The 72089-nt window shown below is 37.5% G+C and overlaps 3 protein-coding genes across 3 annotated transcripts; all 3 read left to right on the top strand.

Annotated features, from left to right (window-relative positions):
* The first annotated feature begins 13089 nt into the window (after positions 1 to 13089).
* Positions 13090 to 26580, top strand: mmp2 (matrix metallopeptidase 2). The gene is made up of 13 exons (XM_031746459.2): positions 13090 to 13440; positions 13637 to 13863; positions 14653 to 14801; positions 15460 to 15588; positions 16357 to 16530; positions 17230 to 17403; positions 18197 to 18370; positions 18525 to 18680; positions 18801 to 18927; positions 22436 to 22569; positions 23092 to 23251; positions 23950 to 24059; positions 25501 to 26580. Exons 1-13 carry the CDS (start codon positions 13288 to 13290, stop codon positions 25602 to 25604), a joined length of 1971 nt encoding a protein of 656 aa, XP_031602319.1. The 5' UTR covers positions 13090 to 13287; the 3' UTR covers positions 25605 to 26580.
* A 707-nt stretch (positions 26581 to 27287) lies between these two features.
* On the top strand, positions 27288 to 36921 carry lpcat2 (lysophosphatidylcholine acyltransferase 2). The gene is made up of 14 exons (XM_031746570.2): positions 27288 to 27583; positions 27959 to 28101; positions 29721 to 29938; positions 30484 to 30596; positions 30767 to 30827; positions 31105 to 31163; positions 31608 to 31642; positions 31872 to 31926; positions 32115 to 32197; positions 32596 to 32721; positions 32851 to 33004; positions 34006 to 34104; positions 34846 to 34987; positions 35170 to 36921. Exons 1-14 carry the CDS (start codon positions 27473 to 27475, stop codon positions 35346 to 35348), a joined length of 1578 nt encoding a protein of 525 aa, XP_031602430.1. The 5' UTR covers positions 27288 to 27472; the 3' UTR covers positions 35349 to 36921.
* A 4661-nt stretch (positions 36922 to 41582) lies between these two features.
* Positions 41583 to 67670, top strand: slc6a2 (solute carrier family 6 member 2). Its single transcript, XM_031746592.2, has 15 exons — positions 41583 to 41719; positions 42145 to 42622; positions 43683 to 43814; positions 45910 to 46138; positions 52712 to 52850; positions 53024 to 53158; positions 53781 to 53884; positions 55251 to 55375; positions 55574 to 55686; positions 58880 to 59008; positions 59666 to 59765; positions 62323 to 62423; positions 64115 to 64282; positions 65471 to 65542; positions 65828 to 67670. Exons 2-15 carry the CDS (start codon positions 42325 to 42327, stop codon positions 65849 to 65851), a joined length of 1869 nt encoding a protein of 622 aa, XP_031602452.1. The 5' UTR covers positions 41583 to 41719; positions 42145 to 42324; the 3' UTR covers positions 65852 to 67670.
* The last annotated feature ends 4419 nt before the right edge of the window (positions 67671 to 72089 follow it).

Below are 72089 nucleotides of genomic sequence, written 5' to 3'. Positions count from 1 at the left end.
GGAAGCCTTTCTCTTCATTTTAACTCATTCTAGCTTCAGACAGTTTCTTGTCTTATACTGTAGGGGGAGGATGGAATCCTCAGTAGTGTCACTGAGTGTTTTGTAGAACTCTAGACAAATAATCCTCCCTTCTCCGAGGCGTGAATGTATTTTACAGGTATCCGTCATCCAAGTGTCAATCTTGCCTGCAGATTTCACACGCCACTGGCACCACCGCACCTCTGCCTGCTTGCTTCTTGATTGCATAAATACTCCCGGTGACACAGTGGGCTGCATCCAATTCCACACCTGCTCAGACATCACAGGGAGAGTTTAAAGAGAAGCATTCACTAATCAACACAAAGTGCACTATGAAGCTTTCATATGCAAGACTGGCTTCTCAACTCCTGTGTGCTTCTTAAAAATATATCATCATGTGATGATGCACATCATCAGCATAGAAATGAGAAAAGCAAATTAATCATTTGGGAAAAGGGTCATCAGAGTGCCTAATAGCTCATACTAGCTAAATATTATCTGTATGCACACCTCAAAGACAGCAACACTGTAATTAAAGTAATTGTCGTCATTAGCCTTGCATTTTTTTAAATAATAAATTCCCTCAGGCTTAGTATGATTACATTGTTGTGCTGAGGCAATTTGAAAAGCCACAAATCCACCCTGGTGCTAAGCTATGTACAACAAATGTTACAATGCCAAATTCCAGGTACAGGATGATGAACAGCAGCTGAATGGGAAAGTGGTTCAAATCCATCTGGCAGCTTCCTATTCATTTCTGTTCCTGTGGTTTTAGAAGTGTGCGGTGGCGGTGCATTGCCATGCCTTTGATCAGCTGATGGAAACAATGAACTCTCCTCAGCTCTGTGGCACGGGGGTTTACCTGCCGCTAAGTCAGGTATCACACCCAGGGACCCAGCACCTTAAAGAGGCTTTAACCCTGCTCTGGATCAGGCTGACATGATTCATGTAGGTTGGGTGTGGATTTGAGTCCCTGCTGTGGCACAGCGTCTTTCATGTCAGGCTGTTTATGAGAATATGGAGATGGGTTTTGCGTGCTCGTGGGTGTTCCTTAAAGCAGCGATACGACCTCAGGCTGGGCTTGATCCCTGACGAGTCAGAATCTACCTCTCGATGAATCTCTTGTAGCACACTTAATACCCGTAAGAACATGGTGCATGAGGCCCCTCATCTTGGTAACAGAAAGGAATTTGAGAGAAGATTAATATTATGAACAGTAATATTCCCCTGGCGGCATCTGCATGCGCCAGGGATTACAGGGCTCCAGGGTGATTACCGGCAGGGGAAGTGGGGTTACAAGTCCAAAAAAAGTTTTCATCTTTACCCAGGGCACAAGAGCACACACGCAGAAAGACATCTAAATATATAATAATATAGCCTGTGTACATGTGTGGTTAAACCTGTGCCTTGAGATGCCTTGTTATGTGCATTATAGTAAAATACGATATAACCCCCCCACCCCCCAAAAAAAACATTGTGGTATGTTTTGTCCTTTTTTTCCAAGTCTTAATGTGATCAGCATACATAATGGAAAAAAATTGTCTTACCACTAAATAAGCTGAACAGCTGAGTACATTAAGCACCTTCAGAGAATAGCAGCGACAACTGGACTGTCAACGCAACTACTGCAGTAAACAAGAAGGTCAGTCAGTAACATGCAAACCATACTAATCTACATCTGACCTATTGTGCATTCTTTCCACTAACTTTGCACTACATGGACACTTTGGTAACATTGGTTACTTATCATAACAGAGATGGTTACTGCATTGGTTATACACGACAATTAAGTGCCAAACCACTACACCATGTTATTTCTTTTACTCAAAAAGGTGACTAAGATTTAAACAGTTTTGTCCTATTTCGACCTTTCTAACTTTTATTTCAAGGTGAAAGCCAAAACTCTGCATTCCTGTAAGTGTGAATTACCCCGCCACATGTAATCTTTACAGTAGCCAGTGTCTGAGACTGTAATCTTGTTTTTTTTTCTCTCTCTCTCTCTGTGAGAACATTATTAGTTTAGTGAATTAAGAAAGGAAGCCTACAAGGCAAAGCTAATCTCCCATAGGATGGCATCAGAGATCCCTTGGGGTTACATTTCTGGCCCAATGTAGATATCGGTTTTCTGTTCGGCATGTGGACCTGCTAGCCTTTAGATCCTGCTCAATCTAAGCCCCATTATTCCCCACGCCACCGGTCTGACGCCAAGCCACGCGTACAAAGTAAGCCAAGGAAATCACCTTCAGGATCTGTCTCGTGACGGAAGACTCAGCAATTTCCTCAGCACCTCTTGCATGTGGATAACACACAGTACACTTTGACCATGTGCAACCAATAAGATGGCCTAATGAAGGCCAGGCTGCACAGGCAAAGGGGCAAAAGAGAGGGCTGAAATGGGCCTCTCATGTCTGAAATTATCCAGAGGAAAGTGGTCTGACATGCTGTTTTGCTGCTAGATGGTGGCGTGAAAGAAAAGAAACAACACTGTTTCCATTTAGTGTTAAGACTGAATCACAGTGTGCCAGAAATTGCGCACATTTGTGAGGAAAAACAGCAGGATATTTCCTTTCGTTAGATTCCAGTGTTGACTTTGTGTATTCCACAAGGTCTTAGAGATTGGATAGAGGAAGGAAGGTGAGGGGCGCTGTGCTATGCTGCCTTGCCGAGTCTAAGTTTGTCAGCATCTCTCAAGCTTGAGGTTCAAAGAGCAATTTGATAGAAAATCTGTCTTGGCAGTGGTTTCCTCTTGTGTATTTTCCAGCACACTGTTTCCGTCAGACTGTACCCAGTGGTCATCAATTAGAAAACTGAAGGGTGCCATCCACACACTATAGTACAGCCACTGTTTGAGTGTTAGTAGAGAAGATAACTGTTCTGAAAATATTCCAGGCCTCTAGTCACACAGGCCAAATAAAGAACAATATTACATAATACCTTGTGCTGCATTATTCTCTTCTGTTTTGTTTGAAACCTCTGATAAAATAAAGTCGTTCTCTTTTAAAGAGAATTAATCTAATTTCCCCACCAGTGGTAAAAAGGGTGAAATAAACCTGACTTTAAGACATTTGGTATGAATAAAAAGTGCTGTAAATGGTAAATGCTGTGCAACCTAAATTGTTCTGTTGTTTGCAAGTTTTAGTTTTGTTTACACACATCTGTCATTTTTTAAATTAGTATTTAGTTGGAAAACTTTTGGAGGAATCCCTGATAGCGATCAATTGTTACCCAACCCTACAACTGCTCAAGTGATTTAAGTTATTTGGCTGTTTCGGTTTTCTGGCAAGTTTAAATATTTTGATTTGTTGTCTTTGCATTACTTTCAGCCACAGCAGGAATCTATCTATCTAGTGATTTGTGACTTGGTGGCCAAAAAGCTATACACATGATTATAAATGAACTGCAGTGTTGCTGCATATCTGCTTGAGAGGCAAGCAAGCGTCCTTCTGCAAACAACCTTTGCATAACAGATTAATGATAGCGATATTTATGCTAATATTCATGTTTTTTTCTGTTGGTTTTAAAAAGATATAGTAAATTGCGAAATATAAACACCAAATATAAGCAATATAAGCAAAGAGCACATAAAAAACACAGCTGTTTAAGTGCACCATGTTTTATAAGAATGGCAGCTGCCAAGTCTACACTATACCTCTCTATGTCATGCAAAGCAAAGACTGAATTTCAACTATACAACAACAGCATGTGGTACATTTTAAAGGGGAAAATTATCCTTTGGTCTTTTACCTAAATATCATTCAAAGTCTAGTATGAGGAAACATCCCAATTCATAATTCTTGATATATATCATTAGTGGGATAATGTGTTGGATGAATTACTTTGCAAACACAAGGCGCCTGGAGGCTGACCTGTGAAAATTCCATACAACGCCTCTCCAGAGCTGAAGGAATTCATTTTCATTTCCCACCGGCTGTCTTAATCACCATGTCTCACTGTGACAGAGAGTTTACACAGGCTGATCACATATCAAGAATAGGACCTTAAATTGGTTTCAGTGCTGTCAAGCAGTAGTAACAGTGAAATGTAACCAAATTAAATTTTCTTGACCAAAACTGCATCATTAGCAGTATTTGACTATAATTGCATATTCTTTCTTTCTTTCTTATGATAAATTAGATATGTAAATGGATTGTGATGGGATTGGCATATAGGACACATCATAGAAAAACCATCTGCTACAGCTCTGCATCCTCTTTAATCCCCTGATCTTCAATTGACATGTTTCAAATCTGCAATGAGATATACAGATTTAAAAGAAAAAAATCTGATTACACACAAATGCTATATGTTACAGAGATTGTTAGCTCATCATTCTTCCAGAATTAAAAAGAAAAAAAATATCATCACTTGCATTTTTTGTAACATTAGGATAGCAAACTGCCTTCAATAATAACAAGAAATCAGAAACATGGAAAAGTCCATCTTTGGTGTTCCAGGTTGTTTTAATGACAGCAGTCCAGGGATTAGAGATGTGAATGGAAACTGAGTAGCAGTAAAAGGAGTGATATAAGCATGAGAATAGGGATGCTGTAGAAATCAATACAGCATTGCATTTGCATTGCTTTGATCATGTACAGCAGGACCGCAAGATTAAGTAATACAGATTCTCCCTGACAGGCCGATCATTAACACTAGTTTGCAATCTGTGTGTGTATCCGCTCGTCCTGTCTAACGCCTTGGGAAAGACAAGTGTTCTACATAAGTGAATTTAGGAGGGCACATGTAAGACAGTGGCTGTAACAAGCTGAATGGTGAGCTAGGTGTAAATCATTGCCTGACTTCAAGCCACTTAAGTAAAAAGCATATGAGATGAAAAAAGAGGGTAAGTGAAATTAGCATCTTTGCCCATAAATCTAGAAGTTGCCTTAAACTTGAAAAAAAGTGTGTTAATGAAAAAATAACCTGTTAGTCGATTTGATCAAGTAAACTCTCAGTCATTAGTTTGGAATCTTATTTAATGCGAAGTTATGTTTACTTCATACATTTTGGTCCCATTTACAATATAAGCAATATTTCACAGTATTTGTATCTCACAGTTTTTCTCAGTTGCTTTGATGCAATTCTCACATCATCGTCGTTCTCACCATTCTTAATGTAGTTCCTAAATCAGGAGCACATTTCCCCATCCACATTAGCTCTTTTCACTTACCTTAATGCTGTCCAACACTGCATAAGTGTTTTCAGTTAAACAAATTAAAACTGTTATCAAGTAGGTATGAAATAGTAAGGTCAGTCACACATGCTCTGTGGCAATAGTGAAATGGCCATTCATTTGAAAACAAATAGAAAGAAGTTTAGCTGAGAGAAATAGAAACCAACACTCTCAGCCTTGTATCACAGGTACATGTCATGGCACTGCTAATTACACATAATCATATACTGTACCATGTTGTGAGTGTGCTGTACTATACAGGAGTCTATGCTATGCTCTAAGGTTATTATTATTATTATTATTATTATTTGTTCTCCGTTTTCTGATAGTACCAGGGGTCATTTGCAATACAAGGATAGCAGGAAGAGTGAAAATAGTGAGACCTGCTGTAATTTATGGTTTGGAGACAGTGGCATTCACAAAAAGACAAAAGGCCAAGCTGGAGAAGACAGAACTAAAGCTGCTTAGATTGTCACTAAGAGTGACCAGGAGGGATAGCATCAGAAATTAGAAAAGCATTAGAAATCATATCAAAGTGACAGCTCAGGTTGAGCAGTTTGAAGACAAAGTTAGAGAGACAAGGCTGAGATGGTTTGGATATGTGCAGAGGAGGGATGTTGTACAAAGGATGTTGAAGATGGAGCTGCCAGGGGGAAAAGAGCAAGACTACAGAAAAAGTTCACAGACGTAGTGATGGAAGACAAGAAGAGCGTTGGTGTGACAGAAGAGTTAGGGATAGGGTGAGATGGAGGCTGATGCGCTGTAGCGACACCTAAAGGGAGCAGCTGAAAGAAAAAGGAGATAGCATCACAAAGTTACACATGTATCATTTTGCTTTTCTGTATGAATTGTGGTCTCAGTTTCCTGTTCTTAGCTGACAGGAGCGATCCCCAGCGGAGTGGCTTTGTCTGTTTTGTACTGCAGTTTCACATGTATCATTGGCCTTTTCTCGATTCAAGCAATTTTGTAATCTTTCAAATAATATTTCATTTTTGCATCTGTACATGTTTTACCCTACATTAGGCCTACATTTTTCAGTTCTCTTTCCAAAATGAGAAAGGTTTTGATAAACGCTTATAACCACTTGGTGTCAAAGTCTTAAAACAGTGGTTAAAAGGTTTTTATTCATTGGTTCAGAGTTCAAGTGATTGACTGACTTTGAGTGTTTTGACATACGTGAATAAAGACTTTTGCACTTAAGTCTTTTTTGGGAGCTTTTATTAGGAAATTTGCCTTAACTGTTTTGAGTATTCTGACTACTGCAAGAGTGATTAGAGTGACATTCATGATGTGAGAATTGCATCAAAGGAATCAAGGAAAACTGTAGTATAGTGATCCAAGAACAGAAAGTACTAATTCATATTGCACTGATATTGACACATCACCTTTCTGGTCACAGTCTATCCATTTTTGCGTATTCTAAATGCTCATATTGACATGAACAAATGAAATACAGAGAAGTGAAATAAGGTCTCCCTCATATGGCCCGATGTGAAAATTACTGTCTCTAAGAAATTGCAAATATCAGAAATATAATGTGTAATATATAGTGTTGTGGATTATGTTTATATATATATATATACATATATGTACGTATGTATGTATGTATGTATCAGCTCTTGCTTACTATTGTGCATTAGGGGAAAAAAAGAAAAAAGAAAAAAACCCACCTGCCCTCTATCACACTAGGATCAGCAGATTAATCTCGGTAAGATGTAACACACACAGATGGTCCGACAGAAAAAATTAGAAAAATATGCCATATGAATACATTTGTCTTGTGTAATATCAAATAAGATTCATCTATCACGGAGATAATGGCTTGATGCATTGGTATACTTAGCATAGCCAAACTCCTACCAAGATTCCCTGTAATAAAAATCTTTTATGTGGGAGTATTATATAAATTGATTGTAAGCCATCTTTCTGGTTTGCACTGATTAATTTGTGCTTACATTTCATTACTGCAAAAACAATGCACTCAGGATATACTGAGGAATTACTGGATTTCTGCTGCTAATTTGTTGTTGTTGTTAAAAAATAAATAAATAAACTGCCTGTTGAGATTTAGTTATTACACTACTGAGTTTGTTGTTTAAGAGGATGTAGACAGAAATGTGATATGCCAGTTTAGAGAACCACGGTCACAGATCCCCAATGGTCAGTGGGGCTCCACTTCCTGTCAAAGGTCTTTCTCAATATCCTACAAACATGGTGCTTTGCATGCTATCCAGTAGTTAAAACACAGGGGGGCTGTGGGTTGCAGACACAGTCCTAAAAGTGACTCAGATCACAGGTAGCAGCAATAGAAGGAGGCATGACTTCCACGGGTGGAACACTGACTCATACATCCACCCAAGTCTACAGCTACATCTCAGAACAAAGCTGTTTTCATGCAATACATGCTACACTCTGGCCTTATGGTAAAACAAGCCATCCCTGTTGATAGATATGGAATCTTAATGTCAGGATAGAAAAGCAAAGGCCTTTTGCAATACTCATAATAAATCAAAATTATGTCAAGGATAACATCAGAAACCGACTCACCTTATAACAGAAAACTCTCAGGCTTTCAACATCTTTTGCCTTTTAAAAATGAACGTATTGACCATCTACATCTACAAATATCTGTCAAAAGTGCACGCACCTAAAACCCTTTTTAAAACCAGGAATTAAAAATAGCTGTGTTTGTTAAACTGTGTTCATACAGGATACTCAGCTTTTTTTGTACTTGCCAGAGGGGGAAAGAGTACTTCAACCTTTTCTTCCTAAAAAGGTGAGAGAGGTCAAACTGGAAAAGCACAAAAAAAACACCTTTATCAAATCACGCACCCCCCGACTTCAGAGGTGACATTGGGTTTGTTATTGACACAGAAAAGGAAATTCAGTTTTGTCCGGAATTTGCGATGGTACAGCCAAACAATAATAATGTATGACCCACTGAGCTTTAAAGGAATTACGCTTATCTTCCAGGAAGCAGGTTTGGTGAGTTAACTGTTCGGATTTATTTCAGCTTTACTGATGACTGATGACTGAATTTGGAGAAACAAAAGCAAAAAAAAAAAAAAAAAGTTAAATCAAGTCCAGTTGTTGAAGCATGCTGCAAGATACACATCAAATTAAATTCACACAGTCTGTTTTTGTGTGTGCCATCTAATTAGATTAAAGCTGCTTACCAGAGCATACTGCACTTTCTTGAAATAAAGGCCTGTCAACTTTCCTGTCAAATTTCCCCAATAAAACAAAATATTAAACCGAATCTGTTCTTCTTTGGCAATTAATGATACAGTGTGACAATTCAATACACTAAAAAGATGCTCAGAAACCAGGAAAGATGTTGCCAGGCCTCATGGCATTCTTTCTTTAATGAGTTAAAGGAAGTAATTGATTTCCCAAAGGGGCGATGTTGTTTTGGAAACACTATTTTCATTTTGTTCTAATGGACAATTACTTAACATAGGATTGTTTTTTTCCATTCCTAATTATACTCCAAGGGAAAGAAAAAAATCACCATTTGCATAAAAAGTGGTGTTCATCTATGAACTCAAATTATAGGCAGAAATATTTACAGGTAAATGGTTTCTGGAGGCTGGAATCCTGTGGTAAAGTTATAATTGTCTAAAGCGTTTACTAATTTATATGTTAAGAGAGGCAGAAGCTTCCAAAGCTGACATTTGCAAACTACATAATAGCTAATGTGCCGCACAGCTCTCAGAACTGTCAAGAGCACCAGACAGATGGCAGCATTTCAACACTCCTTTCAGTTACTTGCATCATGCACTATTTCATTTTCATCCAACAATCCAGGTAGCAATGTTCCTGACTTTTCAAGGCTATCCATTTACTGTGACGGCCAAATCAGATCCTTACTGAAAAATTCATCCCCAAATGTCAGCCTGCGCACAACAAGCAATCGGCATGGCGCTCCAAAATACCACGGTGAATATTTTAGAATAACTAAAAGCAATCCAAGGTAGACATTTATATTTCATATGCATGTCCTTGTACCTCACGATATCTTTGAGAGTAATTTGTCTTTGATGTAGGCGAGGCATCAATATTTGAATTTCTTAAAAAATCACACTGGATCAAGGTCAAGACCAAGAAACTGGATTAACAACAAGCTGTTTAGTTGGTCTAAGGTTTGTTATTTGAAACTTATAACCTAAACTTTTATATATACTATAGATAGACATAATTTATATGTACTTGTTAACATATAGATACTAAGCTACAGAGCTAGAGAGATAGCTTTTCTGCTGTAAAACAGAGAACAAATTGTGAAATGTTGTGGCACGGTCAGCCATCTCTTCACTTGCTTGTTTCCATCTGCTGTTGCCAGTTTCTGCCACAGAGTGGTGCAGACGCTGCTGTCTTGGAGTGAGGCAGGGCCAGCCCCGTGTCCCATAAACACACACAAATCATTTACATGCTGTACTCATCAAAGGCAACTCTTCCTCATCTCCGCAGAGATTTGCTGCTGATCTGAGCTTCCAATATTGCATCTCGGCTAACCTTTGCAACTGCCAAGAATGTGATTAATTTTTTAAATACAGCTGTTGACCTATTATTCAGATGGAGAAGAGCCACGCGAGACACTCATCTCCTCTCCGCTGTATAATGGAATGCATTATTGCATCAGTGTTTACAAGGCGTGCTAAAAGAGAGACAGAATGAGGGAGAAAGCATTAAATAAAGCAATTCAGCTAATGTCGCTTTGGGCCTTGTGCACACACAAAATGCCAATCAAAAGTCGCAATTCTTTGATTCATTGCAGTTTGCGCTGGCAGTTGCATCTGAGAGAAGAGCGGTGACACAATGTGGAACAATAATTACCCCGCAGTGTTAAAGTCCTCCAGTGTCTTGGTGCTTTCATAAATAAAATATGTTCAAGATAATGGATTTATGCTCAATAATTCATCATCAGAATGTTTCAAACCAAGTGATATGTGTCGCAGTATTCTGTAACACAGCGCTTAGCCAAATTAAGTTATCTTGAAACAGATTTATTGACAGGGCTACTGCTGTTTTCATTTACTCAGCAACCATTTCTTAATTACCCCTGCAAAACACATAAAACAAACAATGCCAATGGACTGATTCTAAACCACTCAGTGTCATTATTAACTACACACCACGCATTCAAGTCCGGACCAAAAAGTACCGAGCATTACAACTCGCTCAAACACTTTGAGTGGCTCTGAGTTAGAGTGAGAGGAGAGCAGTGGGACTGTGATATTTGTCATTCATGACCTTGGTGCTAGCCAGCCATACAGGCAGTTTGGTTTGATGACCCATCAGAGAATCTGTCTGGGTCCTTGCAAGAGCCAGAGGACCAGGGTGACATCCAGGTCTGCGGTCTGTTCAGCTGGATGGGGGTCAATCAGTGGGGCTGAAGATCCAAAGCCAGCTGGAGAGCCATGATTTGACTGGCCTTCATGTCCAGAGTGTCCCATTCCCAGAAGCAAGAGGAGGCCTCACTGGCACGTTGGAGAAGGCTGCTCATCCTCATAATTAATTGCATGAGTTTGTATGGTGTAGGACCAGCACAAGCATATTGCGTTTTTGCATTAGATTGCTAGAAAGAGAGAAAACACACACACACATATATGACATATAATGACACACATGTATATATAAACAATGAAGTACAAATCATCTGTGTTAGTGTAAACCAAGCCCTACCAATGTGATTATGGTTAAATCAGTTGTCTCAGCCACAAACAAATACAAATGGGACAGATGCACTTGCAATCAACTGCAACAAGATACCCACTTTAAATAAAAACAACTGCATTTCATCAAAACACACATGTGCGGTGCTTAAATCTAGAAAAGGCTTAAGCATCCAGCAGAGAATGAGGGAGAGAGAAAAACAATTTACATGCAAATCAAACCTTATCATCTCCATCTCTTTATGCCACTTTTGCCGACAAAATTGCATTCATATGCACAAAGGCATTCAATTACTGTAGCTGTGGCTCAACTTTTCACATACCAGCATTTTCTATTTGGAGAGGCAGGCCCATGTACATTTAATAGGTAGCCATTCTGTTCCCCGGCTCTGCGAGAGATCACTGCCAGTGTGTCAGTTAGAGGAGATGGCAGCATGTATCAGTGCATGAAATAAAGCTCCTGCTCCAAAGTGACAGGTCCTGGATATTGTTGGCAAATGGATGTTAAATTCACTCTGCAACCACCAACAGCAGCCCCGGCTATGAAAAATTAACTGTACTCTGGCTAAAGGGAAGGGAAATTGCTTTGCTAGATATACCACAAAATCCTGTTTGTGAGCTATCCATCTGTCAGATCTCTTTGCAAAAAAAGTCCTTCAGCTCTCTCTATTAAAGAGTCTGCTCTCATATGCTGTTCAGAGTAATCCAGTATGAGAGCGGAAACAAAGAGATGTCAAAGAGAGTTAGAGTAAATCCTAAATCTGTGCTGTAGATTACAAATCAGGAAAGAACACTGGCTCCAAGGGCCACAAAACAGACCAGGTACTTGTTATATGTGAGCCACTAGAGGGCACCAATCACCACTGTAACTATTCAATAGTTAAAGTAGGTTAGTTCACTTAGTGTACATTATAGTACATTACAGTGCTTTGGGAAGCGAAGGGTTATACACCAAACTACATAAGAAAGATTCTAAACGATACATTTTCCACTGCACAAAAATATTTTGTAAACCTTTTATATACATATGATATTACAAATCTTATGACCAGGCACAGTCCAAGAATAGTATATTTACAAGGCGTTCTATTATATATATCTACATCTTTCATTTGCAGATTGCTGTAGTAAAGTAAAATGTCTGATGAGGTTTAAAGTCAACTCATGGTAAACAGCAATATATTTATTTATCATATTTTACTGTGTATTTATTTTCTATAACATGTATACTAGGATAAGTAAGCGTTAGCGAACATCGCCCCCCACGCGAACACACACACACACACACGCACACACACACACACACACACACATCCTTTGTTTTTGTTTTTTTCCTTATTAGTTTTCATGGGTAGAATACATATATGGTCTCTTTTTAGCTTCCAAATATTGAGGCCAGTTTCGCATCCTACCAGCAGATGTCAATCTACCACTTTCAATAACTTCTGGCCTTTCTGCAATCGGGTGTCGCTGTTTTTCTCTCCTGGCAAGGTAATATATTGTGTGGTGACGCTCAGCAGCTTTGTACGGAAGCGTAGAGCTGCTTTGCGTCAGTGAATTCCAAATTAATCCGGTATAATGATCCCCCCCCGCTCCCTCTACCCACCGCAACGCGAGTGGTTATTTAGAAATTCATGAATAGGGATAGAAAAGAAAATCGGTCGCTGGAAGTCAGAAAGTTAGAAGGGGGGTGTGGTGGTGCTCTCAGACAGCAGTGAGCATTGCAAAAAAGTACCAAAAAAGTCGAGCTAGAGGTGGATAAAATATATGAGTACCGCCCACTTCTACCAATTATAAAGTTATTGGCTGAATTGGTTGACAGAACGTAATTTAGTAAACAAATAGGTGATTTTAAGTTTGGAAAGAAAAATCCTAAAGATCATTCCCAAACAAACAAAAAAGTCAAACAATGTGCTGAAGCCTCTTGTCATGCAGGTTATAGTTTATCTTGGAATCTGCACATATTAATTTAAGAAATACACAAAAAGCGGAAGGTTTTCATTGGTTTAATTGGTCAGCTTGGACGAGAGCCCAAAATTGGTTAATTTCTCCACTAGATGATTATCCTACTCTTTAAAAAAAAAGATAAGGAAACAATAAAAAAAAGAACATTTTTATTTATTTGTAGACGTTTTCTGGTAAAAGCGGGTGACTAAGAACTGTAGTCGATGAATCATTCAGCATTTGATTTGCTGGTTCGTCCCCATTTCTTTCCCAACCTGGAGACTGCGCAGAAGGCGTCGGGGGAAAAGTGCATGTGCAAGCAGAACTAAGAAAGTTTGCAGACCCGAGGTGCAGGATGTCCCGTTAAGGAGAAAAAAAATCCTGCTGAGGAGCAGAAGCAACACAAGCTGACGGGCTGAAAGGACTGCAACTCAGAGCGAACGGCACTTACCGCACAAGATATACTGTTAACCCGAGAAAATGGGCTTTTCGACGATATTCAGTTGTCGTCGGAGTCTTCTCAAATTGTTTTTGCTTCAGTTCATCGCGTTCCAAACAGTAAATGCTCGTCCTTCTCCTATTATCAGGTTTCCCGGAGACGATACCCCCAGAACAGACAAAGAAGTTGCTTTGGTAAGTTTCTTTTTCTTTTTTTCCTTCCTCAGAATATGTCTAAGTAGGTCAGGCAGCAATGAACTGTTTTTACCCCTGGAGTACCAGAAATGAACAGGAGTAGTTTTCACATTATTTATTTCTTATTGTTCTAATTTTATATAAAGATACCCTAACAACGCTAACCTATTATTTTATGTTTTTATCCAAACTTTAGCATTATCTAAACAAGTTTTATGGATGCCCACAAGACAGATGTAATCTTATGGTTCTCAAGGATACCCTGAAGAAAATGCAAAAGTTTTTTTCTCTGCAAGAAACTGGAGAGATTGATTCCAAAACTGTAGAGATCATGAAAAAACCCCGCTGCGGTGTCCCAGATGTGGCCAATTATAACTTCTTCCACAGAAAACCCAAATGGCAGAACAAGGACGTCACCTACAGGTCAGAGAATTAACAATAACACACATGATTAGAGAGGCTATGGATTATGTTATAATGGGAGTGAGTGCCAATCCACTGTGACTCCAAATTAGTTCTCAAACAATTGCGGAGGTTTTAATCAGCTTGGCCTGCAAAATGGTTATGGCATTACCACTGGGTGTGATCTAATAGTTTTTGAGTTACTTGGCATGCTGCACTTTAGGAAACCATTTACTGCACAGCACTTTTTAAAAAATCTGTTGCTTTAACAATTGCCCATAAATCAAAGTTGTTGATACTGAGACATATTTGCCCCTGTCTGACCCTCTAAAACCGACCCCACCCTCTCAACAACCTCCATTCCACACTACCCCCATCCCCACAGTCTGAAGTGCTTGCATCTTTATGTCTCGCTAACACCAACATTCCTACACAGTATGTGTCAGGTCCTTTGTTTTCATTCTGTTTGAGGTTTACTATGATGTGGATGTAGTTTATTTATATCAGCGGTTTTGCGTGTTCTGATCATTCCAGCCTCTCTGCCTGTGTGTTTATAAGAAAGACTGGAAGCCAAAGACAATAACAACTATGAGATCTTAGAGTGTTTTCAGGAAAAGGACTGTGTAGACACGCATACAAATGGGTTTGCGGCTGAACATTGTTTCAGGAGGCGCTTTTACAGATTACTCATATTGGCCTCTTTATTTTCCATGATGTTCAGTAAAGAAAGGAGAATTTGCAACACTCACAGATTGTCCTGATTGGACAATCTAAATCATGCTTGTTTGTCTTGTTCTACTCAATTTGTAGAATCCTGGGTTACACTCCCGATCTGGATGAAGAAGTCATAAATGATGCTTTCTTCAGGGCCTTCAAAGTATGGAGTGATGTCACGCCACTCACTTTCACCCGCATCATGGATGGAGAAGCTGACATCATGATTAATTTTGGCCGCAATGGTATACTATGTGTATAAACATCACGCTATGTAGATATTCCATTTGTTATTTGAAAACTATTGTACATCTGTACTCAGGTGGGTTTACGAGGATCACAATTAATAAAGAAATGTATCAGTTTGTTTTATAGTAATACGTATATTGTAAGCCCTCAGAATACTCCTTTTATTGGATCTGCCACATCTTTGTAATAGAATAAAGAGATTGTGCCGCAGGATAAAATTCTAAGAATGTTCCTATAATAATTAGCACAAGTCAATATTTAAACAGAAGCTCACGAGTTCTAGACTAATGCTGAAGGAGCAAAAACATACATCTTTTTAAAGTAACATTCTTTTCAAAGTGACTCTACACCCCAGCCATCCTGTATTTTAGGAATTCTCTAAAGGCAGTGGGGATTATGGTATTAACCCAAGTCATTCCAAACATTCCAGCTAAAATAACCACTTGATATTTACCCACATTCTGTCTGGTCACAGCTGACTGTATTCAGAAAGAATCTAGTAATTACAGGGGAACGCAACCGAAAATCGGCCGCTGAAGAAGACATGGAATTGTTGCTTCAGAAACAGAAATCTTTGCATACATGAACAAATGTCACATCATGTCTTAAGTAGTCAGTATACCTGTTTTGATTGGTTAATGATGTCATCAATAGAGCATGGAGATGGTTACCCCTTTGATGGCAAGGATGGCCTCCTGGCTCATGCCTTTGCTCCAGGCCCAGGAATTGGTGGAGACTCTCATTTTGATGATGATGAGCAGTGGACACTTGGAGAGGGGCAAGGTAATGAAAGAATGCTAGTTACAAAAAGTGCATGCAGCAAAACCACCAGTGTCGATTTCTTCATTTATTTAGTTCTTCATTTTTTGCTTAGACAAGTTAATTTAAAATTTTGTCTGGTGAGAATTTGACATTGTAGAAACTAATATAACTTTCAGATACTCGTTTCCAAGCATCTTTTTCTGGCACCTGACATCATTTCAAACTACAGACATCTGGAAGCTAAATTTAAAAAAATCTCTATTGCACAAATTTGTATTCGCATCCACTGACCCAGATAGTTTTACTCCCAAGTACTTCCCCTTTTTTAACATCCTTATGTCTGGATATTTAATTTGTGTGAAAATAATCTATAAACCTACTTTCCATTTCTCTTGGTGCTAGTCTCAAACAGATGAACAGATGAGGATCTCTTGGATGAACTTTTATTTTCTCAATATGTGTTTGTTGTTCATACTGTTACATACAAATCATTTGTACCCTGCATTATACAGTTTGGTTGGACATTTTTCAAAGCCTGCTTTGAAACGGCTTTCCAAATTCTAGACAACAACATTTGCTTTAACTTCCAGGAGAATCTTGCTATGTTATTGGTTAGCTTTCTTATTACAAAAATTACCTTCTAAACATGTGTGAAATTAATGCTACAAAGTTTCATAGTAAATTGAGAAAGCATCATATGAAATCAAGCACCATAGAGTGAATATTCATATAGCTTCACCTATTTCTATACGTAAGTATGTATCTATGTATGCATTCTTTGTTTTACAGTGGTGAAGGCGAAATTTGGCAATGCTGATGGCGAGTTTTGTAAATTCCCTTTCCTGTTCATGGGCACTGAGTACAACAGCTGCACACCTCAGGGTCGTGATGACGGTTTCCTATGGTGTTCCACCACTTACAACTTTGACGAAGATGGCAAATATGGCTTCTGCCCTCATGAATGTAAGCTTACCCAGTGGGTACCTTTATTGTTAAAACATATACTGTATGTTTGACATGCAGCTGCGATGTCTGTTTGCACGTTTTGCTTTTGAAACTTTTGTTGCCCCACATGATGGAGTGATATGCCCTACTTGGATCTTATTGAACCAGACAAAACATTTAGTCTTTCAGTACTAGTAAAGTAATACTTAATATCACATCATAGCTATACTCAAAGCTGTTCTGTTGATTTTGAACATGAAGAAAGTAGGTTGGCCAGGAAAATGCAGTTGTTTTTTGTTTTGTTTTGTTTTGGGGGGGTTTTAGAGTGAATTATGGAACATTTCTTCTCCAAGTTACTGACCCACTTTACAACATGAGGCTTTGTCAAACATTTTGTTTATCTGTGTTATGTTGCTGTCCATGGTACTAACATGATCAGACGCTATTACAACTAACTGCCAAAATACACGTTCAAAGTCATTTTATGTGATAAAAACACAAGTAAGGCCTGTTTATACTGGAGTTTTCTATTTTGTTAAGCTTTAGTTTTGAAGTTTTAAAAAAAAAAAGTTCCAGTGGTACCTATCTTCTTAATTCTAATTTTTTTTGGTTTTGTATCGCAATTGCATTTCGTTTTTAATTAGAAGAATGTAAAAACAAATACTGTTTTTAATTTTATTAGGCCATCTATAACTTCATTTGCTTTGTGATTTGCAGTACTTTTCACCCTGGGTGGAAATGCAGAAGGGGCTCCATGTAAATTCCCCTTCAACTTTCAGGGGGAGAAGTATGATGGATGCACCACTCAGGGCAGAGATGATGGCTACCGCTGGTGTGCCACTACTGAGGATTATGACCGCGACAAAACGTATGGCTTTTGCCCTGAAACTGGTAGGTGGTGTTATGTGTTGTCTCTTATTCACATAATAAATTGCCAAATGAAAGATAATCACATCAAGTTGATGTCCACTTAGGTGTGCATAGTGGTCACAGTGTTCATTATGCAACAGCACTTAAATAAATAAATATTTCACTAGCTGTGCTTTTTTTTGATGAGCAGTGCATAGTGCCTTGCCATATGTTGGGCTACAGGAATTCTGCAGCTGTGGTTTTTGGTTATGCTCGTGGTGGGCTGAATAGCTATAAAAGTATTTTAATGTGCAGTAGCAGGGCCTATTTTCCATTCTGTCAGTAGGACTTGTTTTAGGGTTGAGGTACCGGGGTAGGGAGAAAGGCATACAGGGAGAGGTACTACCGTTGGTGCTTTCATCTGGTTTTATTTGATTAGAGATGAGGCTTTGCTGCAGAGGCCTGTGTGAGAACTTGTACCGAATAAGAAATTATGCTGTTGTTTTTTTTTTTACTCTTTTCTTTCTTTCTCTCTCTTTTTTAACACAAAACCACTCTTGCCAGACTGAAAATGATCTCTCTTTGAAAGAAAATCAATTTGGGTGGGTGCATTTTGGTTGTGTGCCTAGTGGATTAGTTATTGATGTCGTGTGTGTTGTGCCAGCTGCTTTCATCCCGCTATTTCTGAACATCATCTGCACTCATTTCATAATAACCCAAACTTTTCCGGAAAGAAAAAAAAAATCACTTTGCATAGTGAATTTATAAGATAATTAGCAACTGAATTCAGTACATATTTTGCATTTATTGTTTTGCATTTTGTTGCTGTTACCAGCAATGTCAACAGTGGGGGGAAATGCAGATGGAAGCCCCTGTGTCTTCCCTTTCACCTTCCTGGGAGACACTTACGAATCTTGCACCACCTCTGGACGCAGTGATGGCAAAATGTGGTGCGCTACCACCAAGAGTTACGATGATGACCGCAAATGGGGTTTCTGTCCTGATCAAGGTAAAAGAATTTGCCAGTGGTATTTGGGGATATTTTTTCCCAAGAGCCAATGGATTGGAAGACACTGAATCTGTCTTTTTCTTTTTTGTTGTTTTTTTTTTTTTTTTTACTGTGGAAAGATAATAGAGATTTGTTTAAACTAACTTGTTTCTAGGCTACAGCCTGTTCCTGGTAGCAGCCCATGAATTTGGTCATGCTCTTGGTTTGGAGCACTCTCAGGACCCCGGCGCACTGATGGCCCCTGTTTACACTTTTACTAAAGACTTCAGGCTCTCCAATGATGACATCAAAGGCATCCAGGAGTTGTATGGTGAGAGAAAATGCCACATATAGTCAAATACCAATAAGTGACTGGGAAAATGATTATGTTGTGAGTGCATCATTTGCAGACCCCTTTAAATAATAAATATTGTGGTAAATCTGACAACAGGTGTGCCAACAGACAAGCCTTTGCCTCCAACCCAGGGTCCTGTCACTCCAATGGATATCTGTAATGAGCCAGTGATCTTTGATGCTGTAGCACAGATCAGAGGAGAAACATTCTTCTTCAAAGACAGGTAATCATCTCAGTTAGCAGCTTGATGTATGTTTTTTTTTTTTTTTTAAAAGACTTCAATGTAAGAAAAGTCTAAAGCCCAGGCAAAGTGTTTTAGATATGCAAGCTGTAATGTTCCCAGTTGCTCTTTTGAGTCTTAAATGCGATGTAAAGGCTGAGTTTGTGAACACTGAAAGCTCTGCCAAAGTCCTGTTAAATTTCCTGTCTGTGATCTGTGCGAAGAGTGATAAAGAAAACGAAATTGCCTGCTTCAGGCTGTATCGTCTTGCGTGACTGAAACAAAGCAGCCTGCACCAACTGGATTTCACAATCACATCCCTGCAAACAATGAGCAGTTTGAGATGAGGTTTCTTGTTAATTATGGTTTCTCTTTTTACAGTCTTGTGCCACTTGAAGATTGTGGGTAAATGGTTGTTTTGTGATATGACAATTAGTAAGAGTTGAAAACAAGCTATCCCTCTACTCACGCAGTGACAACCAAAGTAGTCATCATTCATAAACATAGTCTACACTCCTCTTCTCCACCGGCGCCAGTGAATCCAAAGTCACGTAGGTTTACTAAGTGTCTACTGGCTGACTCTGTAGAAAAGAAGTTGCATAAAGTCCTGTGGTTCGGTCAACAGTCTTTGTGAGTCAGGGTACTTCCCGTAGAAAGATGAACAGTTTCATTGCAACAGCTGAAGGTTGTTACAAAGACCTTACCCCAGTGGCATGTTACAAAAAGGAACTGTTAGGACAAACAAATGATGGGTTAGCTGTTGACATTGTTGACACAAACACTGTAATTTCAACATTAAGAGCAGCATATCCTGTCACAATCATTTGGAAATCAGCTACGAGTAGATGCATCTGCAAAATACTCAAGAGTCAGTTAGATTGGCTTTTTTCACTGAGTTACAATATTTTTCACCTTGCTGTGGCTCTAGCAGAGAGTGTGCAGTGAACCATGAAACTCTGGATCAGTTGTTGGTCATCAAGTCAGCTGAAATGATCTCTTTCTTCCAGCTGAAACATTATATATCTTATTTAACTGTTGGGACAGTGTTTTTAAAGTAGAAATTTTATTTTCACTTTACGCATCGTTGAAGTCTGAAAATGCACACAGTCACATTAATGTAAAGGCAAGCACAAGTTTCTGACATACCTTGGCTCTCAGGTCACTGTTGTTTAAATAAAGCCATGACATTGTGTCTAAATGATAGGTTGACGGCAGTGCTAAGCATCACCTGCCTGGGTGGAGTGTAACAGATGATTAAACTGTCATTTTGCAGAGAGATGGTATTCAGAGCAAACTGGTTCAGTTTAAGGTGGCTAAAAGTTACATATACATATGTTACACTGAAATTTAGCTTAGCTATAGCATATTTAGACTTTTTCCTCATGTTTTGCCTTGTTTGCCAGCTTTGCTAGCACCATTGTGCACCAATCTAAGGTGTTCCGTGATGTTTTCAAACACATTTAATTTAATATGACATGAATTTTAGGTTGCTATGTGAAAATGTAATCAAGCAAAGTTTAAAAGTTATTCTGAAAATCAGGGTGGGAAAACGAGGACAGAGTATTATGAAGTTACTGTAGTTAACAAACAGTATATCTCACTGATATCTGGGATCGGTAAAGTTTTAGTGCAGGCCTGTTGGTCTGACTTCATAAGTTGCCTGAAGGGCATGTCAGACTTGTATGCTGCAGAGTTCTGGTACACGCCAAGTTTTATAGCTTTACAGAAAGAGCTGTACCCTCTGGGCTCTGGGGCTAAGCTCACTTGACTCTCCCACTGTAAAAGTGGAATCTATCATTCTGTTAGCTCAGCATATTTATGTTGTGAGACAAATCTTAACGTGACGCAATGAGTAATACTTGCAGCACTCCCTGAGCTCAGCATATAAGTGGGTCTGTCTGTCTCGAGGCTTAAGGAGAAGGTACTTAGAAAGTCTGACTTATAGAAAATGTTTGGCCAACCTGCTGGTTAGGTCTGTTGTGAAGTGTAAAACCAGTGGAGATTGTTGTGACTGTTGTGCAGAGGCTGGTGAAAAACTGTTAAGAAAGACTGCTGTTTTATAGAAGCACTTTTGTTGAATGGTAGTAGTTAAAGATAATGACAGTATAAAAATACAATAGGCCTCACAAACACTGCCAAATACCTGTGACTGAACTTTGCATTTGAATGTTTCATTATTTTCTGACTTTTTTGGTGCTCTTTAAACAAATTTAGACTCAAAAATGATAAAGATCTGTTCTCCGTCTGCTTTATTCTTTGTCTTCTGGTTTGTGAATGTTGAATCTTTTCCTTTTATGTGTACACCACAATCCATGCCTGAGAGGATGTAGCATTAAACCCCACAAACCAAACTTTTTGTTTTACCATCATAACTCTCAAAGAAATACTTTGGAAAAGTGTACATTTTCCAGCTTCCCTGACAGAGACTATTGTTACTTTTTCTTCAGTTATGAAATTCTTTCTTTCTTCTTTTTTTTTGCTCTGTTATATGCACGATGCATTTTAGGCAAACTTATAATGTGGGTCAGTACATTGAGGCATTTAAATCAATGTGTTGAAAACTTAGATTTCTCACAAAGCTCAGTTTCATTGTCATAAACATCAACCTGTATTTTCACACAGTTCAAACAGGACTTTGTTAAGAACAAATCCAAGATCTATGGATTATCTACTTCAGATGTTAGGATTATTAGTAATTATGTTAATACTGTCTGGAAATACAGGTAAGTAAAAAAAGAATAAAAGAGACTCAGAGATCTAAAACAACAGGAGTGCTTTAGAAAAATCACTTGAATATTTTCTGTACGTGTATTCCCCTTACCACCCCTAGGCAGATCTTGTTTTTCCTTTTATTGAGTGCATACAGGAAGAAAAGAGAGGCAGGAAAGGATAAAATTAAAGCTCTGGTACAGACTGAAAACCCTCTGGATATTGTTAGTGCATGAACAGCAAACTGATCCGCAAGAACACAAATAAAATAATGACATTCGTAGATGGTTAGTTCAGACTGGAATATGTCTCATCTTTCATCCTGACAAATGTGACTTTGGGCAAGTGTTATGTATGCGCACTTCTGTTTATGCTTGTTTGTAAAGTTTTATTCTCATCTTCACTTTATCATTATGACAACTCATCTTTGTTATTAGCAAATCTTTGTCTGTCTAAAAAATAGGTCAGTGGAAAAGAGTATGGTAAGCTGCTATTGTTGCGCAGCTGTGTATTGGAAATCCGGGCAAGATGGGTCTTGTTCCGCTGGCGTCTGCAGCCTTAGTCCTAACGAGAACCAGATGCTCATGAATCAGACCATTGTGGCTGGCTCGGCCAGCGAAGCACTTGCACTAAAACCCCGATCTCTTATACACATACACACAGACACACATGCTTTTTCTCTCTCGTTCTCTCCCCACCTCCTCATCAGCCCCCTCTGTTCCTTTCACTCTTACTTCTTCACTCTTATTTCTTCCCTAGCCTGTCTAACTCATGATTGCTCATCCACCCACTCTCTCTGCAGGTTCCTGTTCAGGTCAGTCAACTTTAGAAGCAAACCCAATGGACCAATGCTAGTGGCCACCTACTGGCCCGACTTGCCTGCCAAGATAGATGCTGCCTATGAAAATCCAGAGGAAAAAACCGTCTTCTTCGCAGGTATTCTGAGGAAAACAAGAAACCTTGAAAAATGCATATTTAGATCTGTTTTAATATTGATATAACCCCGCACTTATAAGGTGATGAAAGAAACAGATGCATTACTTTTAATGAGTAATAAAGATGTGCCTTCCCCGTTTTACCACTTGGATGCATTTCCCCTAATGGTCAGCCATTTCTATTACCTGAAACTTTAGGAGGCACCAGAATGTTGGCCAAACACTCTTAAGTGCAGCGTGGACTCTTCCAGCATACTTATTAGTGGTTTGTGAAACATTCACAGCATTTTACAAATATGACAACTTTCCTGAATACTGATGAGACTTGCATGATATATCCATCAACTCTAAAGACATTAAGATGGTTTGGTAAATGCTTATTATCTCACTCCAAAATTGGTTCATAGAGTTAAAGGAATAAATGATAAGATGTCGATTTGCAAGTTTAGTGATTTCCATTAGAATAACATATTGTATGTATCCTAAAAGTGAGTTCTCTTTTTAATTTACTCTTCTCTCCCAGGCAATGAAATTTGGATTTACAGAGCTGATCAGTTGGAGACCGGCTACCCGAAAAGGTTGTCCAGCCTTGGCCTCCCCACTGACCTGCAGCAAATCGATGCTGCCTTCAACTTTAGGAAGAACAGGAAGACTTACTTGTTTGCTGGAGACAAATTCTGGAGGTAAGGAGAGTTAAAGTTTGTGCAAACATTTGCATTTAATGTAATTATAAGCCCTATGTGACTCAACCTAGCTCTTGCAATTGAGGTCATAAACTGTTGCAGTTGTGTGCTATATCTGGACTGAGTTAGTGTTTGGTGTGACCTAAACAGCTTGTAGTTTTTGCACATATGAAGCTGTAGTGCTGCGAACTGTCTGTTTTATCTGGGAAAGTGCCATCATGTGTTTCTGATGCACTTTATAAGATGCAAACCAACGAATGTCATTCAACAACAGAGGGTCTTTAGAAAAAAAAAAGTGAAATCATAGCTACTTCACTTCTATTCTGCATATTGCACTGGTATGCAGGCTCTTTGACCTAAACAAACAGGTACAGCATGCTGGTCATATCCACAGTCCCTGTCCGATTGTAAATTAACTTTTTAGTGCATTTACAGCTACAAACCTTGAGTAACTGAGAGTAAATAATAATAACAATGCAGCCAGAACAGTTTGCCCTAACTAACATCCTATATTATTAAATAGCAATGATATTAGTCATTATTAGTCATGAGCTCTGAAGGCATCCTCTGATAAAAATGTCGATACACTACATATTTTTGGCACAGCAACGAGTTGTTTGGTGCTAAGTTAATGCTATTGATGTAATACATGTCATATGTAAAACCTCAGATGTGATTTCATTGTTGTGTGTTTACAGATATGATGAGACCAGCAAGACAATGGACTCTGGCTTCCCAAAACTTATTGCGGATTCCTGGAATGGCATCCCAGATGGCATTGACTCTGCCTTCAGTCTTAATGGCATTGGTAAAATAAGACTTTTAACAAGTAAATTTGACCAAAATATGGCAGGAACAGTTATTAGTATGTGAATAAATTTGCTGTACGATTCATACCATTGTGCCATTGCTGTACTCTATTTTCCAAGCAAAACTGATTTCAAGCTTTCAAGATATGGCAGTATTTAGGGAAAAGGATAAAAAGCTACACCTGCAACTTTGTTAGTTGCAGAGCAGTGTAGTTCTTTCCACTGAAAACAATATATGAGTATAAGGTTTAATATATCATTTTAGAACACTGTCATATTCTAGTTAGTGCTAAACAGAAAGAACAGCTCAAACTAAGGAGGAGAAGTTTGATTGCGCCACATTTCATGGCAGCCCATGCCAAAGGAATGTCAAGACATTTGACTGGAAAATATGAATCAACCTCACTATGGTAGGAAAAGTCACAGGTTCCCCAAAGTTAAAAGGTCTTATTTTCTGGGAATCGTGAATGTTTGTACCAGATAATATAGAAAGCCTTCAATAGCTGTTGAAATATTGGAATCCTGAGCAAACGGGGAACTTCCTGACTCTACCGCTTCTAGAGTTATGGCTCCAATATGCCAAGAATATGCCACACAACTGTTGTTATGCACTGATAACGACACTAGTGTTTTTATGTGTGTGTGTGATTACTGTCTGCACAGCAGCATTCCTTCTGGTAAAATTGCAGGAAAATCCAGTCAGCTCTATCAGTGAGTCTGGCACTCTGCCTTTTTCAGTAAAACTCCTCATATACCAGAAACGAGCAAACAGTGACGCCTTCGAGACAAAAAAAAAGTGTTTAGAGGAGTTGGCTACACAAAGAATGTCAGGAAGGCAAATAGACCATAGGGAGTATTTCTAAAGTCAGGGAGTGATCAGTGGTTTTATAATGACAGAATTATTACATTTTTTGTGAGTGAATATCACAGGTTAGTAGACACTTACTTTTTCTGCTGGTGCAAAGTGCATTGCAGCCACTGTGAGAAGTAAATGGTGAATTTTTAATGTGAGACCACCAGTAAATATCTTTTGAGATTCTCACTGTCAGCCATGTATACTTGAGGTCAGAGGTGGTTAGCAAATTTTTGCCTATGGCAAGCAACCAGGGATTTTTTCATTACTTCTCTCCTAACATACAGACAGTGCTGTAAGTGTCACATAGCCCCTTCCCCACACCATGAACAAACATATTTATATAAAGAAAGTCTTTCACCCTCTACAGAGGCGCCTCTGTGTACTTCCTCCTTAGCATAATTCAGAGAACGCGAGGCTTGACTTTGGCTTCTGATTGGGTATTTTAATTCTTGTACGCTTCTACAGAAGCTTGATTATTTCGCTGGTGTAGTGGTAGTTTGTTTGACTCGAGCAAATTTAATAAAGAAAATTCTCAGCTTAGTAAATGTTTTAAACACAATGTGTATTCTGCTTGTCTTTCACAGACTACAGCTACTTCTTCAAAGGAAACCACTATTTCAAACTAGAAGACAGCAGCTTGAAGATCGTGAAGTTGGGTGAAATCACAAAGGACTGGCTCGGATGTTGAACATTTCCAAAATATCTCACAACTAACTCGTGTAATGGTGACCTCTTGAGCCTCATGAGGACATTATTGTAGTATTGAACACAACTTAAGGTCGCTGCAGTGCACACTGTTGTAATTTTTCTATCATGGCAACTCTGCACGCTTTCCTGCAGCCCGTATAACCGGTCTCCAGATTTGTAGAACGCCACCTCTGAACCTTCTTCGTAGGCTGAACATATGCAACTGGATATTTGCTACATTTCTGTGTGACTTTGACATTTTATTTGTTATGCTGTTATGCAGATTTATTACAATATGCACCCCATTTTTTATTATTTTATAGATTTTTTTTTTCCAAGTCAGACATCAGGTATGTCCACACTGCTTTAAATGCAGTGCTATACTGTGCTGGTCAATATTGCCTTTTTATACAAATTTGATTTGTTTAACACCATATGAGGAAATCATGTTGGCTTAGAATTATTTCAGTGTAATAAGTGCAGTTTTATAATTGTATCTGTTTAATTACTTTTCTCATTGTTGTGCACTACATTTGAAAGAATGAATTTGCACAATGTGACCGAAAATGGTGCTTTTAGAGATCGCTTTTTGCATATAGTCCTATATACATTATATTCTGTATAACTATGTCTGATTGGACTACTTAGTATCCTCTGGATGTATAAAAGTAGTATTCCCAGACACATTATCCTTCATTTGGTTAGCACTTTGTTTAGGACTATACAAGGGAGTGACACAATAGGAAGACCAAATTATTCCCGTGTCAACTCCATGTTACATTTCCCTACACTAATGGTACAGAAAGATTAATGGCACAGGTTGCCTCTAGAGGCTGTATAGGTTTGATGCATAATGGAACCATGACAAGAGTACCGCAGTAGTATTGCTTAATTATCTTTTTTACATGTTTTGTCTTTGTGATGTTTTTTTTTATGCTTTTTGCACTGTCATCAATAAAGATGGTCAATATAATGAATCTACAAAATTGTGGATGATTAGCCATGACATGTGATCCTTATCCACTAGGTACCAAAAAAGAGAAGTGGAAGATCGTATACCTGAGCTGCATCGGTGCACTGTATACATGCTCTTGCAACTTAAAGATCTGAATACAATATATTAGTGGTAAAAGTAGATCTATAATGCTTGTGTTATGAACTTACACCAGTGTTGCTTTGTCATAGAGTTCATCTTTATGATATATAGTAATGCTGGCACTTCTTTAAATTTTTTGTTCTATAAGTAACAAGCGGGCTAACTTTAAAATAATCAGATATAAAATTCATTGAATAGAGCATACGGACTTTATCGGAACCCCTGCAAAGACTATAATTTGTTATGAAACTGTGCCATCTTGTGGACATTTATGATAAAAAATGTATAGCCTTTGCATAAAATCAGTTATTTGCTCGTGACACCGCGATCGTCCTAACTTTCTTTTGCATTTACTCCCCCGGCAGTCCTAACCAGTGTTATTTTATCAAAGCACACAGCCTACGAGACAATTGCAATCTTTTCCTATCGGAACCAGTTTTCTTCGAGGCATCTAAATGGGATACCACTATATTTTAGATACTGTCGAAATGGTACTGTCTAAAGTCATTATCTTGCAAATGTAGTGACAGTGTACAAACATTCACTTAACAGTCTTGAGCCCCCACTGCACAGCACGTACACCGGAGGTGGAGCTTGAAGCTACCGATTCCGCTCTCGCGTGCTTGAGGTTTGTACTCGTAGTAACTCGCGCTTGATAACGTTTGGATCAGCAACAAATGAGAACAGGTTCTCTGTTGAGGAAGTGAGATGATAACATCACGGGGCTACAAATTAGAACACCAGCCGCCTGTCATTTCGCTCACTGGACTACGATGCCACCGCAGCGAGTAGGTGCCTTGCCGAGGCAACAATCTCTGCTTTTGCCTGCGGTCATCAACCCATTTGTCCAAGACACCAAACTAAGCAAAGCTGCTATAATTAAAGTGAGTATTTCTTCTTCTTTTTCTTTTTCTTCTTCTTCTGCTTTTTTAAGAGATTGCACAAAGGCAGGATTTTGAAGAATGCTCGTTTGGTAACAGTGTTTCATAGTGTAACATAATGCACTCAGGCTACTGTATCCAGGGCCTGTAATCTTCTCCAACACGGCTTTGACAATCAGCTTGTAAAGCCTCCTATGCAACACAACAGACTGAGCCATTGGGAGCTTTCTAGAATGCTTTCCAGCAATGTGGATTTCGAGGCTCGTGCATATTTCTGCTAGGTGGGAGTTCCGTTTTCAGCCAGGCAGCAGGTGACTTGAACACCAGGGAGGTTTGGGCCTGTAATTAATGTGCATAAATGTACTCCTCTGCCTGCAGTGTGTCTTGTTGGGAATTTTCTTGGTCCCTCTTCGAGCTATCTTTATAACCCTGGTTCTGATGGTGTTATGGCCAGTGTCTGTCATTGTCACCTTCAAGCTTCCGCTGAAAGGAGCTGTGGAGCCAAGCACAGGATGGAGAAGGTAACTATGGATACCAGTAGCATCCAGTTTTTCTCAGAGTTGGCCATGACTTTATCACACCTAAAGCAAAACAATAATAATATATTTAGCTTATTCTTGACATCAGTTTTGTTTACTTGCAAATGATCTTTTGCTTATTTTTTTTTTTTAAACTTGGTTTCCCAGAAAAAGTGAGTTTGACCTACTATTTGGCTAATCTGGGACATCAATAACCCATTTGCCTTTTTTTACTGCAGACATTTTGTTTGCTAAGCAACTGCATTCACCCTGCACTCTTATCTTATCACCATCTATCAAAGTGACATGAACTACTGCTATTAAACGCTTTGAACATATCTATCAAACAACAAACATATTGAGCTTTTAGTTTTGCAAAAGTAATGAATTGAACTGAGGTGAGAAGAAGGATAAAAAGTCAGTTTTTGCTCATATGCTTTACAGAAGCAAAAAATTCCCCCAAAATAATAGTTCCTGTAATAATGAATTAGCACCTACTTGTGTTCATGTCGACTCATGCTTTTCTAGATCATATCCTCTTCACAAGCAATACCTCACCTCAGTTTCTTTCAGAAAGGAACTTGTCGGTGGTGGTTGTGGGGGGTTAAGGGGAACTAGAAATGATGATTTAGCCACTGTCTTCACCTCTAACATCTAAAAGTAATAACAGACATTATAATTATAATAATATTATACATGTATATATCTTGAATGAAAAGGACTCATTCCACTGGACTTATTTTTCATACATTTCGCAGATAACTGACATAAAAAAATAAAAGCTTAAACTACTGAAATCTTGTAATCTTGTATCTTGTCTTTTTTTTGACAGACTCTAATAATTTCAGTGTGTTTAAAAGTTTTCAAAAGTTAGGCTGTTACTACAAAGCTTTATATCAATGAATTTAAGTTGTATTGCAGATACCAGTGAAAATCGCCACCCAGCTTTGTCGAACCAAAGGTTTTTTAACCACTGACCACGTCTTGTTAGTTTGTTTGCATTAGTAAAATGATGAACCATCCTTCAGCTTACAGGCTGTATGCTATTTTCAGAGCCTGTGACAAATCGCTCAGAGGCACAGAAAGTGTGACATGATAGTTTAAAACAGGGCATAAGCCCACTGCATAATGAAGGAAGTGAAACTTAACCATAATAACTTGACTGACTGGTAGTATACGTTAAAACTTTTTACTGTAAGAGCTGATTGATTAATGTATCTTTAAATATTCATGTTTGTATTCTCTTACTTTGTTTCATATTAAGTACATGAAACTAAGTTCATAATGTCATTCATCATTTTGTATCTCTGACTCCATAGCAACACCCCTTCCTTCATTTCTACAGTTTTTGAGGAAGCAATCGGCGGCGGTAACATGCTTTGCGCTTTAAGGTTAAAGAAAAGTACGAAATTGCGAAACGCATCCTGTTACCACAGCCGATTAACAAAGAAGGTCTAAATAAACCCATTAAAAATATTATACCAGCCCTTTTTATCTAAAGAATTTAGGATTTTCTCATGCAAAGATTCTTGCACTGTTATGTAGAATAGATAGTCACTTCCCATTCATATTTTTTTTCATTCACAAAAATTCAGCAATGTAAACTTTTTTTTTATCTCCAGATTTTTGTGTCAAAGAGTGATGGCTGCCTTGGGGAGGGCTTACTTTTTCAGCATGGGTTTTCGAGTGGTGGTCAAGGGTAAGCAGGCCAGCAGCCATGACGCACCCATCCTGGCTGTGGCCCCCCACTCCACCTTTTTTGATGGGATTGTCTGCGTTGTAGCTGGCCTGCCCTCCACTGTCTCCCGTGTCGAGAACCTCGCCACACCCATCTTTGGCAGTAAGATACTTTTTGTATGTTTGTTTCGAAGAGGAAAGTAGGGACAAACTGTGTTTGTTATAGTCCATTTCCATCTGCCTTCATCTGAATGCACAGTTTCCCACTCTCTATGAAATGTGGGAGAGCCTGTAATATATATGCAATGGAATGTCATTACCTTACTTGCTGCCTGTACTGGGTATCAATTAAGTCCAATACTTTGGAGTTGTCATTGACATAAATCCTTGTTATTGTAAGTAAAATTTACAAATGCACTCTATGAAGTAAACACGAGCTAAGACATTGATTAATATGAGCCTTTTCATCCATCTTTTTGATAGTAATAACAACACATAACTTGTTTCATTTAATATCTGTCACGTGTGATTTGTTAAACAGCGATATCACAATTAAGTGGACTTTTATTGAAATCGCTCTCTCTTATTTAACACTTACAAACGAATGCAAATAACCAAACCCTGTGCACCAGATTAGTGGAAAATATGATCAAGATTACTATATTCTTTTGTATGTGCATTACCATTAATCTTTTGTTCTCTCTGCAGGGTTCCTTCGGAGTATCCAGCCAGTGCTGGTATCTAGAACAGACCCAGACTCCCGGAAGAACACAATCGAGGAGATTAACAAGAGAGCCAAGTCAGGAGGCCAGTGGCCACAGGTCTGGCACTGCACAGTCATTCTCAATAAAAATGACTTTTAGATGAATTTATTATTTGTTTACAAAGGAGCAAAAATGTATTCAGTGTTGACTCAGATTACTTTACAAGCAATCTTTGCAATTTTGGGGGGTATTATTTTACCATTCAGCAAGGATGCTTTGTTTTTCAGGTTCTTATATTTCCAGAAGGAACATGTACAAATCGCTCATGTCTTATCACGTTCAAACAAGGTAAAATATAAAATGTACATTTTGTGTAGTGGAATCATTAGTTTAATTTCTATCAACATGTCAAATGCAAAGAAAAAAGATAACAATTTACTATACAGAACTTACATCTACTACCGTATTATAGTATTTAGTATTTTCCCTTAACATAAATCGAATCCATTTAAAGTGGTTCTGTATGTGGTGAGAGAATGGAGAAGTCATTATAGTAAAATCATATAATTTTACAGCTATGTACTTCATGTTTAACTACACGTTGTGTTCCCCACGCCACTTTTAGGTGCCTTCATTCCTGGTGTTCCTGTGCAGCCTGTGCTTCTGAGGTATCCTAACAAACTGGTAAGTAGGGTTGTCACAGTAATAGATGTTCATTTTTCAAACATATATATATATATATACACAACCAGTAATATCTGTTCAGTGATGTAGCGCAAAACTATATGAATAGTGTATATATTGGGTTCCCTGTTGGATTTGTAGATTTGCTCTCAAACAAATGAACAGTCTCTAATTTTAAATCTTTTACGTTTTTTTGGTTGTGGCTTGGCAGTTCAAAGCTTCAGTTCCCTCCAGATTTTCATCTAGATTGTAGGCTTGTCTCATTGTGTTCACTAGGAAATCTAAAAGCATGACATTCCTATACATTTGTGTATGATTTAAAAATTTATATCAGTGTTATAGTGGATAATATAATACGACACAGTCCTATGTGCAAACTATCTTATACCAATGTTAACGATTCAGGAATGAATAAGTAAGTTATCCTTGTATTTTTCTGTGTAGGATACAGTGACTTGGACATGGCAGGGATTCAAGTCGTGAGTATACTTTATGCAGTTTTTCCTCTTCCAATATACCACCATCATGCGATTTATATGTATGCATGTATAAATAAGATATAAAATATAAATTGCCTGCATTTATAAGCTGTTTTCCAGAAAATAAACATAATTATTGCACAGTTATATGGCAGCCTTATTTTTTACAACACTGTGGTTCTAATGAATGAGAATGTATAACAGTTTTTCTGATTTGTATAATATACAGGAAAACACTTCTGCTTTTGACACTTTGCCAGCTCTACACAACAGTAGAAATTGAGGTTAGAGACATTCGGATTTCTGTATGATAACATTATATCATGAAGTCGTTTAAAGAGTTTTAGTTGTTTTGGATATATGCTGTACTCAAAAGAACTCTTTTAAATTAAGGCTACCAGGAGTTTCTTTTCTTTTTGGTTTAAGTGTACTTTGTGTCTCGTAACTTCTCATCTGTTTACATGCTTCCCAGTTCCTCCCACCTCATGTCCCCACAGAGGAAGAGAAGAAAAGCCCCGCTCTGTTTGCCAACAGAGTGCGAGAAACTATGGCCCAGTAAGTGTTCATTAGTCTTAAGTGTATAATGTATTATGTAAAGCAATTTCTGTTGCCTTTTTGTAAAAGGGTTCTCTACAAAACCACATTGCACTGCATATTGCTCAAATGCAAAGTGGAACAATTTGCTATAGAAAGTAAAAGTACTGTATAAATGTTTAAAGAAGTCATAAATACAGTGTTATGCACATGCAAGGCTACTAAGCTGATAAGAAAATAAACAAGTGGTCAGTATTGGAGAGTGAGTGCAATTTGTCAAACTAACTTTGCATTTTTTACTGTCTTTAGGTCTATATCCATGCACAGTGAATCTGGCTACTTCTTTGCTATAATCTTTGTGTGCCTACTTTGCCTACTATAGTGAGGTGATTAAATGTCTGCAAACCTTCTAATTTTAGGGCTTTGGGCGTTCCTGTGACAGACCACACATATGAAGATTGCCGCCTAATGATCTCAGCTGGTGAACTCACACTTCCGATGGAGGCTGGCTTGGTTGAGTTCACTAAAATTAGTCGCAAACTCAAGTAAGAACATTTAACATGAGCGTTACCAAAAATTGCAGTTGGTACTGACCAATGCAGCTTCAAAGGGTTCTTATTGCTGTTAATGTTGATTATTATATAACCTGTCACCATTATGTTTGGCTCAACTAGTCTGAAGTGGGACAATATAAGGAAGGAACTTGACGGTTTCGCAACCATGGCCAGCGCCTGTAAGGGGGGACGCATAACTATTGATGAATTTGCCAGTTTCTTAAAGCTTCCTGTCAGCCCAGTCCTCGAGGATCTGTTTAGACTGTTTGACAGGGTGAGAGACTTGTATGTTAAATATTTGTTAAACATTGTATGATGAAATCAACTGAACATTATCCTTTTCAAATAGCGCTGTGGCATGGCACCACTTCACAAGGTTTTAAAACAGCCAGTATTTGGCCTGGCCAAGCGAATGACATTTATTAGATGGACAAATCTGAATGTGAATGATCAGTAAAATAGTGAAGTTCATTTTACTGATAGCTGTAGTATTTATGTAAGTCTAGGCACTTTAGAAATACTTCGCTTGCAAACCCTTAGAAAGTATAACACCTTTTATATTTATTTCTATAAAGCTCTTAATATTCAGCACATAGAATAATATTACTATTTATATTGCATCTGCATATCAAAGATATACCATGAAAGTAAAGCTTGGGGGACAGTGATGGAATGACTTCAAAGGTTAAACAACTTAGAAGCTTAAGTCAAAAGATGGGATTGAAACATAAAGATTTGTTTTATTATCTATCTCTATAAGTTAAAAAAAATGATTTTTTTTAGAATATGTATGGTTACTATTTTTCCATCACTAGAGTCTTTACCTCAGTTAAGATTTGTCAGGAAATTATAGAACACTGAAAATTAAAATGGCTTTAATAGGAAATAAAGCATCTAATAGGGTATGTGAAATGAAGTGAAAATACAATACATTTCTGTGTCACAGTGCTGCACCAGTTGGAGGGGGAAAGCCACTGAGTTTCATACTTTCTGTTCTCTTATCTGTGTTCATCACTTTCAACACGAGTCAGAGGGCCTGTGTTTACTAAATACTGAAAGTTACCTTGTATCATATGCAGTTCTTAAACTTGTTATCAAATCACTATAGTAATAAAGGCTTAACCAAATAGTATTATCACTATTACCAGATACCAAATAACAGCAGACAACAGGTGCTTGCACCATAAATGATTAAATGCTGTCCATCATAATAATCTTTACATTTAACAGCTCATCCGTTTTTATTGACCTCTCTCTCTATTTGACCCTGGGTAGAATGGAGATGGCACTATAGACTTCAGAGAATATGTTATCGGTGTGAATATCCTGTGTAGGCCATCTAACACTGAGGATGTTCTCAAAATGGCTTTCCAGGTGAGACAGAAATATATTTCTCATACTGATGTGTTCATACTAGGGGCTGAATATTATGCAAATCTCTTGGAGTTGAGCAAGAAATATAACAACACCTCCTTTATTGACTCGCCCAAGGTAGCACTACTATGGTTTTTGCAAGGCAAATGACCTTCAAGGTTATTTATACATTTCTGTTATTTTCCACACCTAATATGCTACTTCTATTGCATCATGCATTTCCTGCTGATAGTAGTTTTATCACTCTATCATGATAAACTAGTAGCTATGGAAGATATATCTGAGATGCTTAAACTGTAACCTGTGACAAATTGTGTGAAGTATAAACAGTACAACTGTTTATATATGACTGTATATGATGTTTATATATGAAATATATACCCCAAAATATAAAAAGCATGTACACTTTGCAAAAGGAATAAGCTAAATGCAAAAAATGACCAACGTTAAGATAAAATCAACCAGCCCAGCCCTTACTGTCTGTGCACAGCAACAGCTTTAGTGTAGCAATAACAAAGGCAGCATACAATTCAGAGAGGCTTGCATAATGTCAGGCTAACAATGTGTGTCTGCTGTGAACATTTTGCTGGCCACAAGGTCGGCTGCAATTTGAACTTACTAACCAAAACTTCCTTTCTCCTGCTTACAATTATGATTACGTTCTCATCATTTGGAATCATTTCGAAACCTTTTTCTTGAAAGTCGTTACTCGTTTCTCACTTTTTATTATCTTTTATGCAGCTTTTTGACACGGATGAAGATGAGAAAGTCACCCATGACGAGTTTACTGCTCTGCTGGGCTCTGCTTTGGGTGTGTCAGATCTAGACACGACCAAACTTTTTGAAGCGATTGATGCCGATGGCTCTGGTTTCATTACCTTCAGTAAGTAGATTCTAATTGAAGAGAAAAGCGTCATTCAAAGCTCCCGTTATGTCTTGTGGCCTCTTATTTGATTCCCGGTGATATTTTGTCAAGAAAATGTTAAATAAATAAATTGTTCAAAAGATTGTTCATTATTATTGTGTGTACAGCACCCTGTATTTTTCTCTGTTCTGATTCTTTAGATGAATTTCAAGAATTTGCTGCAACCCATCCTGAATATGCCAAGCTCTTCACCACCTATCTGGAGCTTCAGAGATATCAAGCTATCCAAGAAGCAAACCCGGGTGATCTGGAACTTGCTGGTCAGCCCAGTTCAGGGGAAAAACCAGAGGAGAGCACATCTGACAAAAAAGATGACTGAGACAGAGCATAACTGTGACCTTTGACCTTTGACCTATTTGACTTCGCTGAAAAGAGAAATAAATACAAGGCTGTTGCAGTCTTGTCAGCATATTCAAGTCACTGCAACAGCAATGGTCATATATGGTAAAGTGCTTGCATTTTTATAGTTTTAGAAAGCTTTCATTTTTGATTTTAGTGCCTTATAGATATTTAAAAAGCAACTTACCCCAAGATGTTTTCTGTCAGAAAATATGTATTTTTGTGTATGCTTTGCCATGAAAAGAAACACAGATGGGGTGTGTCATAGCAGGAAAATATGTCCGAAAACTGGTCATTGTTTCAAATAAGGTTTACACCTATTCTTCAGTCAACACTGTGGTTTTTGCTGTTTTTGTTTACGGACGGAGATGAATACAGCCTTGTGGACCTTATCCTTTGTCTTTGTAATTTTTCTTTAACTGAGTGGGAAATCTTGCCAAACCAACACAAATTTTAAATGTAAGCAAAGAGTCCTTGTGCTTCTTTGTTACAGTGTAATTAGAGTACAGTAAGCAACCCAGAGATGTTCTGTTTTAAAATTTTGTCTACAGTGAGCATAGATGCTGTGCATTACACTTTTCTCCCCCACCCAGCGCTCAGGGACACAGAACTTGTAACTCAGCTGTATAATTAGCCAGAAGTTTGCTTTGCATGTGTATCTATTTGCATTTCTACTGAAGATTGTTGTTGCTGAGACAGCACCACGTCTGTGCAGCTTTAAGTTTACTAAAGCAAATCAACCACTGAAAATAGGGCAATTTGTGAGCAAAAAGGCAACGGTGCTTCTACACAACAGCATATTCCATTGGGGTATGCTTTCAGATCCGATTAACTAGAGGCATTGTTATTTATTTAGTGGGCTGTATTGCAATTATGTTTTGCTTTTCGTTAACACTGCAAAATTTTATTTTTAAAATAAAACAAGAACGCAATCCTCTTTGCCATTTTTTTTTATTCATCACAGAGGAAACTTGTAATGACTTTCATAGACTTTGTTTCTATTAAGGCATAAGTGCAATAAACAGGCTACAGCTGAACTGCTGCTTTTCCAAAATCACCACAAGGTGTCAGTAGTTACCCATTACAGTTCTATTGTGTGAGCCTTTTTTCTTCATCCACTTGCCTGTGTGAGTTAAAGTGCCTTGTGTCTATTTTGACTGTACCTTACTTTGATGTTGGCGCTAGACAGTGAGGTTTAAACTAGGGGAGGAATTAAAGGCAGGCATGTACTGATAAAATTGGGTAAATGCGTTTGTGCATGTTTGTAAGATTTACCTCATTACTGGCCAACATGGATGATTTTTTAAGCTATGGATATCTATAGTATGATTCGGTTTTTTCTGATTACACTTGCTATGGATTTAAATGTTAAAATTATTTGAATCAGAGAAAAAATTATGCAAATAAAATAAAATCCTTGCATGTCTTGAAAGAATGTGTCATTATATATGTGCTGTGTGTTACATTCGTTTTTATGTGTCCACTGTTATCATTTAAGAATTCGTGGAATTTTCAATTTACAAAAAAATAAAAAAGATTATAATCACTTATCATTTGGTACATATTGATCTGTCAACTTATTGGTCAGACTGTTGCTTTTACATTTACCTTAAGTTTTAGCACAACTGTGTGATCCTCCTCACCTGATCTCAGCAGAGAACAACCACTAAATGCAACTTTAGTCTACATTTTTGGCTTTTTTGTTCTCACATCTACAGAAACACAAAAGATGCACAGTCTTGCTTATATGCACAGACAAGGCAGAAATGAGCGATGGAGAGCGGCCTCTTCATTAAAAGCCCGCTGTTACACAAACTGTGATTACCAGCTGTGATTTCCACTTTCAATTTGTTTTAACCTTTTCAAACATACAGACGCTCATTTAATTTTAATCAAAACTGATGAGGTGGCATGGAATCAATTAAATCACATTGTTGCTGCACTTACAACAGTGTGACTCCCTCCCTACCCCCAGCTTCTGCTCTTCTCTTCGGCCCCATCTCCCTCCATCCTCACACTTTCCTCTGGATGGTTCTTGTATATTGCTGTATCCATTTCAGCCATGCCTGCAGGGCAATCCTGTCGCAGTAGATTGTGGGAGAGATGTGTTGGTAATCTGATTTGGTCTCCTCAGGACCTGAGTGAGTGATCAGCCTCTGTTTGTGGATGCGAGCTGGACACAGGCCTCATACGGATGGGGGACTCACCGTGCCAAGCTGGAAGGAAAGGTCAAACCCGACAGGCCTCACTCCTAAATTAATGTGACTCAACTTTGGGCCTCAATTTAACCGAGCTGCCTTCTCAGGCAGAATCAGAACCAGGAATCAGTCTTGGCAGAGTTCCACTCTGCAAACTGAAATCCATCTGAAATCCATTTAGTGTATTTCAAAAAGTTTGAAGATGATTTTTATGTTGCGCTGACAGGTTTGACTTTCAGTATACGAGGCAAAGACTCTAGTCCAAGCAACATCCCAAATATCATGTTTTAACATCTACAAATGCACACCATATCCAAATCCACATTTTGCTCATGTAACTCCAGAAACACAACAGAATAGTCTAATTCACTATCTGCTTTCATGTAATATTAATTAAAAAAAACATGAAAAATCCCTAGCTTTGTTATTGCAAGGATGTTTTAGGAATCTTACATAAGAGGAAGAAATCAAAGTAACTTCATGTTCCTATAGAATCGACTTTCCTGATTATAAAAACAGGATACCTGGGTGTGTGCATACATAGTCGTCTGAACCTCCTTCCTATGAGTGACGAACATGGACATAAGGTTTCAAAAACACAGTATTAACATTAGCTTACAGGTCAGAGGAGTGCACAAAAGTTCTGGCAAGAAGAGCTTGGCAGGCTGAAATGCTGGAAATGTTTGGATGAAAGTACGTAAAAGGTATTAACTCTTTTACCCCACCCAAGCTTGAAATTAGGCCTTAAAACGATAACAAGTAGGAAAAATGATAAAGGCTTTGATCTCTGGTCCACTACAAATGCTTTGTTCTTCCTGGTTGTATCAATTGTAAAGTGGAGATCTTTTCCACTGATTTGGCATGGCATAATGGGCTTTCACTTTGAGATGTGCTGCATAGTTTACAAAAAAAAGAAAAACAGTCTATGAACGTTTGGCAGCATTATGGCCCTCTGTAAAGATGAACCCACTGTTTAATCTGCTGTCAGTTCAGCTGTACTAAAGCCAGCTGGAAAAGCTGAACGTGATACAGGTGCTTGGTTCAACTGTAGCTCAGTGTAAATGTTTAATTTAATTCTTTTGGATGGTTTCCTCTCTAGACACTGGTATTTTGATTTAATACATTTTTACTGCGATCGGTGCACTCATTAGTACACACCTTCACAGCTCACATGTTGGACCACCCTTGACTTTTGCTAGCTTAAGCTTAGCAGTCTTTCTCCTTCAGCTCTTCAGGGAGTTCCTCCAAACTTCATTGTTACATTTCCTTATCGCACCAGATGACACCTTGTTGATTTTCATTCTCCTATTATTCTCTCAGAAAAGTGATTGTGCCTCATTTCCTGTGTAGTGGTTTATAGAAACAGTGAAGGTCTCGGTGAGGGCAAGGTTCGGGGAACCTTATAAAACATCAGTTATCCAGTGCCAGTATCTGCACCAGTATCTGCAGTGAAAGTTTGTTTTCTTGCTCAGTGTTTAGGGTGTTTCACATCTCTGTCTGATTTCCAGATGGTTCTGTGAATGAAGGGCAACAACTTTTCCTGCGTAATAGTCGAGGATGGGTCAGCATGAGGTTGAGAAAAAGAAATGTGTCTTTTATTTGCCAGTGAGACTGGCCAACAAAGGTGTGAAAGTGTTTCTATTTTCCAAACAAACCCCAAATAATGCCTAGACACTCATTTTCTTCCTGTTTTTCCTACTTGATTCCTATTGCCAACAAAACTTGATCATGCGTTACAGTGTTTACAACAGTTTCACAATATGTATTTAATACTATGTAATGGTTACATCATAGAAAAGTAGAAGTTGGAGGATGGAAATTGAAATGTGTCTCTTAGAGGAGATGTTAGTGCAGTCTGATTCTAATCTATAATTTGAAATTTTCTGTGAGACTTGCTGATCAACTGTAGCCTTTTTTCAAATCGTAATCATGTCAATCAGCATGCTATTAGGCTTCCCCTTTCAGGCCAATGATTACTACCCACAACTGAAGGGTTGAAAGGATGTGACCGACTGAAAGATAAAAGTCTTTTTGATACACTGATGAGGACTGATGAAGGACTTTTTAGAGACAATGGCATTCTTACAGATTTTCTTTTGTGTGTACATGTTGGCTGAAGCTCTCTTTACTAGTCTGCACGTTTGGATGGTCTTACACATATTTTAAGGATGTGATGTGTGCTGCTCGGAACATGGCTCTCTGTCACCAAACATCTGACTCAAACTGCTGTTTCACTCACCAAATGTATACAGCAAGAAGGGAAAAAGACTTAACATTGCTGAAGTACTTAAATCTTTGCAGATACTACTAAAGCCTAGAGGGGAAAACTTAATGACACTCCTCCCTTAGTGAGGCCTGGAGAGATTTAAACCAGAGAGCTTTAAAGGGGGAGCAGAACAAAACAAACCCACTCAGTACTAATACCACGAGTAAAGACCTGGTAAGTTAAGTCTGCGGAATGACCACGTAGGAAATGCATTTTTGTTTTTATGCGTAAGGGCAAAGGCCCTTTACGTTAAAATTGTGGCCTATGGATTTACAGAATAGTCTGAAAGTCTCATTCAAGCTGTGTCATATGTGTCTGCTTTGAACTTAATTATAAGGTAAGACCTTGAATTATATATTTGTCATAGAAACTATTTATGACATTAGCAAGACTGAAACTATTAAGTAGCATGGGTGCATATGGCATTGTATGGAAATAAATGTTTGTGCGGTTTTAAAGGGCATTAGAAGGGAAAAAGGGGATTAAGTAAGAAGGTCTTTGCTTTGCCCCTAACTAAATGTTCAGGTTAATTCTAGAGGGTCATGCTGTGGCAGCTGAGAGATTGCCTCTTCGTTTATAACAGTTTAAGCCTAAGGTCAATCAGGAAGAACCCAAACCTTAAGAGAAAAAGAAGACTGAGGAAAAAATGGATTATAGAAGAGCACTTAAAAACTCCATGGATACAACATGATTAGGGTTATAGACTGATTTGCCCATTCCCAGTATTTGACCTGCATTATGCACCTGCACTGCAAAAAAACTGTGAGGACTATTACCTTTAAAACAAATGTGCTATTGTATACTATTTAAAATGACTTAAAATTTGAAGGAACCCACTTGTTGAAGGTACATCATAACAAAACGCAGAACATGCAATTTAGCTGATTGGGGTCAATTTTATTCTTACCTAGAAATGGCATATTTAAATGTAACTGGCAAATAAAGTGCAAAAGAATAGAAGTAATTCAGAAGAAAACAGCAGTAATAACACATTATCCTACCTTGTTACCTGGTCCTTTGTTTTACCATCACTGCAGTTATTCAATCTTCACAAACAAAACGCCTCAAACCAGCCCTGTTAGGGTTTTTTAAAACAAGCACTGGAGAGCAAAGAGGACATTCATTGACTTTAATGGGATGAACTGATCAACCATATCTAATAGAAATCATTGCCCCTGGCAAAAGCTGCTTTAGAATTGAATTACACATGGGACACAATGCTTTTATGGCTTCTTAGAAAACTGTAATTCAATCTGTTTAGTGCAGAGAAGAAACAGATAAAGTCCAAATTAAAACATTAAAAAAAAGTTTTGGTGTATGTGAAATTTACGTACTATAAAAACATGAAGGTAAAGTGATCATAAGTCTCTTGGACAACGTTAAATCCAAACACCAAGTAGAAATGCACATACATGCGCTATCGTTTTACCCCATTCTTATCACGGAAAACTTAAACATCAAATAAATCAACATATTCTAAAAAGTTTGGGTTGTGTACGTTTTGTGTGTTTGTTTTTCTCACATACTTCGTTTATAGAAAAAGCAATGCTTCCTATAAGTTCGTACAAGTTTCGTTCCACGTGGAACAATCTTACCACGACTGTACAGTCGGATGTAGGCGTGCAGATTTATGGAAACTTGAGCTATGACAAGCCAAAAAAAAAAAAAAAAAATCATGCCAAGTCGACATCAAACTGGAGAGAAAGCGTTCAATTATGAAATATCACGTGGAAGGGAGAGAGGAAAGCGATTTAAAAGCTCGCATTTTATATCGTCTCTGCTGGAGAAGGCGAGCCTTAAAGTTCCTTCAGAATGGGCAGTCTTCCCTCAGAAGCATCTGGACAACAACAGTATCGGGTCACAGAGTCGTGTCCTTAACTTTACCAAGTATGGAGGAAAAGCCTTTTATTTGCAGGACTTTAAATTGCGTTAGCAACAATGGCATTCAACCATTTATCCTTTTTTTAAAAAAATTATCCTTATGATTAATGTTTTAGGTAATTGTTAAGTAGATTGTTCAGCGCACAATGCGCTCAGTGCGCGCTGTGACGTAGAGAGGATTTTACTCTGAAGTATGCTTCACTTGTCACCTCGTGTTCCTCACTACATCAGATTCCACAGGCATTTTTCCTTAATGGTTTACTAATAATAGTAACTCAGATTCAGTAGGTCTGTTTCCTACAGGACGAAAAACGTCGCTTTTTTTTTTTTTTATCTTCGCAGTTCTAAGAAGTTTCCCGCTGTGCGTAACTGAAACTTTACGCACAAATACCAAATTTCTCTAAACTCTGTTTTCCCCCCCTCCTTTTCAGCCCATGTACACCGGAGTATCACCTGTAGTGTCGGCGGAGAACACTTGCGTATCCGCTTTTTGCCGGCGGGATAGCGGTCCTTATTCAAGCGCACCGACCCAGACCATTAACTCCACCAGAACCCGCAGGGGGCCGTGAGAGCGCCGCGCCAGCGTGTGCTTCGTACTCACTGCAGAGAAGATGAATATCCAGGTTATGCCAGAGCACAAGCTCTCATCGGTTGCCCCAATGAAACAGTGCAATGTGGAGAAAAAAGAGGTAGAACTGATTCTAGTGAAGGATCAGAACGGCGTCCAGTACACAAATTCCTCGATCATTCCCACCAATGGAAGTCGCGTAGGTCCACCCGGATCCTCCTCCGAGGACAACCGAGAAACTTGGGGCAAGAAAATAGACTTTCTCCTGTCGGTTATTGGCTTCGCGGTGGACCTGGCTAATGTCTGGAGATTTCCTTACTTGTGCTACAAAAATGGAGGGGGTGAGTATGTGGGCTCTGTTTCTAATGAGTGTGAATATAAAGATACTTATCTATTTTTTTAATTACCAGACTGATTCTGTCACTAAATAGTCGTAATGTAACGGCAAAGAACGGATGGACAGCGAAAATGAACTACAAATTACCCTAGGTGTCCTTAGTAGATTTTCTTCTGTACTGATGTTCCTTTATTGATGGTGATGAGTAAAGTGTGTGTAGATCTGTTTTTTTATTATTTATGTTTATTTCCTAAACAAATAAAGTAAATGTCCTTTAATGAACTTAGCTGATGACAAGACATAAAATTCATGATTTGAAACTGTCAGATAATTAATGAAAAGTGACGAAAATTTAAATTGGCTTGTGGCTCTTCATAAATTCTGGGGACAAGATAATCAATATAAAAATTTTTTTTTTCAAATGTACTTAATAGCTTTAGCCAATATATGTAAACTGGACTTTAATGGACTATGGATTGTTTACAAAACTACCAAACACTGCATTGATGCTATACAGCGGCGAGAGAGAAAAAAAAGTACAGTGTGTGGTTAAATAAACAAAGGAATTTAAAACAAAGTAGTGTTTTACTTTCAACACTAATGACACAGAGTGCTCACTAGAAGGTGCGCCCTGTCCTATGATTGTCTGCATGTGCATTCACATCAACATGTTGTGGTCTGTGTTCAAAGTGGTCACCTCTACCGCTGACCTGTCAATCATATAGGCCCTCAGCAAAATGTATTCATTACTGTGGATAATGTGTCAGTTGTGATGGACAATGTCAAGAACAATTCAGTTGTGAAAGGTTGTTTCCATTTTGGTGGGTGTGCTACTGTGGCACAGCATGAAAATAGCCATGAGCCATCCCACTTGTATGTTATAGTGTGTTGCTTTTACAAGTATGTTATGGTTTGTGGCTTTTCCAAGAATGTTGAGCCCCCTACCACTTCCTTTCTCCTTTTCTTTTTGGATATTGTGTTTTGTTTGGCACTCATTTCACTATCAGGCACCCTTGTTAGTTTTTTTGAAAAATATTTAATTGACATTATTTCTCTCCTTCCAGGTGCCTTTTTGATTCCCTATATTCTTTTCCTGTTCATTGCCGGGATGCCATTGTTCTACATGGAGCTTGCCTTAGGCCAATATAACAGAGAAGGAGCAGCTACGGTTTGGAAAATATGCCCCGTCTTTAAAGGTGAACTGTGACACACCCAAACACAGAGACACTACAGTTACCTGCACAGCCATATATGTCTATATACTTCACCCTTCACTGATCTCCTAATCTGTATACCTGCTTTGGTCATGTTGTTTTTGCTTCTGTTCGGTGTCTTGCCCTTTAATTTTGTCCATCTGTTCTTGTCCTTTCGCCCTCAGAGGTGAATAGTGTCACTTTAAACTAGTGTCTGTCACATTGGCTCTTTCATCTCTCTGTATGTTCTTTAATCCCTCGCCTATTGTACTTCCAACCCTGCAGCCTTCTGCAAATGTCAACTTTCCACGAGTGAAACAAAACCACACTAGGCCAGTGTTAACAGTACACTAAGGAAAATAGATGGTTACAAGTTAATCACTCATATTAGACAGAAACACACCGAAACATCTCCAATAAACACAGTCTATTTTAGATTTACAGAGAAGGACAGTGACCTCACTGGAGTTTGTAGCTAGCTTAAAACCTTTAATTTATTACCACCAAAATGACAAGTGCTTTTCATATTATGTAAACCAACTGTAGCCACTCAGAATGTTTAGATATTTTGTCAGAATAAGAGTGAATTGTTTTTCTCTCCTTGTATTTTTTTTTTCCAAAGTCTTGCCCTCCATGTTTTCACTGGCACTGATTCCCTACTGTTATCTTTATGAGGATAACTGACTGCCAATATGTGCCAAAATCTTCAGATGCTGATTTCAAGAGCTCTTTGCAAAGCAAAAGCAAAATTCAGCAATGGTATTACAACACAGTTAAAAAAAATCCACAGGAGTGCAGAAAACATGCAGATAGTTATTACCTAAAAACAAAACAGATCTACAGCGTGCAATAGAGTGCTACAATAACAAAATAGTCTGAATAGCCAGTGGACACTGTTTGGCCACACATTTTCATAGATTATAGGCCTTGAACTAAAGTTTGTATGCTCTCCCTTGCAATCTAACAGTGAAAGAACAACTGTTAGACTAAGTCCGTCACTATTACCTGCATCAATAAATCATCTTCTGCATCTTCATAGCAACAATTCAGTGTAGCAACATGTTGCAACTCCGCCACATGTTATTATGTATCTTACTGTTCAGTGAGGTAGATTGTTGCCTTCGTATAATGTTTATACAAGCTACTCCATGTTCGCATATTGTTGTAACTCTGGTGTCAGAAGCTTTAGAACTGTTTTACAATACTCATACATATGACTTACACTTGTGCTCGTGGCAGACTTTAAATATTAGTAGACTAGTGTGCACCTGATGACTTAGATAATGAAATATATAGGAGAATAAAGCTTATCAATTGAGAAGAAACCTAATCACATTTAATCACAATGACTTATGCAACCAATAACTGTTTAAACTTCATTTGACAAAATGTACAAAAACAGTTCATATAAAAAGTTTAACAATAAAGGAGGTATTACAGCGTGTATCTTCAAAAACCGCCAGAGAAGTCCCTCTGTCTCCACTGTTAAAACAGCACCAGTCACTGCTTTTGTTGGCTTTTGTGCTAAGGCGGATTTGTTTTTTTTCCTGCGTAGAATGAGTGGGTGATGGGTTTATGGGCTTCTCTTTTTCATGTAAGGACATTACATTCCAGAGTAGGCAAAATAACCCACCCAGAATCCATGAAAATATAGTGGATATATTTGTGTGTGTGGACAGTATTTCTGTTTTTAAAAAACTGGTAAATTTTCAGGTATGTGTATTTACCATTTACTACAGTCCCTATGAAAAAATATAGGTGCAGGTCATGGCAATGGCGAAACGATAAAACAAAAACTTGTTCCCAGGGGTATGTCTGCAACCTCTAGTGCTTATTTGCCTGTGTTACCCATTGTTTGTTGATTATATCGCTTTTTCTTGAGTAATGGGTGAACTCCACCTCATTTTCCATTGTTTATTTATTATACTACCTGCTATATACACTTATTTTTTACAAATTATCTTGAAAAAAACCACATTGTAATACCACATTGGAGTGTTTTTTTTTTTTTTTTTTAAAGAACTTGACAACTGCATGAATTCCATATTGTGAGAGTAAGCCATAATTTCTTTCTCATTAATAACCCGATGTTCCTTAGGTGTGGGCTACACTGTGATTCTCATAGCCCTGTATGTTGGCTTCTACTACAATGTCATCATTGCTTGGTCACTCCACTACCTGTTCTCCTCCATGACTACTGAGCTGCCGTGGCTCAGATGTGGGAACAGCTGGAATAGTGTGAACTGCACTGAATTCAATGGATCTCTTCCTGAAAATGGCACATCATACGCCAAGTACAAGCATACACCAGCAGCAGAATACTATGAGTAAGTGATTTCTGAAATTAATTTGTCAGACAATAAACTATTTAGAGTACTGGATTTTGACAAAAATGAAAATGGGCAGACTTTTTTAATTCAAAGCAAAATTAGCTTTTTTGATGAGTGACAAAATCATTAGATTAAAAACCAGAAGCATGTATGACAATCCATCTACATCTGTTTTTAGTAAAACTCTTATGAAAATCTGAAGGCTAAATATATATATTGAATATATAGAGTAAATTAAATAGTAAATCAGTAAATGTGAAAAATGTAGTGATCTTCATCACAGTATTGTATATAAATATACATTTTTTAATTGATGACAGTGCTTTGGCCTGCTTAAACATGAAGTTACTGTCTTCATAAGACAGTGTTTAAATGTTTTGTTCATTCAAAACTTAAGTATTTGTTTTTTTGTGTTTTTGCTTTATTAGATGCAATTAGCCTGAGTCAGTAAACTGAATACAGTATAATGATTTACATTTTAACTATGACATACTGAAGTGAAGCATTCTAGTTTTGAAGTTGTTCTCACAATAACATTAGAATAACATATACACCTGGCTAAAATAACCCAAGTAATACTTACAGAGGAAAACTACCAGTTATGGAAACACGAGTAGAAGACTTCATAATTGTCCAGCTATAAATGTTTTCCCTGTAAAAGGCTTAAACATAAAAAGTTGAAATGCACTCTTTGAAGTGAATGAAAACGCTCCATCTGTTTATACTTCAAAGCCAGCCATTTCTTCCCTAGCTTCTGTGAAGACTGACTGTGCAGTCCAGAGGAAGTCTGTGAAATGATTTGGACAATACAAGGGACACATGCTAAGCATGACGCACAGAATACATTGACCGTGCAACACAGCCAATGAGCTTTTCTAGAGTTTTCACTCCCATTCGGCTGAGCATGTATGTTTATTTAATCAGTATCCATAGTTATCTTTCAAACTTCAGGAACCCATAAACTTGATTTGTTTTTAGGTATCAAACGCTTTTTATTTAACACAAAGAGGTCAGTATTCACATGCAGACTCTAACCTTTTGGATTACGTCAGATCCTCAAAGAAGTGATGCAATATTACTTAAAGCATAGACAGGCTCCATAAAACCACATCTCAGAATATATATTCCTCATATATTATTGAATTTCATTCACAGACAACAATGGGGTACTTTAAGACAGATCTCGCACTGCAGGGGACAATAAATCCTCCTGCTTACAGCTAGCTTTGAACACAGGAGCAATGCCAAAGCACAGCATGAGGAAGGCCAACTGAGTCAACAGTTCTCTTGCTTCACCTTTTGAGCTTAGTTTGTAACATGAACTTAGTGTGTATCAAAGTTCAACAGTAAAACAAACTGTAAAATGTAATGCTTTCAAAAAACGGGTTGTGCTTTACGTGGCTTACCAACCTAAGTGCCAAATACAGCATTTCAGTGCAGTACATTATAGGCAGAAGACAGAAAGCGTGTACACATATCGTCAACCAATTAAACTAATATGACAAATATTTTAGGAAGTAGCTGTCAGTTGATTATTCTTTGATGTAGGGTAACGTCTAATGATCCTATACCAGCTTGTTCATTGGTTATTTTCAACTAAAATTCCAAAAAAAAAGCCTAATTATTGATACAGCCTTTGTACCCTCAGAGTAACACTAAAATATCTGACAAAGACCTAAAAAGTGTTTAATAATAATTCATTTGAGGTTTGTCACCTCACTGTTACCTTTCCTGCAAACATTTGATGGAATTTTATTATAGCTTAAAATAATGATTTCTAACTATTGTTAATTTTGAATAAAATTCAATGGAATTTTATTCCACTGAATTCTTCTAGAACCAAGCCTTTCCATTTGACAGCTATCTTGCCAATGGCTCAAATCAGATTGCGGACACAAGTTAACATATCTGGATTATGAGAGTATTGAACCAAGACCATGTGATTCATGTTATGTTACTTTGGCAAAAAACGGAGAAAAGAAAGTATACTTGCATAGATTCTTACTATGTTAAAAAAATAGAGTTATGTTTCTGTAACTACATAACTGAAAATGTGGTGAACCTCTATTGCATCAGTCGATCAACAAGAATTTCCCCTTTTGGCTTTTGATTGGCTCTTTATAGGTAGAGCTGAGACAGCCAATTCTGTTGCATGGATTGCAGTTTCCTCATAGATTTGTATTATTTTGAATTACGTCTCGTATGATGTCCCTGATGTCCTTTTTTTTTAATCTTTTTCCACTTCTTTTATATCAAGTCAGTTGAGAGGAAGAGCTTTTACATTACATATACAGCAAACATACACTATGCCTTAATATGACCTGGCTTTATATAGGTAAGATAAGATAAGATAAGATAAGATAAGATAAGATAAGATAAGATAACCTTTATTAGTCCCACACGTGGGAAATTTGTTTTGTCACAGCAGGAAGTGGACAGTGCAAAAGTTATGAAGCAAAAATTAGAATAAATAAGAATAAATAGAGTACACAACTGTACAGAATAGAATAGAATACTATATACAGTAGAATAAAATAGAATAAAATATACAATAAGATAAAAATAGAATACAAATGCTATATACAACTGAGTAAAAATACAACGATGCCAGAAAAGATTATTGCACATTAGTGTTATTGCACATGTGTGGATGTGTGTGTTTGATCAGTTAAAGTCTTTGTTGTGCAGTCTGACAGCAGTGGGGAGGAAAGACCTGCGAAATCTCTCCGTCCCACACCGTGGGTGATATCAAACTAAATTTTAAATCATGTAACAGGGTTTGGCTTGGAAGACGTCAGCTGCAGGAGTCACGTAAGGACAGCCAAAAACATGATCTCTGCCAAAAAATCTGACCTGGGAAAAAGAGATTTGCTGGGCATTCCTCTGTGATTAATATGATAACTTTTACAGTATCAGATCAAAGAAACCTCCCGAACGTTAAATTCCCTGATCAGTGAATCATTTCAATTACCATAAAACATAGTATCTTTGCTGTCTCATTGCTTAAAGCCATACATATCAAAAAAAACACTGGCTTTCACTTAATATTTAGTCTACTAGTTTGCTTCAAAGTACTTTTGAAATGGCTAAACAGCTTTGGGAAACACTTTCTCCTTACACAATTCCAAATTAGTATTTCTGTAATTTCTTAATAAAATAACATAATGACTAGGCTTTGTTTACAAAAAACAAACTTGTAAGAAATATAAAACTCTTTTCCATCTGGTCTGTGCTGTAATTTGGTTTTTAAGCTTTCAGTAATATTACAGTATGATTCCTCTTATAACAATGATTTCTTTGTCAGAAAGAGGAACACATTGACGAGTCGCTCTCTTTATCCCTGTTTTCGGTCTCTACCAACTCCTGAAACAAATATCTGAGACATTAGATTTGATTCTATACTTTTTTGCTAGCTATAGAATACTAACTGTGAAACGTGAACCAAAGTAATAAAATGAAACAGAGCTGAAAAATTAGTGGATTCTTTCAGTTGATTCAAAATAAGAGCCAGCATCCAATGATACATTGTGTGTTGTGTGTCTACACTACTTCACACAATCCAGTTTTCTTCTTAATCCACTTTTGTTTTTTCTTTCTTAGATTTGTTGTTCCCAGGCGTAGTACAAAGGCTTTGGGCACACACTAGGCTCCATCTTAAAGTCTCCCTGATGACAAGTGTAATCAGACATGATTAGACATGATTCATTAGACCTGATTAAAGACAGATTCTGTAAAAAAAATATGTTCCATGTTTTACTCCTGTCAGAGTATATTATTAACATAAATGATGAGCTTATCAACCAAGTTACAACTAGAAATATTTTTTTAACTAACTCCTTTCATTATCGTACACAATATCTATTCTCTACAGATCTAGCCTGAAGCAATCACATCTGATGTCATGTCAAGGATAACTAGACTTGATAAATAGCTCTCATTTGAACAAAAATATCTAATTTCACAGACACTTGAAGAAACTGCTTTTGCTTCTGCCACACACATGAATTTAACATTTGTTGAAATAATTGTTCCAAAATAGCAAGGATAGAATCACGTGTAAGGATAGAATCACGTGTAATTTATTAAATAAAGCAGATTAAAATTACACAGAGGCGTAACTTGACACTCAACTTTGGTCCTTAGTTTTACATATGCTTTTTGTAATTTTTTAACCAACTTGAAAACCAGGCTGAATGTAAAGTAGTGTGCTAGCTTCAAATATACAGAGATGAGTAATGGTAACAGTGAGTGTTGGGATAGCAGAACAACTGGCTTAGTGAGTGACGATTAGACTAAATGTGTTTAGAGTAACTCGGCCTAAGGGACCTGGATTTATGTTATAGTGCGCATGTACTGGCAGTGCTTTATCAATGCTATCAGATGAGCAAGGAGGCTCTGGGGCATTACAGCATAACACTTAGACAAGGCCTACAGGCCAGAGCAGAGACTCTCAGCTCCTCTCCTCAAATAAACTGATGTCTTCACACGAGCATCTTCTTCCCCGAAGACCATATAGCTTTGAATATATTATCTGAAAAAGATAAGCAAATGTCTGTCTCTGAACAGTCTTCGGTTTGTATGTCCTTGAGGATACTTGTGTCGGGCTGTTGTGTAAGCAACCTGAATATCAGATCCAAATCCAGTTCCACTGCTTATCAGCCCATAACATCACATGGCAATTAAATTTTATCTTTCTTGAGGAAAGTCTTAGGGCAAATGTGAGAGGAACAAAAGTGCTGTTAAATGTTTTACTGCACGATATTGATATCCAATTAAAATCAAACCAACTCCCAGTACTTATCAGCTCTGGACCAACATCTAACAATTTATAATATCATGACCTGGCTTGTTTTTGGGTTGTTGCCTATCACAAGCGCTCATTGGGACAGACTGATCTCTTGGGGTCCCATGGATGCAGACTCTTAAACTGATGCTTTGGAAAGCATTTTTCATGCACTCCAACAACCGCCTCCTTTCACAGTGTTTTTGAGTAGATCTAAAGCTTTTAAATTATTATTATTATTACTATTATTTGAAATAAATTCCAGATGTTGCAACCACACCTAAAAACAGCAAAACCAGCATTGCATTTATCTGCTGTCTTAATCTAAAGAGAAAATCATACTATTTTCTATATTCTTCAGCCAAACTGTAGATATTTCTTAGTAATAGTAATGAATAACTGTATAAAAACAGATATTCATTATGTCTGGGTTGGTTCTCATTCATTCAGGTCATGGTAGTCTAAGGAGCTTAGAAAGTAAGTGACTGGACTTCTTTACCTAAAGATCTTAAAAAAATTCAGTCACTTTCTTTCGAAGCTTCTTAGGAGACATTCATAATCAATCCAACATTATGTGGCACTTTGAAACTTTTAAAAGTAAAGATGTCAATTTGGTTAACAATAAAAGAAAGATATGTATCTCATGAGTTTATCCATTTATGACCAGTATGACCAGTGTGTAGTCTTATAATCTTTGCCCAAAATTAATTTGACCAAAATCAAGAAAAGTCACTGTAAAGATTCAGAAGAAAATGCACTCATAAGGACATTGTTAACTCCTCTATAACTTAAATTTGCTAATTTTGTATTGTTTTATAAATGTGTTATGAAACAAAAGTGAATTTTTTTGTTGTGCTGGAAGACATATTAAGTAACCTGAAAGATGAACTTTTCACCATACAATATGTGTACAGGTTTTTCTAAGCATTTGAAGCTGTGAACTTCCTTCCCATTACTCTAGAGCAAACATTCAAAGAATGGCCTAGCAGATGAAAACAATATTTACTGTAGATAGGGAAGGAAGAGATGCCATTTGTCTTTCTTTGTTTCATTATGTCATAACACTGCACTTGAATCTTTGAACCCCGATCTTACAGTAGCGTTTGGCTTGAGGAATAGCCTTATAAAAGTGGAACAATACCATAGGTCTTTATTGACAGTTTCAAAGCATTTGTGTGCAGTTGGGTGACAAAGGAAAGCAGTTAATTCACTTGAAAAGCCTGGAAATGAAATGCTTTTTTCTTTCAATTTCAAACAACTTTCATCCCTTAACTTTGTTAAGTGACAAACTGAGGAAACCTTCAGCTACTAGTTGAGAATGTTGGGACCCATTTGTCTCACACGCTGTCTTCCGTTTTTACCTATTTGTTCACTTACTATTTTTAAGACTACCAAAACTGTTGTATAAAATGAGTGGGCTTATTCATCAAAAGGCATGTCTGGTAAGATATAGCTGCAATGTTAAATAAATAAATAAATAAATGAGTAAATAAAAATAAATGAGTAAATAAATACATAAATGAATTTGAGATTCCTTATCTGTGGCAACTTATGCTAAAAGGAGTGTTACATGACAGTTTATATTGATATATAGCATGCGTGTTTTGTATAATTTTTAATAGATATATGATTTATGGCTTTGTTATTTACCAACAATGCTGTATAATTCTTCAAAAATAGCTTGTGAAATACTAAAAATAGTTTGAATGGAAGTATAGACTGCATGAAAAGGTGGAAGAAAAGCCCACTTGGTGTCATGATATAGTGCTATCTATCATCTTTTGCAGACGGGGTGTGTTGAATCTTCATGAAAGTAGTGGTATCGAGGACCTGGGCTGGCCTCGCTGGCAGTTGGTTTTGTGCCTGGTTGTGGTAGTCTTCATCCTGTACTTCAGCCTGTGGAAAGGTGTCAAGTCTTCCGGCAAGGTACAGCCATGGATCAACAAACAGTTTTCTCAGCCTGAATCATTTCATACTAACTGTATCCAATCCAAGTGCAATGATTGTTCACATCCACAGTTCATTGCATTGGATATGTTTTTATTGAGAAAAAGGAAAATAGGATTTCCTTTTCCTTTATCTGTTTGTTCTCTACTCAGGTGGTGTACATTACAGCTACAATGCCCTATGTGGTCCTTTTTGTGCTGCTGATCCGAGGCATAACTTTAGATGGGTCTATGAAGGGCATCAAACAATACCTCTCCATTGATTTCAATCGACTCAGCGACCCAGAGGTCAGAGATAGAGAAATTCCCTGTTTCAGTGCTATGCAGATTTACACTTTTGTGCTTTTTGCAGATGCTGAGTTGTTATTGAGTTGTTGTTAGGAGTTAGGTCATGAAACTCTCAGGTGCATTACTTAATCTGCTGCAAAAAAACAAACAAAAAAACAATCATGTCAGTGTCTAAGTCGATTTACACAGCCCCCTTTCTGAGTTACTGTTATGTAGTGGGTGGAGTATGTCATGCTTAGGGTTAAATGCTAAATTTCATTAGTGCCTCCCAGACTGAATGAATGTACAGTATATGAATGAATGTGCTCTATACACACAGTCTTGAGTCACAATCTTCCACTGTCTGAGCTCATGTATGTGTGTAAGTGTTGATATTTATGTTTTGCAAAACATTTGCGCAACATCCATAAATAATGTACCTGAAATGTTTTATAAAATAGAGCCTCGTGTTCCTGGCTGATTAATAAAAAGGTACAGGTAGACAATGATTTGTTTTTTCAAAGATGATATTCAGGGAAGTAATGAAAGTTAGCGTATTTACGCCAGCCTATGGCTGTGTGGCATTTTAGGTGGGAACCCTCTCTTTAGGAATTGACTCATTTTCTTGTTACTTTTGGCATAGGTGTGGATTGATGCTGCAACACAGATATTCTACTCGCTGGGTGCAGGATTTGGTGTGCTCATTGCATTTGCTAGTTACAACAAATTTGACAACAACTGTTACAGGTAAGGGTTTGCATTGTATTTCTGATAATCTCAAAATAAGCCCATTGCAAACTAGATCCTGCTACTTTTAGGCTGCCCTTTTTTTCAGCTGTTAATTGGATTATGCTGCAGAGGTGATCTTGATCTGTCTAACGTAGCCCAATGACCAGGTGTTAGCAGAGCAGATAAAGTACAGGCCAGGAAGAGCTGCCAAGTAATAGCCAAAGGCTGTATGTTCACTGGTCTGTTTAAATGCTGCTTTTCCTCAGGAAACATAGGAAATCTGGTTGGAGACTTGACTAATCTTTCCCACATAAATAGGTTGTAGTTGTCCTATTACAGGGAAATGCTGGCGGCAAATGAGGTGTTTGACCTATGGTGTTACGGTCTAGAGAGAGAGAGAGAACGTTTTCTGCTTAGTGTAACAGGCAGACAACTCTTGATTTTTGTAAAACAGTTGCACAAAATACTTAGCTAAAATAGCTAAAATAAGTGATTATTATTATTAACTGCTTATATTATCAAATAAGTGGATATTAAATAATGCAAAGAGTCCTCACAGAGGCCTCCGAGCTAAATCTGTACAATGTGGTATATGCATTGTGGTCCCTGCTCTTCTGTCCTCTCTCATTTATTCACGTTTGCTAAACCCCAAACTAGGCCTCTTTTGCCTTCCTCCTCTCATGTCCCATTTAGAAATGTGATTTGATTGCTGGCAGGTGGAATTTTCATTAAGTCTTTAGTGGCAAATGAATAGATTTGAACTATTTGAAAGGCAGTAGCCTGGAAGAACAAGCAAAGTTGGAAAGAATTTTGTTTGAATACCAACAGAGACAGAAAAATCCTACACAAGGTATTTCTTCTCTCACAACTAAAAGAAACAAAGCAAAAAAGAAAGAAAGAAAACACCACCTAAGTAGCGAACATAGAGTTAATTAAATAAATAGATAAAAGTCCTGGTGACTAAAATTTAACCTAATCATTTTTAATAAAAATATGGAATATGAAGTTACTATGAAAAATGAATACAGCTTAAAATGATCAGGAAACTCTTACTGAAATAATAGGAAATATAATATTAAAACAGGGCAGTTCCATTTAAAAATTGAGCTATTTGCATTAGTCAGATTATTTGTCTGATAATATTTGTGTAATCAGTATAACTATTAATAAACTATGTGTCTAAAATGACTGTGTTAATTTGTCTTATTAAATGAAGATGCACAGGCTCACATGCTGATTAACTATATAGATGTAAATTAATTAATTGTACTATAAAGATCGAAAAGGTCAGATAGCTGGCACTTTTAAAAATAGAAGGTATACAGAAAAAAAGAAAACTGTTCCTTCTTAACTTTTTATTTTTGCATGTGCTTTCTTAATCTAGGGATGCTCTCTTGACCAGCACTGTGAACTGCGTTACCAGTTTCTTCTCGGGGTTTGCCATCTTCTCTGTGCTCGGATATATGGCTAAAAAACATGGGGTGGAGGTAAAAGATGTGGCAACAGAGGGTAGGTTTTTGGATTTTCACATGTGACCAATAAAAGCATTAGTAATACTGATATTACTAACTAACCTATATTACTGTAGTGCTTTTTATATGTGATTTTTAACTTTGGAATAAATGATACAGTATTCAATCGTCTGTACTTAATACTGAATACACATAGATACATACAGAAATACTGAAATGTTTGTTTTATATACAGGTCCAGGTCTGGTGTTTGTAATCTACCCTGAAGCAATCTCAACACTTCTAGGCTCAACATTTTGGGCGATTGTGTTCTTCATCATGTTGCTGACTTTAGGCATTGACAGCGCAGTAAGTACTACCAACTATTACAGCAGCTCCTTAGACCAAATTAATATCCTTACACCTCAAAGTGGAGCTCTTTTTTATGAACAGCTCTTTTCAAATTATCTTTATATTTTATGTATAAGTAGATAATTGCTCACATGTTATACAAGTACAATAAATATTTCATGTTGTAAACATATATAAAAGCCCAAAGACAAAAATAAGATAGCAGTTGTGAGTTGAACATTACAGCTGAAATACGTGAATATGTATGTAGAACGAGAAATTATTTTTTAAGAGAGAAAATAGTGAAAATAATCTGCACTTTGAGAAAATGCACCAAAAAGAGACATTAAGGATCAATAGAGCTCCACTCACACCATATTCAGAGGCCACGTTTCTTTAGTACAAGTTAAAGTACGTAAGGTTTCGTCTGATTCACTAAGCTGATACATAAACAAATGATTATTTGATTTTACCCTTTTTATAAGCAAATGCACTTAAGTATTAACTTACTTAACTTATTAACTTATCTATCCAATCACTTATTGTGTAGATCAGATAAGGATATATAATAAAAATATTAAACAGTATAACAGTATTTTTATTTATTTCATTAGATTCATTATTGCCACAAAACATAAAAAACATTAAATGTTGTTACATTTGAATCAAAAGGAAACTAGCGTAGTGTATGTACAGCTTTGGGTGTCATAATTTGCAGACCTTGTGTATGGTTTGTTTTTAGTGAACAACATGCCAGTAAAAGAACAGAAACATAATAATAATAAAATGAATGAATAAAATAAGCACAGATAATTAACTACTACAAGCATAAATATTAATAGAAATATTGTTACACTATGACCTAATGAATTCTTGCATAGTAAAGCTCTTACATTGTAAGTCATCAAGACTGTCAGTCATACCAAATACCTAAAGTTTATATTTTGGATGTTATTAACGTATTTAAAGATGATCTGTATTCCTGTATACCACGCTAATCTTAGGACAGAGTCCCCAAAAGTTGATTCTGTTCATCTGGACGTAACACTTTCAGTGGGAGAAACGTTTTGTCGCTCATCCAAGTTACTTCTTCAGTCTCAGCTGACTGCAGGTTTCCCCAATCTTATAAACAGTACATTTGCATAATGACTGGAACTAGCGCCACTGAAGGAACAATGGGCTGGGAGGTCAGTTCCTTGATCATTAATATGCAAATTCTCATGACCATTGATCAACCACCACTGATCAAAGCTCATTGATCAAAGACCACTGATCAATGGCCATCAGTACCATTCACAGAGAGTTGGGGAATGGCTGCAATCACAGCATTGTAAGATGGCGAAAGATGTGCCCTTAGGCCCCCTCCTCGATTTCTTCTCTCTTTCCCATTTCATGTAAATGGCCTCCTTGACTCCGCGCTCAAACCAGCGTTCCTCCCTGTCTAAGATGTGTACATCCTCATCATTGAAAAACTGTCCACTGGCCTGAAGGTGTAAATAAACTGCGGAGTCCTGGCCTGACGAGGTGGCTCTTCTATGTTGTGCCATCCGCTTCGCCAGAGGTTGTTTGGTTTCCCCGATGTATAAACCCTGGCAATCCCCCTGGCACTTAACAGCGTACACTTCCCAGCTTCGACAAATGCCCAGCTGGGATAACCACATTTACTCAGGGTCTTCTTGATATGATGTTCTTCTGCTTCCCTGGCCACTGTGTCTGTGGGGATGGTGTTCGCTCTGTATTGTAGCGTCCCAATGACACCCAGTTTATGCTCCAGTGGATGATGGGAGTCAAACCTTAAATACTGATCCATATGTGTAGGTTTACGGTACACATCAGCTTTTAGATGTCCCCCATTACTGATGGAAATCTCAAAGTCTAAGAAGGCTAACCTGCCACTTTTCATATCCTCCCTAGTGAATTTGATGTGTTGGTCCACCGAGTTAATGTGATCCGTGAAATGTAGTACGTCCTGAGATTTGATTTTCACCCAGGTGTCATCCACATATCTGAACCAATGGCTTGGTGGTGTTCCAGGGTAGGATAGCAAAGCCCTCTTTTCCACTTCTTACATGTACCAATTGGCCATGATGGATGAAACTGGGGAACCCAAGGCACACCCATGTTTCTGCCTGTAGAACTGACCCTTGTATGTGAAGTAGGTGGAATTAAGGCACAGTTCCAAAAGCAAACACACTTGGTCGATGCTGAGAGTGGTCCTGTTGCTGAGGTTGGGGTCATCCTGTACTCTCTTACAAACTACCTCCAACGCTTCTGTGAGTGCGATGAGAGTGAAGAGAGATGTAACATCATACGAGACCATGGTTTCATCTGCCTCCATAATGACTTCACTCACCTTCTCAACAAAATCCAACGTGTTCTGGATGTGGTGTTCAGAGCTGCCTACCAACGCGTTGAGGATCGAAGCCAGAAACTTTGAGATGTTATAGGTGACTGAGTTGATCATACAGACAATTGGTCTTAAAGGTGCACCCTGTTTATCAATCTTCGGTAAACCATACAGACTTGGTGTAGCTTCTCCTAGGTATAGCCTGTGGTATGAGGTCTGGTCAATAACATTGTCTTGTTCTGACTGCTTCAGACAGTCTATCACCCTCTTCCTGTAACCACTTCCTGGGTCTCATTTCAGGGGCTCATAAGTATTTTTATCACTGAGCAGTGACAAAATTTTCTCATGATAGTCTTTCTGGTTTAGCAAAACCGTGCACCTACCCTTGTCTGCTGGAAGGATGATAATGTTGTTGTCATTACTAAATGATGTGAGTGCCTTCCTCTCCTCCATGCTGATGTTGGATGCTGGGGGCTTGCGTTGCTGAGACAGGCCGAAACTTTCATCCGTAGTTGCTCTGCTTCCACATCTGCATTAATGTTGTTTCAAATTGCTGTTTCTGTGGCTGTGATCAGTTTCACTAGCAGGATGGCTATTTCACAATTGCGCATCAAAATATTGTACAGATTGAGCATTTCCAATTATTCTATAATATATCATATGCATCGCCATGCTTTTATGTGGTATGCACACATTTCACTAAGGTTTTTCTGCTAAAGTACCTATTTGAGCTAAAACACTGTCATAACAGTATTGACTAAAACTGCAAATCTGTGACTGTACGATTTCCATTGGAGTTCACTTACAGTTCAGATTCAGCTCTGAGTGTCTTGTGTCTCTTTGTGTGTGTGTGTCCCCTCCCAGATGGGTGGCATGGAGGCAGTTCTCACAGGCCTGTCAGACGACTTTAAGATTCTCAAAAGAAACCGAAAGCTTTTCACCTTCGCTACAGCTTTTGGAACCTTCCTGGTTGCTCTGCTCTGCATTACCAACGTCAGTATCATTGGTTGTTTATCTGCTTATTTACTTATTCGTGAATATCTAAATAGTAAATATTGTTTTAAATATTTTACTTTTGTAATGTTCAACGTTTGCTGTGTAAAACACAGCTGACATTTAAAATGCAAGTGACTCAAGTCTCATGACTTTATGCCATCACGAAACAAACTCAAAGAATAAGATCAAATGTGCTCTGATAACAAATCATAATTTAATTAAAGCCAATATTAGGTTTTCATTCACTTGGTATCACCAGCAAGGTAAAATTCATGCTAACTGTGGAAATATAAACTTTGGAGACAGGATGAAATTATGTTAGTGAATCACATGGTTTATTCCCTTTATCAGATCAGTAAAGTGAATGATGCCTTTCTTTTGGCTTATCCATGAGAAAGGAAACAGACTGAACCACTCAAGAGACAAATCAAAGATTTATTAAGGTCAAATGTGCATGGAATATCATCCTTTGAGATGCTAACTCCACAAACTCAACTTTAAATACTCTTTTAGTGCAAAATTAGCATATGCCGTTTATTAGTTCATTTAGGTGCAGGGACACTTGTTGGCTGATTTCACCAGATACATTATCTTCAAAGTAAAACAGTTATATATGGCATACACTCTAAATTATGGTTCTTTCCCACTTTATAGGGTGGAATCTATGTCGTGACTTTGTTAGATGAGTATGCAGCAGGGACTTCAATACTCTTTGGTGTGTTGATCGAGGCCATTGGAGTGTCGTGGTTTTATGGTAAGATATTCACCACTGCCCATTGCATCCTTTAATATTTGCTATTCTGTTAGGTTATTTATCTGTATATCTGTATATTTATCTATATTATACAGATAGGTGATAAATTAAAGTAGGAGGATGAACATTTATCCCATAAAATCCTTTTAGGATGGTATAGAATTGGTCCACTTGTCTCCTTTGAGGAAATGATCTCTGCAAATCAATTCAAAACTCAGTGGTTCTCTCTCCCTTAAACCTGAATTGGATTAGCAGAAGAGAATGGATGGATAAGAATAATCAAAGACAGAAATTTGAATAGTGAAAAAAGCAGACAGTCTGTCATAGGTTGAGCAAGAGAAGAACTACAAGCAGAAAATTAAGTTTAGTGATTAGTTTTGCTTTAGTGGAACACATATCCCGTTTGCATTTTTTGTATTTTGCACTATTGCAGCACAGGGATGAACAAGATGACATACAGTCTGATCAAAAGTTTAAGACCACTTGAAAAAATCATATTTTGCATGTTGGGTCTTAATAAGGTTCCAAGTAGAGCTTCAACATGCAACAAGAAGAAATGGGAGTGAGACAAAACATTTTTTGAACCTGCAATTTATTGAAAACAACGCTTAAACTGAAACAGGCTGTTTTACTGCTAAAGTTTAGGACCACATGCCTTTAAAAGGCCAAATCTGTGCAAAAATGTGGATTCGTTGTCATTTTCTGTCAGGTAGTCACACTGTCAATACGTTCTGATGGCAAAGGCAAAAAACTTTTCCCTTTATGAACGTGGTCGGGTTGTTGAACTGCATAAGCAGGGTCTCTCGCAGTGTGCCATCGCTGATGAGGTGGGACGCAGTAAGACAGTCGTTTAAATGATCCTGAGGGTTGTGGAACAAAAACAGTCATCATGAGATGGCATCTAAGACTGAAGGGCTTCAAAAACAAAAGGCCTCACCTACTTGAAAACCACAGAACTGACCATTTGGACTTTGCAAGAGAGCACCAAACATGGGACATTGAAAGGCGGAAGAAAGTTTTATTCTCTGATGAGAAAAAAATTAACCTTGATGGTCCTGATGGTTTCCAACGTTGCTGGCATGACAAGCAGATCCCACCTGAGATGTTTTCTACGTGCCACAGTGGAGGGGGTGCCATAATGGTCTAGGGTGCTTTTTCCTTCAGTGGAACAATGGAGCTTTAGGAGGTGCAGGGGCCTCAAACTGCCACTGGCTATGTCCAGATGTTGCAGAGAGCATCTCTCATGACTCAGGGCCCTCGTCTGTGTGTTAACGACTGGGTTTTTCAACAGGACAAGGCTAAAATACACAATGCCCCCAGGACACAGAGTGATGTTATTCCAGGAGAATAATATTACTCTTCTGGACCATCCTGCGTGTTCCTCTGATCTAAATCCAGCTGAGAACCTTTGGGGATGGATGGCAAGGGAAGTTTACAAAAATGGACAATAGTTCCAGACAGTAGATGCCCTTCGTGCCATCTTGGAGAAATGTTCCCACTCACCTCATGGAAATGCTTGCATCAAGCATGCTGCAACGAAGTGATCAACAATAATGGTGGAACTACTCATTACTGGGTTCATTTTTTGTTTTAGGGTGGGCTTATGGTTTTTTTTGGAGGTGCAGTCCTAAACTTTTGATCAGCTATAAAACAGCCTGTTTCAGTTTAAGTGTTGTTTTCAATAAATTGCATGCTCAAAAATATGTTTTGTCACACTCCCATTTCTTCTTGTTGCATGTTGAAGCTCAACTTGAAACTTTGTTAAGATCCAACCATGCAAAATATGATTTTTTCAAGTGGTCTTAAACTTTTGATCAGGACTTGACTTAAAAGTGTCATTTAGAGCAGTGGTTCCCAACCTTTTTTGTGCCACGCATCAGTTTATGTCCAACAATATTTTCACGGACCAGCCTTTAAGGTGTCACAGATAAGTAAACCAAAATAAAACCATTACCGGTACCAAAAAAAAAAGAATATTTGTTCATAACACATGTTAAAAGACCCAGGGAAACCAAGTAAATGATAAAAATGATTAAAAAAATAACGATAAAAACCGATAAAAACCCTGAAAACCATATATTTCACACCTGAGCCTCAACTCTCGCGGCCCGGTACCAAACGACTCACGGGGTGGCCTGGGGGTTAGGGACCGCTGATTTAGAGAGCTACACAGAGGCGGAGAGGGAGAGAGAAGAGTGAATTAAACAAGTCCAAGACTGAATAACTAATAACAAAACTGCATAGATATAGATAGATTAAAATAAGAGAAATCAAGGGTTTTATACAAACAAACAAAAATCCCCTAGGGAGGCAGAAAAATGTTGATAACAACATGGTAATTTCTTTGAAGTAATGATGTGAATAAGATGCTTGATGGGTTATGTCAGGTTTAGATTATCTCAGGTAACTCATGAAAAATAACAGTGGACTATGAGGGTGTAGACCATGTTGCATTTTTTCCTTGTGTCCAGTGAGACTGCATGCTTGGCACAAAGAGCTGGCTGAAGCCTACACTGATTAGTAACCTTTGCTGTTTAACTTTTTATGCCTGCCCCAGGTGTGGATCGCTTCAGTGAAGATATTGAGCGAATGATGGGCTTCAAGCCAGGACTCTACTGGAGGCTGTGCTGGAAATATGTCAGCCCTGCTTTTCTGTTGGTGAGAGCGGCAACAACAAAAAAATTTTATTCCGATACTCTGGGACAGGCATAGTATCTGAGCCCAGACCAAAACACAAACTCAGCAAGGCCAGATATAACTAAAATGTTTCAAGAATCAGCCACTGGATTTCTTGGAATTATTATTTACTTCATGTATTTATTTATTTAATTTATTTGAATATCTTGCATTCTGCATTCTTAGCTGCCTCAAGGTGCTTTATTTTACTAGGTAAAGACCCTACGATAATCCAGCAGGTCCAGTTCATTCCAGAATTAAGTTTCCTTCTCAGTGATACAGTACTGGTTAGCTCATGCAAGATGTAACATAAGATAATGATAAAAAAAAAGAAAGACTGGAGAACTTGAAAAAAATTTTTTTACTATGGCAGAGAGAGCACATATAAACATAAGCACAGAAGACTTTGGCTTGTACCCAGAAGGAGGGTGGGATAAAGGAGGATTGTTTGAACCTTAGTGTGCCTCCTGGCGAGTTCCTCATTGGCTGGTGGATTTAGTAGTGTGCTATTCCATGTGCATTAGAGGAAGCACATTGCTGGATTCACTGTAACGCAAAAGTTGGTGTAGACAGCCATGTGCTTCCTTTAATATATATGGCTCTCTACACCCTTCCCTGGACAAGGGTGGTGGAGACTATCAAAGTAAAACAGGAAATGAGACAGAACGCACGGACACAGACTCAGAGACACGAGCTTCACACTATGACAATACTGACACGGTACAGAGGGAACATAAGGACGGCGAGGGGTAGACAGGAGACTTGGGACTAGGACAGGCACAGAGACAGACTAGACACTGAACAGATCGAGCACAGGAACCAAAACCTAAGAACTAGAAAATCTACAGAAGACATAACCAGAATTAAACCAAAATATAATATTATATTAATCAAAACTAAAACACTGAGTCATAAGACACAGGACCATGACGGGTGGTTTGCAGAAATGAGTAAAATTACATATTGTAATGAAAATAACAAGTTATCATTGTTTAAGAGATATTTTTGTATACAGAGAATTTACATGCTTTTGTACACCAACAGAATATATATCCTTCCTGAAAACTAAAAAGTTTAATTTGTTAGTAAGGTAGGAGATAAGTCATTTGGCAGAGATATGGCAGTGAATTCAGTCTTTACTTTTTGCGTCAGTGAATACACTTAAGTGTCCATGTGTTTCTCTATGTGAAACAATAATTTATTCTGGACTCTAACATGGATTTACAGGCAAAGGTTTCAAGATGACAAACTCTTGTGGCCATTAGAAGCATTGTTGTTTTTACAGCCAACTTCATTAAAGAATCTGAATGCACTCATTCACAAGACTTAGGAAAATACTGCCTACTGAATGCTGAAAGAATTTGGGATTGATCATATGTTTCCCATGTTATTAAACAAGAGATAGAGTTTATAGACCAGTAGAACAGTTTATTGCAACACAAACAGTTAAACTATTTATTAAACAGGATTAACTTTGATTAAATTAGTTTCATAAATATAATTTTTTAAACATATTTTTCAATCACATTTTGCGGTATGTGGTTTCGTAAATGTGTTTTGATGGTTAGGGACGGGAATTGATAATGATTTAGTGATTCCAATTCCATTATCAATATCATTGCTTTCATTCTTTATTGATTCTGTTATTTTGACCACTTTCACATTTTCGACAGTTTGTGGTAATAGCCAGTGCTGTGAAACGACCACCCCTGAGGTATGACAACTACGTCTTCCCTGAATGGGCCAACCAAATTGGCTGGGGTGTGGCCATGTCCTCCATGCTGATGGTTCCTTTTTACGCCATCTATAAGTTCTTCAGTCTACCAGGAACATTCCGAGAGGTTTGTATCAAGATATGTTCAGCACACAAGGTTTAAAAGTAACTGTATTAATTTCGGCGCTCATACAAGTGATTTCTTCAAGCTTCTTCAGTCACTTGGATGTGTTACAAAATGTTTCTCCCACTGAAAACACAATTTGCAAATAAACATTTTCAACTTTCTTGAATTTCCTTACCTGGATGATTAAGCATGCATCAAGACATATCTGAATAGTGATATATTGACTCAAATTTTCAGCAGGCTGATCATTGAAAACAAGCAAATCTAAGAGACGTTTTCACTGCGGGAAGCACTTTGTTAGAGAAATTTTAAAACAAAAATCTAATTCCTCTATATACTTTGATGGATATTTTCTCCTGGGTAGCTATTTTTATATCTGTCACTGGAAAAAAACATTCTTTCTGTTCATTTGATAGTCTAATATTTCACCATAGGCCTCAATCTCGCACACAGAGCAAACATCATATTGTGCTTCAGATTAACCTGTTTTTGATTTGAAGGATCATCGCTCAGAATAATTATTTTTTTCTTTAGTGCAAAGAGCAACTAGAAGTATAAATAAGTAGTTGGTTAAAGTGAAAAAGAAAATTATTTTATACTCTGTTAATATGTATATAGTAGACATAAAATAGAGCATCAAACACAGTGAAAATGAACCTTACATAACAGTAGCCAGATTCAGTGCATTGGTGTACACTAATGCTGTGTGAACTTTGCTTTTGTTAAGCTCTTGAGACCTATATTCAACACTTAGCAGTTAACTGCTGTTAACTCCACTCTATTGTAACAATTCCTTCATCCTTCTGGCGTTTCCCATTGATCCTTAGTGATAAATATTATTCTCAGGTTTCTCAGGGCATGTGCTGAAAACTGTTATGATGCCTATTCGTTTTTTTGGCTGAAGTTTCCTCATGATAAATTATTTTGCAAGTTCTTTAGAAGAAGTCATTCAAACACTTCTTAATTTCTCATGCTAGAAGAGAATGCATTCCCTTGTGGAGCTCAAATATTAATTGGGCTATTTGACCATCATAAGGATATGCAGAAATGAAAAATAATAAAGAAATCAAAAGATTAAAAAGGGACAATTTTTAATATACTTTTAATATAATTTTATTATATATATATATATTTAATAGATGACATACTTCTATTAGAACTGATTTGTCATAATTACTTGTTTTGCAGAGAATAGCTTACTGCATCACTCCAGAACATGAACATCACATGGTTGCTGAAGGAAAAGTACGGCAGTTCAGAGTAAGGCTCACATTTTCTTTTTGTTTAAATATGAACTGGCTAAACTGCTGTAATTCATTTGCATTTGAACACAGGTGTGCCTATTAAGTATTGACCATTGCCTATGTCTCAAAGTGTGCATGAGAGGCACACAAAATGTATGATGGACTTAGAAATGTAATGTAATGTAATTTTACTGAACAGAGAACAATATGGAAATATAATAAGGTACTTTGAGCATGTTGATAAAACAGACCCTTGTGAGTAAGCAATAAAGTATGGATGAGTATATCTGTTGTGTTACAGCTCAGGCACTGGTTGGCCATCTGATCACAAATACAGTACCCAGAATACTATCATCCATCCTCACATCTGGTGTCTGAAGTTCCTGTGTGCCACCTGTGGTCAGACAGACAAGAAGAACAGTAGGCTCCAACCTCTCTCAGCAGCCTGCCTCTTCTCTCTGCATTTACCACCCAAGGCCTTTTGTTGTCAACAGTGGCTTCAAGCATTTTGATTCAAGAGTATGCCTGCTAACATTTGGAAATCATTCTACAGCTTCCACTACCAAGGGAGGATCACACTGTGGGAAAAATTTACAGTGATTTGCTCATGATTTTTATACACCATTTTAATTAATTAATTATAACCTTAGTTTTCATTTTGTACACTTTGCGTTATCTCTTGGAAGGTATAAAAATTAAAACAGAAGCAATCCCATTTCCCTGTATACTACTAAACAGGGGACTAAAAATGTTATAACTTTTAAACTTGTTTTAAAGATTCTTTATTATTGCGTTGTTATTGGAAGAAAGTCTCTATTCTTACCATTCTGTGTGCACAGTGACTTATCTATGTCAGTGCCTTATCAAGCAAGACACTCTATGTTTCTTACAGTTCACAGACAAAGAAATAAAATACACTGTGTCGACTCAGGAACCCACTAAACTCCAACCACTTTGTGGATGGCAATCTCCTAGTCCTTTTACACAAATTTCAAAGAGCTGGGAGTCAACAGTGCATCAAGGTCAAGCTCCTTATCAAATGAAAAACCAAGAAGAAACAATCCTTTTGTGTCACACTGTGTTATAGTAAAGGGAATAATGCATGTATTACTCCAAAGCTTCAAAGAACAGTGGCAGGCTTCGTTCAGCTCTTACGCTTTGAGAAGCATAAGAAAAACTTATAATTAAATCTTAGCCTCAAAGAATGACTAATTTATAACCTGGTTAGTCTCTGGCTGCTCACTTAAGGTGCAGGGGAAAAAATTCACCAAAACAAATGGCGTAACTGTTACAAACAGCTTTGTATTTGTGTTGTGTGACTTTTATCTTCCATTTTTTGTCTGTTTAGTGCTTCTAAAGAATCTCTGTGGCTTTTCCTTCAAGGAGACAATGAGAGAAAGGACAGTGAGAGCATGTGTGTGTGTGTGTGTGTGAGGGTGTGTGTGTGAGTTGTGTATTGGGATTATGTTGCAAACCATGCCATATGCTGTTAGCGCACATTACACAGAATACAACTATCAAATGCCTCGCTTTCTTGTGCTGTATATTAATGATTATGTTACTTGACTATAACACTTATATTTTCATTTGAAACACGACTTGTAGCGTTCCTGTTTTTCATCATCATAGAAGTGCCAACAATTTATATTAGTGATATGGTTTATCTTCTCCTGTTTTTGTTTTGTTTAGTTTTTTTTATTGGAATGAAGTTGAAGGAGTCTAACCTTGAATCATAACAGAAAAACCCTTATTAAGGAATAAAGCCACAAAGAAAAAAACAAATATATGTGGAATATATAAGAAGATATAGAAATATATGAATATATTCTTTTGTTATATCTAATATTGTATTTATCAACTTGTTTATAGCAAACCGTGAATGTAAAGTATTTTAAACGTAACTGTCCATAGTCATAATATAGTGTTTGATGTATAGCTAAGAAAAAAAATTATATTCCATGTAACCTTGGGCTACTTTGTCACATATGAATGTGAAAAAAAAAACACCCTGGCTTTACTGGACTACGTTTAGAGTAATGCTATGTACAACACCAATGTCCTATTGATCGTGAGTGACAAATGTCTATGAAGAATTCTGAAGTATCAACACAATGATAATAAAGAATTTCTTCTATACAGTTTAACATTGCTTTTTCTTTCTTTATTTCCTTTTGTTTTATTTTTAAGCGTTCAGCTATTGCTAACTTCATCTGTGTGTCACAGACATTATGAACACAGTTAGTTTTACTGTTGGATAAGGACTTCTAATACTGGTTCACTGTGCCTTTTTACTCATGCTACTAATACTGTTTTTTAGTTAATGCTCACTAAAGTTCAGTATCCTTAAGGTGGTATCATTTTCATGTTCATCAGTTACTCTAAAAGAAACTCTGAAACTATACTGCAAAGTTAGTAAATTACAGTGATAATTTGCAATACACACCAGTTTTTTTTCCACATGATGAGTTTAAAAAGAACACTTCCTTCTGCTATCTCTGTGGTTTCATTGAAAAAACATACCTCTAAATACTATTTTAGAATGGCTCAGGCATCGCTTTCTAGGCTTCCTGAGCACTGCCCAGGATGGTTATGAGTGGTTTAAGTAAAATCAACCTGAGTATTTAAAGCTGTGTAAGGATAATAGTGCATCCAGCAGTACGGCAGTACACTAGAGGTTTGAGTTTGCAATACTAGCAGAATCATACTGCAAATGACAAGGTCTACATTTAACCTTATTTAATTTAATGGAAAGGTGATGCTAAATTTTCCAAGGCTTAAGAAAGATTCCGGAGAGTAAGCAAGCCATCACCTCCATAACTACTATTTTCAGTATTTCATTGCCTACCAAACATACCACCATGTATGAATAAGGATGCTCTAATGAGTCTGATACTGGTCTAATTGTGTCTGCACAGGAGGTATCAGGCCAGTAATCTTTTTCAGGTCACTAAAAATACCTAAATAAATAATAGTACCTAGTACACAGAGGTACAATCATAAAAAAATAGGTTATAGGACTAAAGGTCTAAAAAAAAATACTCTTTGGCCATTGTGTCACACACATAACTGGACTGAATAGTACATACCCTTTCAATCAGCTGCACAAGATAATTAGCAGAAGTACATGGCTGATTTTTTTTATTTGTAGACATGAATAAGGCACAGTTACCTTTACCTTTACTCGTGTGTTTGGACTGCAACACCATAGTGTCCATAGCTATAATTAGTTCTGTCTATACATTAACCCTGTGGCTGGCACCCACTTGTTCCAAAGTCGATATGGAGACAGACACAAAGATGTGTACCCTACTTTTAAGGAACTCCTTAACTTGACCAGTTTCAATTCATAGGTAAAAGCATGGCTGGAGGACATCCAGCACCCTTACCCTATTATCTTGCAGGCCACTAAGATAATTCACAGGCTCAGTAGCACATAGGTTAATGAGAATCACTGTGAAACAGAAGGTTCTAATAGTGTTTAGCTCTTAATTGCTGTATAGAGCTTGGGGGGCAGCATGTATTGGCAGATACGGTAATAGTCGCCTTTTTTTGTCTTCTTATAAGGAGTACTATTTGAATGTCACATGAGGTCTCCAAACAATTTAGAATCAACCAAAAGGACCTGGGTGATAGGCTAGGGTGATGTAAGGAGAGTCTACATGACTTAGTCAGTCACAGTGATTCATAGCCAGATGGATGGATGAATTGTATATTTTTCCATTCAGGCTTATAAATCTTTAAGGAAAATGTTTTACATCTCCTAACATGAAATATGCCAAGAAAAACTAATGTTATTATTATATAGACAATGATCTGAATAAGTGGTATAGACATAGATGAGTGGTATAGAGTGGATGGATGCATAGATGGATGGATGACTGAAACCTTTTCATTTTTTAAAGGTGGTTGCCATTATTTGTTAGCTGCTGTTACCTTCAAGGCAAGATCACCTGTGACCCAAAAATACACACACTTGTCTTGGCTGATCTAAGAAGTCTTAAGAGAAACACTAGCATAGCATAAGGAGAGAGAGAGATGAGTTTAAAATGGGAAACTGACAATTATTTTCTGTAGAAAATATCGACTCAATGAGAGCCAGATATCCATGGATAATGGTGATAATAATACTAATAATAATACTAATAATAAAGACCTTAAAATCATCTTCATTTTTAAAATTCCAGTTATGTTATCAGAAAAGTATCTACACTAAAACACACTGAAAAGCAAACAGAGCAAAGGAGAATCATCTGTGTATTTCTTAGAAACAAGTGTAAAAAAAAATAAGAGGAGTGATGTGAGCGAATGTCATTGTCTGTCTCTCTGTGTTGGCCCAGTAATGGGCTATCTAGTTATGTAAGGGGTTAAATAAATGGAGTGGTTATTTTGTTATTCATTTATGAATATCCAACATCAGCTCTGATTTGACAGGAATGCTATACAGTTATTTCATAACATTATATGTGACTGAAGCAGACAAAATGAATAAAAATACGTTTTTTTAAAGAATGTATGCAGTGTCCCAAGAGGCGGTAATCTACAGTCTGACCTAGTCTCGAGGTGCAAGGTTCACATATTGCAGCAAAGCTAAAAGTAACTGCAGTTCATTACATAAAGAAACTACTACTGACATGTGCAAGTCCAATCACAAAGAACAAACAAATGATTGCAAATTTTACAAACACAAAACTTGTTACAAACTATTAACAACGCTGATAAGTGAACGCAGAACAAATAGAAACAGTGCTAAGTGTGTTAAGTTGAATATATGACAAAATAACCACCCCGGATAGTTCTTAGCTGTGTAGCTGTGTTTATAGCAGGTACAGTGATGCCATCTGGATTAGATTTTCTCTGTTTTCTTTGTATTGTTGTAAGGTCTTTACCTTACAATATAAATTGCCTTGAAGCAACTGTTGCTGTGATTTGGCACTATATAAATAAAACTGAACTGAATTGAATTTAAGTTGCCACTGTTCCAACTAGTCACGGAGGCAGGTGGCAGGAATGAGAATGCAGCAACAGAGGTGCAAATGTAGGTACCGTCCTAAATAGTGCATTTTGAATAAAAGCAAAGAAACCAAAACCTTCAAAGGGCAATTTATGATCCCAAATCAATATCCATTACATAATATCCATGGTGAGTTTTTGTTTGTTTGTTTGTTTGTTTATATTTTTTGGTTTGATTTGTGTGGTACCAAGAGAAAAGATGATACTAACCTCACTCTCCATTTTGAAGTGACTGTTCATCAAACAGTGATTCATCTTTTCACTAGCTTGAATATATTGCTCTTCAGGAGATCACCAGCTGCATGCAGATGACACACGCAGATTTTAAAAGGCTTAGCTTCATTGTGTAAATGAGTTGAGTAAAAAGTGCTCATAGAAAAGTTCTAGTAGAATGCAGATTTTTAAAATAAAAATTGGAAAGTTTTTTTTTCTTTAAGTGTTATGTTAAACAAGTGACACAGCACTGTGCGTAAGCTAGAACTCAGGCCCGTTAACATCAGGCTGAAAAGCAGTCTTTCACTGATCTCTCTGGCTAAGAACTGCAAGAGTCTGTTTTACCTTACATTAGCATGAAGTCTGAATGCAACCCATCTGTTGTCTGCACAGCATACCGACATGCCCTGGGATACATTTCTATATTTCCATAACCAGACGAGACATTAAACATCTAGAATAAAAAGATTAAAGGAACATCAAAAGGTTAAAATGGAGTTGCAAAATATTTTGTTTCATTTAAAGGATCTTTAAAGTCAAAATGCTTTTCTTTGACATGCTGTCTGATTATATTTAATAAAGGCCTTTTCAGTAACAAAACTATGCAAAAGCTGCTTTGTTTTCCTATTATCATTTCAATGATATAAAAAAAACTGGAAAAGAATTTTTAATAGATTAATGAATTAGGGGTTGTAGTAAAAAACAACAACACCCCCCACCCCCCCAACAACAACAACAACAACAACAACAACAAAACAAAAGGCTTTTGCAGTATACTTAGGCTAACAGTGATAATTCAATAGCATAAACAGTATGGCAATGTTTATGTTAACAAAAATTACTTCACAAACACATTTAGAAGGTTAAGTATTACGTAGCCCTAAATGATCATGCATATGTTTTGCTTTTGATAAGATTAAATAAATAGATAAGGATTGTTGCTTTCTTTGAGCAGTCCAGCAGTAAATAAATTTAAACTGTAAAATGCACAGTATTTCTCAAGGATTTGTTTGACTGTAGTGATTAATGGAAAACATACTTGCAAAATGGAAATTACTAAATTTCTCTGACTAAGAAAATACTGTTTTCTGCTTCAGAACCACATAATTTAATGATTAACATTTTATAGTTGATCATTTTTTGATGATGGGCTTAAATAGTTTTAGTTCTACTTTAATGCAGCAAAAAGGTCAAAACCACAAACTTTCATCAAATTTGTTAAGCTAATAGAAGTCAGGCCAGACCAACATAGACTGCTTCTTAATTGTCAGCTGTGTACAGCACTAATAGGATTTGAGCAAAGGAGGGTCATTTTTTAATCCAGCTCTTTAAACAGAGGA

The sequence above is a fragment of the Oreochromis aureus genome, linkage group 1 (assembly GCF_013358895.1).
Source record: "Oreochromis aureus strain Israel breed Guangdong linkage group 1, ZZ_aureus, whole genome shotgun sequence".
Taxonomy (NCBI): domain Eukaryota; kingdom Metazoa; phylum Chordata; class Actinopteri; order Cichliformes; family Cichlidae; genus Oreochromis; species Oreochromis aureus.
This window is presented reverse-complemented; position numbering and strand designations above follow the sequence as displayed.

Bases quoted from the DNA above. Each gene is read 5' to 3' on its own strand.
- mmp2 (XM_031746459.2), top strand. From the start codon at position 13,288: ATGGGCTTTTCGACGATATTCAGTTGTCGTCGGAGTCTTCTCAAATTG. The intron at 13,864-14,652 runs GTCAGAGAATTA...CTCAATTTGTAG, and splicing joins AACAAGGACGTCACCTACAG to AATCCTGGGTTACACTCCCG. The intron at 24,060-25,500 runs GTAAAATAAGAC...TGTCTTTCACAG, and splicing joins CTTCAGTCTTAATGGCATTG to ACTACAGCTACTTCTTCAAA.
- lpcat2 (XM_031746570.2), top strand. From the start codon at position 27,473: ATGCCACCGCAGCGAGTAGGTGCCTTGCCGAGGCAACAATCTCTGCTT. The intron at 28,102-29,720 runs GTAACTATGGAT...TTTTATCTCCAG, and splicing joins CCAAGCACAGGATGGAGAAG to ATTTTTGTGTCAAAGAGTGA. The intron at 32,198-32,595 runs GTAAGTGTTCAT...TTCTAATTTTAG, and splicing joins GTGCGAGAAACTATGGCCCA to GGCTTTGGGCGTTCCTGTGA.
- slc6a2 (XM_031746592.2), top strand. From the start codon at position 42,325: ATGAATATCCAGGTTATGCCAGAGCACAAGCTCTCATCGGTTGCCCCA. The intron at 42,623-43,682 runs GTGAGTATGTGG...CTCTCCTTCCAG, and splicing joins GTGCTACAAAAATGGAGGGG to GTGCCTTTTTGATTCCCTAT. The intron at 59,009-59,665 runs GTCAGTATCATT...CCCACTTTATAG, and splicing joins CTCTGCTCTGCATTACCAAC to GGTGGAATCTATGTCGTGAC.